Consider the following 72,089-nt stretch of genomic DNA (forward strand, 5'->3'; position numbering starts at 1 on the left):
AAAGAGTTCAGCTGTTTAGAGTCCAAGAAAATATATTTAACAGAATTAAGCTTTAAGACACAAGGAAAATTTAACCAAAATAATGCGCCCAACTGGAGAGGCTTCGGTCGTAATTTGAGGAAATCTTGTCTTTTCTTTTGTGTAGTCTTAGAGACATCTGGGTACATTCTTATTTTACAATCAAGGAAATTTTGTTCTCTATTAAGAAAATATTACTTAAGTATCCAGTCTCTGTCAGGTTGTAAAATAAAGCTTACTTTAAGTATTGCTGTTTTCAATCCCCCTTTTCATCTTCTTGTGACCCTGAGCAAATCAATTAGGGTTCCTTCGACTCAACTGTGGGATAAAGGACCCTGTGGTAGCAGCCAGGGCTGCTTTTCCCACGCACCAGGGCCCTTTTTACTGTAGCGGGTTAAAAAGCACCCCCCCCCCCCCCCCCCCCACACACACACACACACAAAAATAGCCATGTGGTGAAGTAACCCTTACCAAATGTCCACGTGGTGGGTAACACTTAACATCACCTATTGAGATGACGGTAAGTGCTCCTACGGTAACCCAGCGGTAACCGTGCAGCATGTGGGCTTACTACCACTTTATAAAAGACCTCCTTAATCCTCCATTGCCCTGAGTACAAAAATTTAGATTGTAAGCCCACTAGGGGCAGAGAAAGTAATGTGTACAGCACAGTCAAGAAGTGATATAGAAATGATTAGTAGTAACTGTAGAATATGCCAATCATAGCCAACTCTTGACTGTTAATACTACTACTACTACTAATAGCATTTGTATAGCACTACCAGATGCACGCAGTGCTGAACATTTGACATAAAGAGACAGTCCCTGCTCAAAGAGCTTACAATCTAGGTAGAACAGACAGACAAGACATTAACAGGTAAGAGAATTAATGGGTAGAGAGTAGGAGAGCGACTGAGTAGTGGTTAGGAGCCAAAGGCAGAAGTGAAAATGTGGGATTTCAGCATAGATTTAAAAACAGGTAGAGAAGGAGCTAGACATATGGGTTTAGGAATACGGTTCCAGGCATAAGGTGCTGCAAGATAAAAGGAACAAAGTCTGGAGTTAGCGGTGGAGGAGAATGGGGACGATAAGAGAGATTTGTTCAGAGAGCGGAGTTCACGGGGAGGAATGTAGGGAGAAATGAGAGAGGAGAGGTAATGAGGGGTCATGGAGTGGATGCATTTAAAGGTCAGTAAGAGGAGTTTGAACTGTATATGGAAGCGGACAGGGAGCCAGTGAAGTGATTTGAGGACTCGGCTAGTGTGGGCATAACGATTTTGGCGGAAAATAAGTCATGCTGCAGAATTCTGGACAGATTGGAGAGGAGAGAGATGGCTGAGTGGAAGACCAGTGAGAAGTAGATTACAATAGTCTAAGCAAGAAGTAACAAGGGTGTGGGCAAGGGTTCTGGTGGCGTGTTCAGAAAGGAAGGGGCAAATTTTGCTAATGTTGAAGATAAAGAAGCGACAGGTTTTGGCGATTTGTTGAATATGGTCAAAGAAGGAGACCAATTAGCTGCTAATTAAACTATACACATAACTATGACTTGCACACACAACTTCACACACTAAGCAATTGCGCACAATAGTACATCCAGTAGCCCTCATCATGATCAACGATTTAATAAAACAACTATAATACAAAGAACTCTTAATTTTTTTAACTTTATAGTAAAAGGAATAATCAAGACTATTGATTCCTGGTGAAGTTTCAGATGGCAACGATTCTACCTTGCTTCCTTCCATTTTGCTTTCTAAAGATGAGATTTCGCAGTGCATTTTTTACTTCTCGATTTCTCATGCTATAAATGAAAGGGTTTAGCATGGGAATGAATACTGTGTACAGAAGGGCAAATATTTTATCTTGCTCTGATGAAAACATTGAACTTGGGCTTATATAGATGCATATAACAGTGCCATAAAACAGAATAACAACAGTGAGGTGGGAGGAGCAGGTGGAGAAGGCCTTGCGCCTCCCTTCAGAAGAGCTGATTTTCAGTATGGTGGAAATGATAAAGGCGTAGGATGAAAGGGTAAATAGAAAGGGGGAGACAGCCATAAAAATCCCTTCATAAAGTGCTAGCATTTCAAAGTTGTGTGTATCACTGCAGGAGAGTTTTAGCAGTGCATTGGGATCACAGAAGAAATGGTTAATCTCATTGGAAGTACAAAAGGAGTAATGGGATATAAAATCTACTACAGGAATCATATCCATAAAACCAGCTGTCCAGGAAGAAGCTGCAAGTAAAATGCAATTCTTTTTGTTCATAAGGAGTGGGTAATGTAGAGGTTTACATATTGCTGCAAACCGATCATAGGCCATGGCTGTGAGAAGGTAGAATTCTGTACCTAAAGCAATTAAGAATAGGTAAAGCTGTGTCATACACAGAGAAAATGAAATAAATGTCATCCCCTCTAAAAGGCTTTGTAGCAACGTAGAGACAGTGACTGTGGTGTTCAAAATATCTACAAAGGACAAGTTGCTGAGGAAGAAGTACATGGGTTTGTGGAGATGATGGTCAGAGAACATTAATACTAAGAACCCAATATTTCCCAGCATCGAGATGACGTAGGCTGGTAAAACTATTGCGTAAATGAAGACATGCAGGCGAGATTCGTTAGAGAAGCCCAAAATGATGAATCCTGTGGCTGATGTCTCATTCTCTCCCTTTATGGTTTCCATGTTCATGATCTGTTGGTAAATATATAAAACAAGAGAAATGCTGCAGATGACTGAATAATATCTGTTTTGCAATATATATGAGATCCCAATAATACAGAGCATATGACTATCAGAAGTTTAAGGAAAGAACTCATTCAGTTTACTTCAGGTTCAATTGGAACAGTGGCAACTGGTTTAAAAATCTTCTCCTATCGAATGTCCATTAATTTTCACATGTGTATCCACCCGTTATTCTCCATATGAAATATAGATGGAAAGAGACCTGAGGGGAAATTGTGTACTTTTTTGAGGGTACAGGGAAATGGGAAACAGAGGAAGGAGAAGAGAACTTTAATCTCTAATTTTCTGAGATGTTCTCAGCCTTCTTCTCTTACCACTAGCCTCTGCCTGCATACAGTAATAAATTAGTGGGTCTGTAAATCAGTCAGGATACTTAGGGTATGAAAAGGACTTCCATTCTCATTTTTATTCTATTATAGTTAAGCGATGTTTCACTGGAAATCTCACTCAAGATCATCAATTCACATCATTGAACTGTAGCTACTCTAGAGCTGGAAAATTCCCTTTAGATCACGCATGTGAAAAGTTAGGAGTGGAAGGTCTGCTTTCTAGAATCATGAAAAATCTTCCAGATTTCATTGTCTGCTGAGTTAGAAAACCTGAGAAAGATGATGTCGGGTATCCTTCAAGTAAGGGTGTTAATGCAGTTAAGCAGAAAATAACTGGAAAGGATGAGTCTTCTGAGATGGAGAAGGACAGAAAGAATCACATTTCAAAATCCATAGTCCGGATGGATACATTTGTGATCTACTTTATCCTCAGGCACCAGAATTTCAATCACTCATTTTGTCTTCCATTTTGTATTGTGGCAGATAGCAAAGTACTTTTATAGAAGGGAAATCATTTTATATTATGATACAAGATATTTTTGAAATCACAGTCTTAGATTGTGTCATAGGAATGATTCAACATGAAGAAATGTAAACCCTTGCATTTCATACTGTAATGATTTCTTATTCACCCAATAATTATAAAGCATGCTTATAAATATATCATCACTTTGTATTCTATGTGATTTCTGCTTTCTATGGGGTCTATATATGTAATGTCATTGAACACAATTTTCTGTCATTCAGAAACAGATACATATTCATACTTACATGTTGATGTGACCTCTTATACCTATAAAGCATGTTTTAATCACCACCGATAAGACAAGCATGATAGCTAATTTCATTTTAGCATTCTCAGCCCAAGAGCAGTGAAGTTAAATGAAATCCAGATGTGTGATTTAAGAAGAAAAATGTTTGAACTGACTTGCGTTATTCAGTTGCCACACGGTTGCTTCTTCCTCAAAAAGTAGACTTTGAATCAGTCAGCTAATAAAGAAGATCAAAGCTTCTGGGACATGAAGGTTTGGGAAGGAGGGTCATCAGAGACACAGGAACTCAGGGGCTAATGAAGAACACACTTTAAGTTTGTTTGGTTTGGTTTTTTCCTGTTAATGAGAATGTTTAGTTCTAAAGAGGGTTTGGTGATCATTTGCCTTTGATTTGGTGAAAGTTCAAGACAGTATGAGCTTGATTTTCTAACAGTACGCCTATTATAAGAAGTTTAAAATAACAATTTTTAAGCCTGCTTTATAAAGAGGGTGGGAGGGGAACCTGTAAACAAGAGTTATGCAGGTCCCAGCAGCCTCTTACTCACCTGTCAGCCACAAATATTTAAAGCTGCTACTTCAAAATGACCCAGCATTAAATATCAACATGTCAGCCAGCGTTTAAAAAAAACACTGACTACTGTCGGCTGAATATTGATTGGTTAATGTTCTCAGTTTGGCGTTAGGTGAATATTAGGTCTTAAGTTTCTATCTGAGGCGACGGAGGGTTAAGTTATTTGAGCAAAGTCACAAGCAGTTTTAATAGGATATGAGCATTTGCTCCTGTGATTCTCAGTCTAGTGCACCAACCACTAAGCTGAGCACCTGGTTTTAGCCTTAAAAAACAAGTTATACGTGCTCAGAGCACTTTCAAAATGACCTAGAGTACAGAATTGGCATTAATGGTGCCAATATATGGCACCTGAAAAATCTGCATGGAAAATATTATGACGAAGCATATTCTCTAAAGTATGCCTACATTTTATAGAATAGACCTAAATTTCTGCACGGTATGTAGAATACACTGAGCGGCTCGCCACATGACTAAATCTAGTTGCATCCATTTAAGCCACCTTTTTCTTGAAGTAAATCCCAATGTCTAAATTAGTTGCAGATTGGTTGTATTCTATAATAATGCAAATAGATTTTAGAAACACCCACACCGCACCCCTGGCCACACCCCCTTTTCAACTATACAACTTAGAATTTAGGTGCACCCTGTTATAGAATTAGTGAGTTGTGCGCATAAATCTCAATTCATGCCAATTAGTGCTGATAATTGCTTGTTAACATCCAACAGACCTCATAGACCTTCCAACCAGAAACACAATCGGATCAACACGAACATACTTAAATCTCCACTACCCAAGCTGTAAAGGACTCAAATACAAATCAACCTATGCATCAAGCTTCTCCTACATAAGCACACAACTATGGAACGCACTACCAAAAGCCGTGAAAACAACGTATGTCCACCTTAACTTCCGGAAATCACTAAAGACCAACCTGTTCAAAAAGGCATACCCTACCGACCCAACTTAAGTGCCTGAACCCTGCAACATAACGAAACCAAAGCTCGTAATGAACACTACATAACTCTTCTTCTCTACCATTCCCCAATGTGTCTGTAGCACATGAACCTTATTCGACAACAACATCACTTTGTATTTGTTTCTCTACCGGAGTTGGCGAACGCCTCTACGGTACCATGTAAGCCACATTGAGCCTGAAAATAGGTGGGGAAATGTGGGATACAAATGCAACAAATAATAATAATAATTAACAGTTCTGATCAGCTAGTTAACTATTTAAGTTATGCGCATTGGTTACAGAATATGCTTCGGTTTCCGTGCAGATTTTGAGGTACCGTATATAGAATCTGGCCACCTGCCTGAAAATATTAGATCACTGTCCGATATATCCCAGTTTTAAAAAGCTTTTCTATGTGTATATGACCTTGAGGTTTAGAGAAGGATACTTGTTGTTAGTGTGTTGATATTTCCCTAGGTCTTGTTGGTTGTTGGATTTTTTTAAATTTGAATATTCTATATTAGGTCTGATTTTGCATTGCGGACTTAATATTTTATGATTATGTATGTTTTTATGTATTCCCGCTTAGATATATATGGGTTATAAATGTGTTAAATAAATAAATAGAAAAATCTATACTTCCCTCTAACTATTGACAGGCCCGTAACTGATAGCATTTTATAACCTGAGCGCATAAATATTAGTTATGCTTCTCACCCACCCAGGTCCCTCCCAGGTACATGCCCCTTTGAAGTTGCATGCTATGGGTTTTGCACGGTCCATTTGTAGAACAGGAACTAAGAATGGAGTGGAGGAGTAGTCTAATGGTTAGAGCAGTTGACTGAGGTCCTAGGGAACTGGGTTTAATTCCCTCTGCAGGCCATTATAATTCTGGGAAAGTCACTTAACTTTCCATTGCTCTACATACAAAAAAACTTTGGGTCATTTTACTAAGCTGCGTAAGCGTCTACGCGCGACCGCTGCACGCCAAATTGGAGTTACCGCCTGGCCTTTGCAGTAATTTCAATTTTAACATGCATCCGCTACAAGCATCTGGAAAATATTTTTTATTTTCTGGCGCGCATAGCGGACGTGGGCCAAGTGGCATCTGACGCGCGTAGGTCATTACCTCCCAAATTCTTTACCGCTAGGTCTATGGCTGGCGGTAAGGCCCTAGACCCAAAATGGACATGAAACAATTTTCATTTTGCCGCACGTCCGTTTTCGGCAAAAATAAGCATTTTTTTTTGTAGGTGCGCTGAAAAATAATTCTGCGTGCGCGCCCAAAACACACGTTTACACTTCCGCAGGCCATTTTTCAGTGCACCTTAGTAAAAGGATCTCTTAGATTGTGAGCCCACTAGGGACTGAGAAAGTACCTGCATATAATCTGTACAGCACTTTGCAGGTCTATAACTTCTATAGAAATAATTGAAAGTAGTAGTAACTGAAAAATAAGGCTGATCATAGCTAAGTATTGATTGTTAATGGCAATTAGCTGCTAAGTTAATAATTAAACTATACACATAGCTGATAGAATTCTATGACTTATTATTATTAGCATTTGTATAGCGCTACCAGACGCACGCAGCGCTGAACACCTGACACAAAGAGACAGTCCCTGCTCGAAAGAGCTTACAATCTAAACAACAAGAATTGACCTACAAAGAACAACTAGCTGAGAGTGCAGCCTGAACAGAATAAAACTGGGCCTAAGGGGGGTGGAGTTGGATTCTAAACCCCGAACAGATTCTGCAGCACCGACTGCCCAAACCGACTGTCGCGTCGGGTATCCTGCTGGAGGCAGTAATGAGATGTGAATGTGTGGACTGATGACCACGTCGCAGCCTTGCAAATCTCTTCACTAGTGGCTGACTTCAAGTGGGCCACTGACGCTGCCATGGCTCTAACACTAACATCCGGTTCTATATAATCACGATGAGAGATCAGCACAGAAATCGAAGCTTATTTAATAACAATATGTATAACCTAATTTATTAATGAGCAAATCAGCACTGATAATGGGATGCTAACAATCAGTTATTGACATAGGCAATATATCTGTTCAGTGAAAAAGATACTTTTGGATCCTCAGAAGCAGCTTCCTCTCATAAATCTCTTATCTTTCAACTGCTATCTCATTAGTACATGGACGCTTTCAGTCATCATAGTAACATAGTAGATGACCTTATTGGCTTCCAGGAAGTTGCAAGATCCGAAACAACATAGTTTTACCAAAGGGAAATCATGTCAAACGAATCTCATTGAATTCTTTGACTGGGTGACTGGAGAATTGAATCAAGGACGTGCTATGGACGTAATCTACTTAGATTTCAGCAAAGCTTTTGACACGGTTCCCCACAGGAGACTCTTGAATAAACTGGACAGGCTGAAGATAGGACCCGACGTGGTGAACTAGATTAGGAACTGGTTGACGGACAGAAACCAGAGGGTGGTGGTGAATGGAATTCGCTCGGAGGAGGGGAAGGTGAGTAGTGGAGTGCCTCAGGGATCGGTGCTGGGACCAATTTGTGAGTGACATTGCCAAAGGGTTAGAAGGTAAAGTTTGTCTTTTTGCGGACGATACTAAGATTTGTAACAGAGTGGACACCGGGGAGGGAGTGGAAAACATGAAAAAGGATCTGCGGAAACTATGAGTCCCATCCTATACCAAGTTTCCAGGTTTATTTAGAATTTCTTATCCCGCCCTCGGGATAACCTCAGGATGGCTTACAATCTAATAAAAAGAGAAGTGAGAGAAAGAAAGAGGACATAATAGGGAGAAAAAGAAAGATGTGAAGAGGGGCAGAACTACAATAATATAATAGGATAGAAGTGGGGAAAGACATAAGCTTTGTGGAAAACCAGAATCCACAGAATGACCGCATCAAGTATTATAGACATCAATAAATACATTTTTTCAAATGTTTTCAGAAGTCTATTTTACTTTCATATCTTTTAAACTTTACAATATATAGTCATTCAAAAAAAACACTGGTACTTAGCTTTTGAAACGAACTCTACAGAGGCACTTGACAAAGAAGCTATTCTAATATGTATGGACCGCTACCTTGAGGAAGGCTCCGAAACACTGGCCATGTTGTTGACAGTGAGTCCGTTTGGAAAGTGAAGTGTCATGTTTATTTTTAATGACTATATATTGTGAAGTTTAAAAGATATAAAAAGCTAAATAGACTTTTGAAAAAATGTGAGACTAATGACGATTGAAAACATCCATCTGCTAATGTGATAGCAGTTGAAATATATGATATATATGAGATGACGCTGCTTCTGAGAATCCAAAAGTGTCTTTTTCACTGAACAGATATAAAGTTACTTGAGTATATGAGAGACTATCGGGCTTATTTTCGAAAGAGAAGGGTGGCCATCTTTCGACACAAATCGGGAGGTGGGCGTCCTTCTCCCAGGGTCACCCAAATCAGCATAATCGAAAGCCGATTTTGGGCGTCCTCAACTGCTTTCTGTCGCGGGGAAGACCAAAGTTTATGGGGGCGTGTCAGAAGCATAGTGAAGGCAGGACTGGGGCGTGCTTAACACATGGGCGTCCTCGGACGATAATGGAAAAAAGAAGGGCGTCCTTGACGAACACTTAGCTGACTTTACTAGGTCCTTTATTTTCTTACGACCAAGCCCCTGTGGACCTACACTTTACAAGACCAGAACACGGCACCAGTGATTTCACAGTAAGGATACTGAAAGGTAATTTTAAAACAATACAGGAATGTAAAACGTTTGAAATAAGAATGATTGAATATTTTAACACCCAACAGACAGGACTGAATAAAGACCTGGGTTTCCTCACCCATTATAAACCATAAAGTTGTATTTCTCTGTTTATCTCTCTGTTTATTATCCTTAATAAGGATCTGGGTTTTCTAACCCACCATAAACCATAAAGTTGTATTTATTTCCTTGTTAATTATCCTCCTCTCACCTACCAACACCCGTCCTGTTAGAATAGCAATGAAATGCTTTGATGTCCCCATGCATAACCCCACCCTCCCACCCTGTCAGACTGTCAAAGTAATGCTTTGATGTTTCTCTCTCTTATATATTCTGTCATCTTCCACATTTGCTTATTTCCGATCTGACAAAGAAGGGCAACCTTCGAAAGCTAATCAAGAAATGTATTAAGTTATGTCCAATAAAAGAAGTATCATCTTATTTTCTTTTCCATGTTTTATTTTGTTTGATTTCTATTGATGACCAAGCCACAAAAATGTGCCTTAAGTGACCAGGTAACTACTGGAGGGAATCGGGGATGACCTCCCATTACACTGCCAATGGTCACTAACCCCCTCCCACCCCCCCCAAAAAAAAAAAAAATTAAAAAATATATTTTTCCAGCCTCAAATATCATACTCAGCTCCATGACAACAGTATGCAGGTCCCTGGAGCAGTTTTAGTGGGTACTGCAGTGTACTTCAGGCAGGCTGACCCAGGCCCGTCCCCCCCTACCTGTTATATTTCTGGTGGTAAATGTGAGCTCTCCATAACCCACCACAAACCCACTGTACCCACATCTGGGTGCCCCCTTCACCCATAGGTTCTATGGTAGTGGTGTACAGTTGTGGGGGAGTGGGGTTTTTTTTTTTTGGGGGGTGGGGGGTTGGTGGACTCGGCACACAAGGTAAGGGAGCTATGCACCTGGGAGCTATGCACCTGGGAGCTTTTTCTGAAGTCCACTGCAGTGCCTCCTAGAGTGCCCGGTTGGTGTCCTGCAATGTCAGAGGGACCAGTGCACTATGAATGCTGGCTCCTCCCACAAGCAAACGGCTTCGATTTGGTTGTTTCTGAGATGGGCATCCTCGGTTTCCATTATCGCCGAAAATCAGAGACAACCATCTCTAAGGACGACAATCTCTAAGGTCGACCTAAATGTTGAGATTTGGTCATCCCCGACTGTATTATTGAAACGAAAGATGGCCGCCCATCGTCCTGCAAGGACGTCCTCAGGAAAACTTGGGCGCCCCGTTCGATTATGCCCCTCTATGTACTGTTTGCCTATAAAGAAATGAATTGCTAGAATTGATAAGTGCATTGATATACATCTCCCTATGTTTTTCTAGAAAACCCTATAGATAGATTTAACAAGCAGTTATCAGCACTAATTGGCATTAGTTAGAATTTACATGGATTATTTGCAAAGCACATTCTGTAAAATGTCAGCGTAAATTTTAATGCCTACTGCCTAAAAGGGGGCACGGCTATGGGCGTGAAATGGACAGGTTGTGGATGTGATGAAAAACTTTGTGCAGGGTTATAGAATATACCTGCTCCCTGCTGAACTGCTGTGAATTTACAGCCTATCTCACTGACACAGACTACTCAATAATTTATTTATTGCATTTGTATCCCACATTTTCCCACCTCTTTGCAGGCTCAATGTGGCTTACAATATATTATGAATGGTAGAAATAGATTAGAGAATAGACAATTAGTATTGCAGAAGGATCTTGGGTAGCATTATAGTGAAAAACATGATAGTTTTTTTGTTACATTTGAACCCCGCGCTTTCCCACTCATGGCAGGCTCAATGCGGCTTACATGGGGCAATGGAGAGTTAAGTGACTTGCCTAGAGTCCCAAGGAGCTGCCTGTGCCTGAAGTGGGAATCGAACTCAGTTCCTCAGTTCCCCAGGACCAAAGTCCACCACCCTAACCACTAGGCCACTCCTCCACTGTTGCTACTATTTGAGATTCTACATGGAATGTTGCTATTCCACTAGCAACATTCCATGTAGAAGTCGGCCCTTGCAGATCACCAATGTGGCCGCGCAGGCTTCTGCTTCTGTGAGTCTGACGTCCTGCACGTACGTGCAGGACGTCAGACTCACAGAAGCAGAAGCCTGCGCAGCCTAGTGGAATAGCAACATTCCATGTAGAATCTCCAATAGTAGCAACATTCCATCTAGAATCTCCAATATTCCATGTAGAATCTCCAATAGTAGCAACATTCCATGTAGAATCTCCAATAGTATCTATTTTATTTTTGTTACATTTGTACCCCGCGCTTTCCCACTCATGGCAGGCTCAATGCAGCTTACATGGGGCAATGGAGGGTTAAGTGACTTGCCCAGAGTCACAAGGAGCTGCCTGTGCCTGAAGTGGGAATCAAACTCAGTTCCTCAGGACCAAAGTCCGCCACCCTAACCATTAGGCCACTCCTCCACTGTTGCTACTATTTGAGATTCCACATGGAATGTTGCTATTCCACTAGAAGTCGGCCCTTGCAGATCACCAATGTGGCCGCGCAGGCTTCTACATGGAATGTTGCTAGTGGAATAGCAACATTCCATGTAGAATCTCCAATAGTATCTATTTTATTTTTGTTACATTTGTACCCTGCGCTTTCCCACTCATGGCAGGCTCAATGCGGCTTACATGGGGCAATGGAGGGTTAAGTGACTTGCCCAGAGTCCCAAGGAGCTGCCTGTGCCTGAAGTGGGAATCAAACTCAGTTCCTCAGGACCAAAGTCCGCCACCCTAACCACTAGGCCACTAGTGATATAACAAGCAGATATTATAAGACAATTCTGAATATATGTGGAGGAGTTGTGTATATTCACATTTGTTGGTCTTTGTGGTATGCCTTGTTAAAGAGATGAGTCTTCAGTAGTTTATGTTGGATTATTTGTAGTAAATAATTAGCAGATTTTAGTACACACAGCTTCAGCTTTAGAAATGTTAATTTCTTTCTTCATCTCTCTCTCATTCACCCCAGAATAATTCACTGCTGAGTCACTTTAAAGTTGAAGTAACAAAACATCTGTTTACTCACAGTTTGTAGTTAGATTATAATCAGACAGGCTTATATATACATATTACTATACATTTGTATTATCAGCTCCTTCCATGTGCTTAGATGGTAATGGATGCTCACACCACCATAGATCCTCTCAGGTTAGGAGAGATCATGAGCTCCATGTGCTCCATGTGCTGCATCTGCTGCATCTAACCCCCACAGGAAGTTGCATAGCTGTGTGACCTCTCTAAGTAATTCACATCAGAGGTCACAGAGTAATCACAGAGAAATAATAGGTGACAGGCAATGCATGCAAAATACAATACATTCCAACAAACCCCTTCTCATGCATAACTGTCATGCAATTATTTATTCATACAAAGTCCAAGCTTTATACGCAGATTCACAAAATGTTCTCTGGGTAACGGTTTGGTCATGATGTCAGCTGTCATCTCACTGGTGTGACAATAGTGTAGACTGATGACCCCTTCTTTCGCCAACTCTCGCACGTTGTGGTATTTCGTTGCGATGTGCTTGGTGCGTGACTGAACCTTGTCATTCTGTGACAGTCGGATGCAGCTCTGATTATCTTCCATTATCTGGATTGGTCTCTTTTCAGCTATTCCGAAATCCAGCATAAGTTTTTCAATCCACATCAGTTCTCTGCACGCTTCCGATACGGCCACGTATTCAGCTTCTGTAGAAGACAAACTCACAATACTTTGTTTATGACTGGCCCATGAAATTTGTACATTTCCATACATAAACACATATCCACTTGTGGATTTATAATCAGAATGATCCCCTGCCCAATCTGAATCACAGTAACATATTAGTTTTGGATTACTATTGGCTGAAATCTTTAATTTACAATCAATGGTACCCTTTAAATACCTTACCATCCTTTTAACTGCAGTCCAATCTGATTTGGTAGGTGAGCTGACCCTTCTGCTCAAAATTCCTACTGCATTTGCTATATCAGCCCTGTATGTGGTAGCTAGATATAAAAGCTTACCTATGGCTGATCTATATTGGATGTTATCTGGTAAAGGTTCTCTTACTGTTTCATCCTTCAGAAAATCAGTGATCATGGGAGTGCTTACAACTTGGGCATCTTGCATACCTAAACTTTCAATAAGCTCATTTATTTTCTGCTTCTGGCTTAGAAGATAAGAACCATCATTTTGTTTCTCAATTTCTATACCAAGATAGTATGACACATTACCAAGTTCTTTTATCTCAACATTCTGGTTTAAACACTTTACAATGTCCTTGTACTCTTGCTCACTTTTGCTTGCAATGAGCAGATCATCAACAAAAGCTAAAATGTATGCATATTGTCCATTTGTGCACCTAGTGTACAAGCATTTATCTGCTTCACCTTGCTTAAATCCTAAATTTGTCAATATTTCATGCAATTTTTCATTCCAACATTTTGCACTTTGCTTTAATCCATAAAGACCTTTGTTTAATTTACACACTAGCTGTCTTTGTTTTGTATTTATGAAACCTGTTGGTTGTTCCATGTACAAGTCTTCAGTTATATCTCCGTGAAGAAACGCTGTTTTCACATCAATGTGTTTGACTTGCATGCCTTTTGAGACTGCAATGCTCAGAAGTGTTCTGATTGTCGTGTGTTTCACTACAGGTGCAAACACTTCATCAAAATCTTCTCCATATTTTTGAAGATATCCCTTTGCCACTAATCTGGCTTTATACCTTTCCACTTTTCCTTGTGCATTCCTTTTTAACTTGAATACCCATTTGCATCCTATAGCTTTCTTGCCAGGAGGTAATTTTGTAAGAATCCAAGTATTATTTTTATCCAATGCATCAATTTCTTCTTGTGCAGCTTTATGCCATTCAGCAGCTTCTTCTGCTGGCATTTTCTCAATCTCATCCCATGTTAAGGGCTCTTGAGCTTCTGCTGACTTTGTTAGATAAGACAGTCTTGGGGGTGGAACACCTTTGTTTTCCCTGGATGAGCGTCTGACAACAGGTTGGTCTGACCTTTCCGCATCCTCTAAATCTGAGAGTTCTTCTCCAATTGATTCCCCTTCTCCAACTGTACTGTCTTCTTCAATGATCCTTTCTGTGTCTGCTTCCTCTGTCTGTTCCTCGTTAGATACAGATGAGTTGCTTTCAGACATCTGCCTTGGTATGGCATTTATATACACTGGCATGTCTATTATGGTTCTAGTTTCATATTCTGGATGATAAGGCTCATCTGGGATAATCCAGCCTTTATCAACCCTTTTGTTTTCATCAAAATATGTAACATGTCTTATGCCAACAATGCCAGTTTTCAGATTCAAAATTCTATATCCTTTGTGTCCTGGAGCATAGCCAACTAAAATGCCCCTTTCTGTTGTGGAATCCAGCTTATGCCTTCTTTGCTTTGGTACATGAGCATATGCTGTACTTCCAAATGTTCTTATGTGTGACAGGTTTGGCTTCCTACCATGCCATGTCTCATGTGGTGTGCGCTCAGCGCCTTTAGTTGGCATTCTGTTTTGTAGGTACACTGCTGTGAGAATGGCTTCCCCCCATAGTCTTTTAGGGAGATTGCTATCTGACAGCATACATCTGGTCATTTCCACAAGTGACCTAAATTTTCTCTCTGCAACAGAATTTTGCTCTGGTGTATAAGCTACTGTTGTGATATGCTGAATGCCTTCTTGTTCTAGAAATGTGCGCATGCTTTGTGAAATGAACTCACCACCATTGTCAGTCTGAAGAACCTTTGGTTTTCTTTCAAATTTATTGCTCACCATGGCTACGTATTTCTTCAGCATGTCTGTGACTTGACTTTTCTCTTTCAGCAAATAGGCCACACAATATCTAGAGAAATCATCCAAGAATATTAGCACAAATCTGTTATTTCCCAATGATGGGATATTAAACGGTCCACATAAGTCACTGTGTATTAAGTCCAGTACTTTATTACTCCTATTTCCTGTGTATGCAGGAAATGAGGGTCTCGCACCCTTTTGAGTAACACAGTCTATGCATTTCTCCATTTTACCAGCATCTGCACTTATCTGAATGCCGGTGGCTAGTTGCTTACTGTAAAGATCCTGGATCACCTTAAAATCACGATGTCCCAGGCGGCGGTGCCAGATTTCCAGACTACATTTACCATCATTCTTCCTTACTTGCGCCATATGTGAGGCTTCACCTGAAATGTTCAGCTTATAAACATCATTATGCATAAAAGCTTCAGCATACACTTCATCATTTTTAGAGATTGTGCACTTACTGTTTTCAAAATGAATCACAAATCCCTTCTTATCTAATGTAGATACACTAAGCATATTGCAAACTGCTTGGGGAATATACAAGACATCACTTACAGGAATTTCTTTAACTTCATTAGACACTTTGCATTTTAAGAATCCAATACCTTTTGCTTGGATCTTAGCAGTCCCTGCGTTTGCAGTTTTAAGGATACCTTCCTCTGGACACATTTCCTGAAAGAAATCCTTACAATTGGTTAAATGGCATGTGCTCCCTGAATCCAAAATCCAAGTACTTTCATTTGAATTATTATTTACCATAGTCAAAGATTTTTCTGTCATTAGAAAGCCCTTGTGTTTATCTTTGTCCTTCATACATTTCCTGGTTTGGAAATTCTTTAGTTCCATTGGCTTAGGTGAGCTAGAGGGAGTGTTTTGTGTTTCCTTACACCATTTAGATACATGTCCCTCCTTTCCACATGAGTAGCAAATCAGCTTGCCCTTGGGTGGAGTTTTCCCATAGCTCCGCCTTCCTCTGTTCTTTGCCAAGAAATTTGTTTCATTTCTCTCTGACTTGCTTTGAGAACACATCTCCTCAGAATCATTTACTATGCATTCCTGCCTTAGTTTTGATGTTGCCTGTTCAAAAGATTGCCCTTCAATGGCCTCATTTACAGACCTAAAAACATCAAACTTCTTTGATAGTGAGGTAAAAAGAAATGCTCTTTTCAATGCATCACACATGGGAATTCCAGAAAGTTCTAGCTTTTGAAATGAAGACATAAGATGCATAATGTGATCATTACATTTACTTTTATCCCTTAATTTGGTTTCATTCAACTCTGCCAACCAAATTGGTTGCTGCTTTGCATATGTAGTTGCATACATAGTTCTCAGTTTATATAAAATGTCCTTTGGTGTATCTTTTCCCTCCACTAATATGGCTTGTTTCTCTGAGAGAGCTTCCAAAAGCATGCACTTCACATAATAGTTTGCACTGTCCCATTCAGCCATATTTTCAGCTGTTCTGTCTTGGTCTAAGCATATATCTAATCTTTTTGCTCGAAGGAGACATATGAATCTTAGTTCCCACTGCCGATAATTAAACTCAGTTAATCTAGGCACCTTGAGAGAATAGAACAATGGTGAATTTCTTCCCTCAGCCATTTTCTTAGCCTTCTGTCTGCTGTGTGGGGGGAGAGAGAGACAGACTGAATCTTTCCTTTAAAGACTTAAGAGAAAAATGTGGCCTTTTTTTCTGCCTGGTAATATTTCTCTTCTTTTTCAATTCCTGAGCCCTGGGCCCATAACCCTTTTTGTTGGATTATTTGTAGTAAATAATTAGCAGATTTTAGTACACACAGCTTCAGCTTTAGAAATGTTAATTTCTTTCTTCATCTCTCTCTCATTCACCCCAGAATAATTCACTGCTGAGTCACTTTAAAGTTGAAGTAACAAAACATCTGTTTACTCACAGTTTGTAGTTAGATTATAATCAGACAGGCTTATATATACATATTACTATACATTTGTATTATCAGCTCCTTCCATGTGCTTAGATGGTAATGGATGCTCACACCACCATAGATCCTCTCAGGTTAGGAGAGATCATGAGCTCCATGTGCTCCATGTGCTGCATCTGCTGCATCTAACCCCCACAGGAAGTTGCATAGCTGTGTGACCTCTCTAAGTAATTCACATCAGAGGTCACAGAGTAATCACAGAGAAATAATAGGTGACAGGCAATGCATGCAAAATACAATACATTCCAACAGTTTACGGAAGTTAGTCAGGTTCGTAGATCGTTTTTAAGTTGCGCGGCAGTGCGTTCCGTAACTGTGTACTCAAGATTCTTTTGGATTCGTATTAGATAAATGAAACCTTTATTACAGGAGCTAAATTCTACGATGATTAAGGTATATACAATGATTAGCTATATACACACAATGATTAGAAACAACCATAAACGATCGTTACGTCACTTGTCTCAACATCTAAGCAATGCAAAGAGTTCTTAGACCAGGAAAGGAAGCAATACATGCACTATACATACAATCACATGCCTGACATAGGTGCCGGTATTTCCACCAAGCTTTACTTGGCATAAAAGGCCACACCTAAAGTTAGGCACTGTCATGGCCGCTAGGCATATTCTATAAACCCCCTAGGCCAGAGGTAGGCAATCCCAGTCCTCGAGAGCCGGAGGCAGGTCAGGTTTTCAGGATATCCACAATGAATATGCAGGAGATAGATCTATCTATTTCCCCACCCCTAGATGTCTATCTATTTATCTATCTATCTATTTTTCCACTCCTAGCTGTCTGTCCGTCTGTCCAGGGACATGTTCATGTTCATTTGTACAGCGCTGCGTAAATCTTGTAGCGCTATAGAAATGTTTAATAGTAGTAGTAGTAGTAGATATCCTGAAAACCTGACCTGCCTCCGGCTCTCGAGGACTGGAGTTGCCTACCCCTGCCCTAGGCGTATTCTATAAACCACACTTAGATTTACATAGAATTTCTAGAATACACATAGGCAGAATTTTTTTTTCAGTGCTGATTTTTCAGGCGCCATAATTAGAATCTAGTCCTAACCGATAAATTCTGCAAGCAGGAATGTAGGAACATGGGTTTAGAGATTTCTAAAGTGTTTAATTAGTTCCTGTCTGAAAACATGTGCAATAGTACAGGTAGCTGCCCTAATCATGATCAATGATTTCATTAAAAGAACAATAGAAATCAAACAAAATAAAACATGGAAAAGAAAATAAGATGATACCTTTTTTATTGGACATAACTTAATACATTTCTTGATTAGCTTTCGAAGGTTGCCCTTCTTCGTCAGATCGGAAATAAGCAAATGTGCTAGCTGACAGTGTATATAAGTGAAAACATTCAAGCATTACTATGACAGTCTGACAGGGTGGGAGGATGGGGGTGGGTCGGAGGTATGCATGGGGACATCAAAGCATATCATTGATATTCTAACAAGGTGGGTGTGGATAGGTGAGGGGAGGGCGACCTTCGAAAGCTAATCAAGAAATGTATTAAGTTATGTCCAATAAAAAAGGTATCATCTGATTTTCTTTTCCATGTTTTATTTTGTTTGATTTCTATTGATAACCTTAAGAGTGGACTAACACGGCTACCACACTCCTCTAATTAAAAGAACAATAATTCAAAGAATCCTTAACATTTTTTTAAAAACTTTATAGTAACAGAAATAATCAAGATTATTCATTTCTGGTGAAGATTCAGATGGCAGTGATACATTGCTATTGCTTTCTAAAGATGAGATTTCTCAGTGCATTTTTTACTTCTTGATTTCTCATGCTATAAATGAAGGGGTTTAGCATGGGAATGAACACCGTGTACAGAAGGGCAAACATTTTATCTTGCTCTGATGAAAACATTGAACTTGGACTCGTATAGATACATATAACAGTGCCATAAAACAGAACAACAACAGTGAGGTGGGAGGAACAGGTGGAGAAGGCCTTGTGTCTTCCTTCAGAAGAGCTGATTTTCAGTATGGTGGAAATGATAAAGGCGTAGGATGAAAGGGTAAGTAGAAAGGGGGTGACACCCATAAAAATCCCTTCATAAAGTGCTAGTAATTCAAAGTTGTGCGTATCACTGCAGGAGAGTTTTACCAGTGCGTTGAGGTCACAGTAGAAATGGTTAATCTCCTTGGAAGCACAAAAGGAGTAATGGGATACAAAATCTACTAAAGGAATCATATCTAAACAACCCACTGTCCAGGAAGAAGCTGCAAGTAAAATGCAGTTCCTTTTGTTCATGAGGAGTGGGTAATGTAGAGGTTTACATATTGCTACAAACCGATCATAGGCCATGGCTGTGAGAAGGTAGAATTCTGTACCTAAAGCAATTAAGAATAGGTAGAGCTGTGTCATACATGAAGAAAATGAAATAAAGATCTTCCCCTCTAAAAGGCTTTGTAGCAAAGTAGAGACAGTGATTGTGGTGTTCCAAATATCTACAAAGGACAAGTTGCTGAGGAAGAAGTACATGGGTTTGTGGAGATGATGGTCAGAGAACATTAATACTAAGAACCCAATATTTCCCAGCATCGAGATGACGTAGGCTGGTAAAACTATTGCGTAAATGAAGACATGCAGGCGAGATTGGTTAGAGAAGCCCAAAATGATGAATCCTGTGGCTGATGTCTCATTCTCTCCCTTTATGGTTTTCATGTTCATGATCTGTTGGTAAATATATAAAAAAGAGAAATGTTGCAGATCAGACGATTAAGCGAAGAACTCATTTAATTTACTTCAAAATCTATTGGAACAATGGCAACAGGTTTGCAAATCTTCTCTTATCGAACGTTCATTAATTTTCACGTTTCCACCCATTATTGCCCATATGAAATATAGCTGGAAAGAGACCTGAAGGGAAATTGTGAAAACCCTAAAAACACTAGCATGCCTTAGTAAAAGACCCCCCCCCCCCCCCCCCCCGAATCCTGTAATGGTTTGCAATTCACCCAATACTTCTGATCTGAGATAAGCACTCTTATAAATAAATACATGGGGTCTATATATGTAATTTCATTGAACACAATTTTCTGTCCTTCAGAAATAGATACATATTTATACTTACATGTTGACGTGACCTCTTATATCTATAATGCGTGTTCAACTCACCACCAATAAGACATGCATGATAGTTCATCTCATCTTATCATTCTCAGCCCAAAAGCTGTGATGTTAAATGAAATCCAGATGTGTGGTTTAAGAAGAAAAATGTTTGAACTGACTTGCGTTATTCAGTTGCCACACAGTTGCTTCTAGCTCAAAAGGTAGTCTTTGAATCAGTCAGCTAATAAAGAAGTTCAAAGCTGCTGGGACATGAAGGATTGGGAAGGAGGGGCATCAGAGACACAGGAACTCATGGGCTAAAGAGGAACACTAAGTTTGTCTGGTTTGTTTGTTTTCTGTTAATGAGAACGTTTACTACTTAAGAGGTTTTGGTGACCATTTGCCTTTGATTTGGTGAAACTTGAAGACTGTATGAGCTTGATTTTCTAACAGTATGCCTATTATAAAAAGTTTAAAATAACAAATTTTAAGCCTGCTTTATAAAGGCAAATAGGCTTCCAGAGGATGGGAGGGGAACCTGTAAACAAGAGTTATGCAGGTAGCAGCAGCCTCTTACACACCTGTCAGCCGCAGATATTTAAAGCTGCTGCTTCAAAATGATTCAGCATTAAATATCAATATGTCAGCCAGCGTTAAAAAAAAAAACACTGACTACTGTTGGCTGAATATTGATTGGTTAGTGTGTTAAGTTTGGCATTAGGTGAATATTAGGTCTTAAGTTTCTATCTGAGGCAACGGAGGGTTAAGTTATTTGAGCAAAGTCACAAGCAGTTTTAATAGGATATGAGCATTTGCTCCTGTGATTCTCAGTCTAGTGCACCAACCACTAAGCTGAGCACCTGGTGTAGCCTAAAAAAACAAGTTATACGTGCTCAGAGCACTTTCAAAATGGCCTTATTGGTGTGAATTCTATATATAGGGCCAGATTCTATATATGGCACCTGAAAAATCTGAATGGAAATATTATGACGAAGCATATTCTCTAAAGTATGCCTACATGTTATAGAATAGACCTAAGTTTCTGCACGGTATATAAAAATACACTGAGCGGGTCGTCACACGACTAAATCTAGTTGCATCCATTTAAGCCACCTTTTCTTGGTGTAAATCTCAATGCCTAAATTAGCTGCAGATTGGGTGTAATCTATAATTATGCACATAGATTTTAGAAACACCCACACCACACCCCCTTTTCAACTATACAACTTAGAATTTAGGTGCACCCTGTTATAGAATTAGTGAGTTGTGCGCTTAAATCTCAATTAATGCCAATCAGTGCTGATAATTGCTTGCTAACATCCAACAGACCTCATAGACCTTCCAACCAGAAACACAACTGGATCAACAAGAACATACTTAAATCTCCACTACGCAAGCTATAAAGGACTCAAATACAAATCAACTTATGCATCCAGCTTCCCTTACATAAGCACACAACTATGGAACACACTACCAAAAGCCGTGAAAACAACATACAACCACATTAACTTCCGGAAATCACTAAAGACCAACCTGTTCGAAAAGTCATACCCTACCGACCCAACCTAAGTGCCTGAACCCTGTAACATAACGAAACCAAAGCTCGTAATGAACACTACATAACTCTTCTTCTCTACAATTCCCCAATGTGTCTGTAACACATGAACCTTATTCGACCACAACATCACTTTGTATTTTTTTTACCGGAGTTGGCGAACGCCTCTACGGTACCATGTAAGCCACATTGAGCCTGCAAATAGGTGGGAAAGTGTGGGATACAAATGCAACAAATAGTAATAATAATTAACAGTTCTGATCAGCTGGTTAACCATTTAAGTTATGTGCATTGTTATAGAATATGCTTCAGTTTCTGTGCAGATTTCTAGGCTTATTTTCGAAAGAGAAGGGCTCCCATCTTTCGACACAAATCGGGAGATGGGCATCCTTCTCCCAAGGTCGCCCAAATCGGCATAATCGAAAGCTGATTTTGGGCGTCCTCAACTGCTTTCTGTTGCGGGGACGACCAAAGTTTACGGGGGCGTGTCGGAAGCCTAGCGAAGGCGGGACTGGGGCGTGCTTAACACATCATGGGTGTCCTCGGCCGATAATGGAAAAAAGAAGGGCGTCCCTGACAAACACTTGGTCGACATTACTTGGTCCTTTTTTTCTTATGACCAAGCCACACAAATGTGCCCTAAATGTCCAGATGACCACTGGAGGGAATTGGGGATGACTTCCCCTTACTCCCCAAGTGATCACTAACTCCCTCCCACCCTCAAAAAAATGTTTAAAAAATATTTTTCCAGCCTCTATGCCAACCTCATCTATCATACCCAGCTCCATGACAGCAGTATGCAGGTCCCTGGAATAGTTTTAGTGGGTACTACAGTGCACTTCAGGCAGGTGGACCCAGGCTCATCCCCCCCCCCCCTACCTGTTATACTTGTGGTGGTAAATGTGAGCCTTCCAAAACCCACCACAAACCCACTGTACTCACATCTAGTTGCCCCCCTTCACCCATAGGTTCTATGGTAGTGGTGTGCAGTTGCATCGGCATAATCGAAAGCTGATTTTGGGCGTCCTCAACTGCTTTCTGTCGCGGGGACGACCAAAGTTTACGGGGGCGTGTCGGAAGCATAGGGAAGGCGGGACTGGGGCGTGCTTAACACATCATGGGTGTCCTCGGCCGATAATGGAAAAAAGAAGGGCGTCCCTGACAAATACTTGGTCGACATTACTTGGTCCTTTTTTTCTTATGACCAAGCCACACAAATGTGCCCTAAATGTCCAGATGACCACTGGAGGGAATTGGGGATGACTTCCCCTTACTCCCCAAGTGATCACTAACCCCCTCCCACCCTCAAAAAATGTTTAAAACATATTTTCCCATCCTCTATGCCAACCTCATCTATCATACCCAGCTCCATGACAGCAGTATGCAGGTCCCTGGAATAGTTTTAGTGGGTACTACAGTGCACTTCAGGCAGGTGGACCCAGGCCCATCCCCCCCCCCACCTGTTATACTTGTGGTGGTAAATGTGAGCCTTCCAAAACCCACCACAAACCCACTGTACTCACATCTAGTTGCCCCCCTTCACCCATAGGTTCTATGGTAGTGGTGTGCAGTTGCATCTCCCTATGTTTTTCTAGAAAACCCTGTAGATAGATTTAACAAGCAGTTATCAGCACTAATTGGCATTAGTTAGAATTTACATGGACTATTAGCAAAGCACATTGTGCGAAATGTCAGCATGAATTCTAATGTGTACTGCCTAAAAGGGGGGTATGGCTATGGACGTGACATGGGCAGGTTGTGGGCGTAAGAAAAACTTTGTGCAGGGTTACAGAATATACCTGCTCCGTTCTGAACTGCTATGAATTTACAGCCTGTCTCACTGACACAGACTACTCAATAATTACCATGGATTCTTTGGGATTCGTATTAGATAAATGAAACCTTTATTACAGGAGCTAAATTCTACAATGATTAAGGTATATACAATGATTAGCTATATACACACAATGATTAGAACCAATCATAAACGATCGTTACGTCACTTTTCTCAACATCTAAGCAATGCAAAGAGTTCTTAGACCAGGAAAGGAAGCAATACATGCACTATACATACAATCACATGCCTGACATAGGTGCCGGTATTTCCACCAAGCTTTACTTGGCATAAAAGGCCACACCTAAAGTTAGGCACTGTCATGGCCGCTAGGCATATTCTATAAACCCCCTAGGCCAGAGGTAGGCAATCCCAGTCCTCGAGAGCCGGAGGCAGGTCAGGTTTTCAGGATATCCACAATGAATATGCAGGAGATAGATCTATCTATTTCCCCACCCCTAGATGTCTGTCTGTCTATCTATCTATCTATCTATCTATCTATCTATCTATCTATCTATCTATCTATCTATCTATCTATCTATCTATTTTTCCACCCCTAGCTGTCTGTCCGTCTGTCCAATTTAGATTGTAAGCTCTGTTGAGCAGGGACTGTCTTTTCATGTTCATTTGTACAGCGCTGCGTAAATCTAGTAGCGCTATATAAATGTTTAATAGTAGTAGTAGTAGTAGTATGAGCCAAGTATAGGACAGTCAAGCCATTGTGACATCACTGATGAGGTTGGCTCTTAGGCATTGGTGGACTGAGGCATTATGACATCACAATGTCAGCTCTGGTTAAATCACTGCAGCTCCTCAGTACCTTTCCGCTCTCATCTCTCCCTACACTCCTCCCCGTGAACTCTGTTCACTGGGTAAATGTCTCTTGTCGTCCCCCTTCTCCCCCACTGCTAACTCCAGGCTCCGTTCCTTCTATCTCTCTGCTCCCTATGCCTGGAATAGACTCCCTGAGCCAGTACGTCAGGCTCAGTCTCTGGCTGTCTTCAAGTCTAGGCTTAAAGCCACCTCTTTGCTACTGCTTTCGACTCCTAACCATGACTCTCTTACTCAACACCCTCACTTATCACCCCTACCACTGCAATTTCCCCACCCCTAGCTGTCTGTTCGTCTGTCCAATTTAGATTGTAAGCTCTGTTGAGCAGGGACTGTCTTTTCATGTTCATTTGTACAGCGCTGCGTAAGTCTAGTAGTGCTATAGAAATGTTTAATGGTAGTAGTAGTAGTAGATATCCTGAAAACCTGAGCTGCCTCCGGCTCTCGAGGACTGGAGTTGCCTACCCCTGCCCTAGGCGTATTCTATAAACCACACTTAGATTTACACAGAATTTCTAGAATACACATAGGCAGAATTTTTATTTCAGTGCTGATTTTTCAGGCGCCATAATTAGAATCTAGTCCTAACCGATAAATTCTGCAAGCAGGAATGTAGGAACATGGGTTTAGAGATTTCTAAAGTGTTTAATTAGTTCCTGTCTGAAAACATGTGCAATAGTACAGGTAGCTGCCCTAATCATGATCAATGATTTCATTAAAAGAACAATAGAAATCAAACAAAATAAAACATGGAAAAGAAAATAAGATGATACCTTTTTTATTGGTCATAACTTAATACATTTCTTGATTAGCTTTCGAAGGTCGCCCTTCTTCCTCAGATTGGAAATAAGCAAATGTGCTAGCTGACAGTGTATATAAGTGAAAACATTCAAGCATTACTATGACAGTCTGACAGGGTGGGAGGATGGGGGTGGGTCGGAGGTATGCATGGGGACATCAAAGCATATCATTGATATTCTAACAGGGTGGGTGTGGATAGGTGAGGGGAGGGCGACCTTCGAAAGCTAATCAAGAAATGTATTAAGTTATGTCCAATAAAAAAGGTATCATCTGATTTTCTTTTCCATGTTTTATTTTGTTTGATTTCTATTGATAACCTTAAGAGTGGACTAACAAGGCTACCACACTCCTCTAATTAAAAGAACAATAATTCAAAGAATCCTTAACATTATTTTAAAACTTTATAGTAACAGAAATAATCAAGATTATTCATTTCTGGTGAAGTTTCAGATGGCAGTGATACATTGCTATTGCTTTCTAAAGATGAGATTTCTCAGTGCATTTTTTACTTCTTGATTTCTCATGCTATAAATGAAGGGGTTTAGCATGGGAATGAACACCGTGTACAGAAGGGCAAACATTTTATCTTGCTCTGATGAAAACATTGAACTTGGACTCATATAGATGCATATAACAGTGCCATAAAACAGAACAACAACAGTGAGGTGGGAGGAGCAGGTGGAGAAGGCCTTGTGTCTTCCTTCAGAAGAGCTGATTTTCAGTATGGTGGAAATGATAAAGGCGTAGGATGAAAGGGTAAGTAGAAAGGGGGTGACACCCATAAAAATCCCTTCATAAAGTGCTAGTAATTCAAAGTTGTGCGTATCACTGCAGGAGAGTTTTAGCAGTGCGTTGATGTCACAGTAGAAATGGTTAATCTCATTGGAAGCACAAAAGGAGTAATGGGATACAAAATCTACTAAAGGAATCATATCTAAACAACCCGCTGTCCAGGAAGAAGCTGCAAGTAAAATGCAGTTCCTTTTGTTCATGAGGAGTGGGTAATGTAGAGGTTTACATATTGCTACAAACCGATCGTAGGCCATGGCTGTGAGAAGCCAGAATTCTGTACTTAAAGCAATTATGATTAGGTAAAGCTGTGTCATACATGAAGAAAATGAAATAAAGGTCTTCCCCTTTAAAAGGCTTTGTAGCAACGTAGAGACAGTGACTGTGGTGTTCCAAATATCTACAAAGGATAAGTTGCAGAGGAAGAAGTACATGGGTTTGTGGAGATGATGGTCAGAGAACATTAATACTAAGAACCCAATATTTCCCAGCATCGAGATGACGTAGGCTGGTAAAACTATTGCGTAAATGAAGACATGCAGGCGAGATTGGTTAGAGAAGCCCAAAATGATGAATCCTGTGGCTGATGTCTCATTCTCTCCCTTTATGGTTTTCATGTTCATGATCTGTTGGTAAATATATAAAACAAGAGAAATGTTGCAAATGAATGAATAATATCTGTTTTGCAATATATATGAGATCCCAACGATACAGAGCATATGGCTATCAGACGTTTAAGCGAAGAACTCATTTATTTTACTTCAAAATCTATTGGAACAGTGGCAACTTGTTTAAAAATCTTCTCCTATCGAATGTTCATTAATTTTCACAAGTGTTTCCACCCATTATTCCCCATATGAAATATAGATGGAAAGAGACCTGAGGGGAAATTGTGGCGAAAGTAAAGACACACAGTTTTGAAACGAGTTTGTGAGAAGTAAGATCATGAGTGTACAGTGAAATGGGAAACAAAGGAAGGGGATGAGAAGTCTAATCTCTCATTTTCTGAGTGCTAAGGTGTGTCTTCAATTTTTTAAAACATTTATATGGGAATTTTCATTTTGTTTGAATTTTTTAAAATTTGTTTTTTGGGATCAATGTCATCAGTAACTGTTCACGTGGAGGGGCACAATCGAATGGGGCGCCCAAGTTTCCCTGAGGACGTCCTCGCAGGACGTCCCGGCAAAGGGGCGGGGAAACCCATAATGTCAAAACAAGATGGGTGGCCATTTTTCATTTTGATAATAAGGTCGGAGATGCCCAGATATCCACATTTAGGGCAACCTTAGAAATGGTCGTCCTTAGAGGTGGTCGTCTCCGGTTTTCAGCAATAATGGAAACCGAGGACGCCCATCTCAGAAACGACCAAATGCAAGCCCTATGGTCGTGGAAGGAGCCAGCATTCGTAGTGCACTGGTCCCTCTGACATGCCAGGACACCAACCGGGCACCTTCGGGGGCACTGCAGTGGACTTCATAAATTGCTCCCAGCTGCATAGCTCCCTTACCTTGTGTGCTGAGCCCCCCATCCCCCCTCAACCCCACTACCCACAACTACCCATAACTGTACAACACTACCATAGCCCTAAGGGGTGAAGGGGGCCTTTAAATGTGGGTACAGAAGGTTTCTGGTGGGTATTGAAGGGCTCACATTTACCACCACAAGTGTAACAGGTATGGGGGGATGGGCCTGGGTCTGCCAGCCTGAAGTGCATTGCACCCACTAAAGCTGCTCCAGGGACCTGCATACTGCTGTCAGGGAGCTGGGTATGATATTCGAGGCTGGCAAAAAATATTTTTAAAGTTCTTTTTAGGGTGGGAGGGGGTTAGTGACCACTGGGGGAGTAACAGGATGTTATCCCAGATTCCCTCCGGTGGTCATCTGGTCAGTTCTGGCACCTTTTTGAGGCTTGGTCGCAAGAAAAAATGGACTAAGTAAAGTCGGCCAAGTGTTGGTCAGGGACGCCTTTCTTTTTTCCGTCAACGGCCGAGGACACCCATGTGTTAAGCACGCCCCAGTCCCGCCTTCGCTATGCTTCCGATACACCATCGGGAACTTTAGTTGTCTCCGCCATGGAAAGCAGTTGAGGTTGCCCAAAATCAGCTTTCTATTATGCCGATTTCGGCGACCTTGGGAGAAGGATGCCCATCTCCCAATTTGTGTCAAAAGATGGGCGCCCTTCTCTTTTGAAAATGAGCCCAAAAGAGACCCTTTTACAAAGTTGTGGCAAAAAAGTGGCCTTAGTATGCCATTACGTTGATCTTTCCCACACTCTAGTGGCTGATTATTTTTGGCATTAATGGCCCTTATTGCATGGCCATTAGTGTGTGAATCCTTACCAAAGAGAGGCAGGGGATGAAGGAGAGTTGAGAGAATAGGCTGAGGGAAGGACATGTGGAACTCAATACCAAAGCCACAATAAGTATCACTGACTATCTCCTGTTCAGAAAACTTATGAAAACCTACCTATTCAAGCTATTCTACAACTAACCACATAAACTATTGACAACCTCCCTATGTAACAAAAGTAAAAGCCTTGAAAACTACGTACGATCAACTAATCTTCCGGAAAACACTAAAAACTAACCTGTTTAAAAAGGCATACCCTACCAATCCAACATAAATACCTGATCTCTACAAAACAACAAAACTAAAGCACGTAATGGACATAACACAACTCTTCCGTTATACGATGCCCTAATGTGGTTGTGCCACATGAACTTGGTCTTACCACAATATCACTTTGTATTTGTTCACACCGGAGTCTGCAAACGCCTCTCCAGTACTATGTAAGCCACATTGAGTCTACAAATAGGTGGGAAAATGTGGGATACAAATGTAACAAATAAATAAAACACTAATGTAACTCCACCCAAATGTAAACTGTAAGACACTTTGAACCAAAACATATTTTTCGATAATAATAGAATACAAGAACGCATAAATAAAAAAATATTACCATCACTGCTACTACCATTTCTTGCCATTATTTTTACATTTTAGGGGGAAAGTTATCAATGTAGGCTACCTTTATGATGGGTTATTTTACCACAGATAATATATTGTAACAAGAATAGAGCAACAATTAAGTGTATTTACATCTTCCTTGGATCAGCTGTAAATATAATACACATAAGTGATGATTTTAGAAAAATAGGAACCGACGGCTATTTAATCTGACCATCCAGACCAGCTGTTAAGCGTTACAGTTCCTTCCTCCCCCTGTAGTTTCCCATTTGTAATGACTGCCATGTATATTTGCAACAGAGAAATCATAATTGCTCTACTTTATATAGGTGTATGTAAATTGATAATTATTTCCCATTTATTTGAAGTATAACACATCTCACAAGAAATACATGCTCACCAACAGAAAGTATTAAACATGTCAGATAGCGAGGCATGTAATCACTGCCCACTACAAAACAAATAAGGGAAATCTCCAATCCCCATATCTATCTATCTATCTATCTATCTATCTATCTATCTATCTATCTATCTATCTATCTATCTATCTATCTATCTATCAATCAAGAGGTATAGACTTCTATCTATCAACATATATAGACATCAATCTATCAAACTATCTATCTATCTATCAACCAACAGGTATAGACTTTGTTGGCATTACTGCACAAGGAGCAATTATCGTGGCTTGATAAAAGAGGCCCTTTGTTTGTACCTGAGCCAATGGAAGGCTAAGGTCAAAAGGAACAGCAGCAGGATTTGAACTCAGGTTTCCTTGGTTCACAGCCTCCTGCTCTAACCACTAACCTACTACAAATAAGCAATTTTTCACTGGAAATCTCACTCAAAAGCATCAGCTCAGATACCCATTTTGGCTCAACACACATCATTGAACTGTAGTTACTCATGAGCTGGAAGTTTTCTTTAGATCAATCCTGTACCGTTGCCATGAAAAGCTATGAGCTGATGGTCTGGTTTCGGGAATCATGAAAAATCTTCCAGATTTCACTATCTGTTGAGTTAGAAAACCTGAGAGAGATAATGTCAGGTATCCATCAAGTTAGATTTTGCTGTTAATGCATGCTGAAACGGTTCAGTTAAGCAGACAACAACTGGAAAGGTTGACTCTTCTGAGATGCAGATGGACCGAAAGAATCACATTTCAAAAACCCATGGTTCAGATGGACATATTTACGATCTTTTTGATCATCAGGTACCAGAATTTCTGACTTCCAGTTTCTATTCTGGCAGAGAACAAAGTACTTTTGTATCAGGGAAATGCATTATGGTAAAAGATGTTTTTAAAATCACAGATTTGGTGACAGGAATGATTCCAAATGAAGAAATATAAACCCTTTCATTTCATACTCATTGACAGCCTCTTTTACTAAGGCGTACCAGCGTTTTTAGTGCACACTAAACATTAGAGATTCCCATATAAACCTATGAGCGTCTCTAATGTTTAGGTCACCCTAAAAACAGTAGCATGCCTCAGTAAAAGACCCCCCCCCCCCCCCCGGAATCCTGTAATGGTTTGTAATTCACCCAATACTTCTGATCTGAGATAAGCACTCTTATAAATACATCATCACTTTGTATTCTATGTGATTTCTGCTTTCTATGGGGTCTATATACGTAATTTAATTGAACACAATTTTCTGTCATTCAAAAATAGATACATATTTGTACTTACTTGTCGACGTGATCTCTTATATCTATAATGCGTGTTCAACTCACCACCAATAAGACAAGCATGATAGTTAATTTCCTCTTATCATTCTCAGCCCAAAAGCTGTGAAGTTAAATAAAATCCAGATGTGTGGTTCAAGAAGAAAAATGTTTGAACTGACTTGCGGTATTCAGTTGTCACACAGATTTGCTTCTTCCTCGAAAAAGTTCAGATTTTGAATCAGTCAGGTAATAAAGAAGGTCAAAGCTTCTGGGACAGGAAGGTTTGGGAATGCGGGTCACTTTCAAGTTTTGTTGAAGTTTGCCTGATTTGCTTTCCTTGTTAATGAGAATGTTTAGTTGTAAAGAGGATTTGGTGACCATTTGCCTTTGATCCGATGAAAGTTCAACGCAGTATCGGCTGGTTTCTATATAGCATGCCTGTGCTGAAATCTAAGCAAAGTCCATAATAACGCATGGAACTTAACTTAACAAGCAATTATAACCACTAATTGGCAATAATTAGAATTCACACATATAACTCGTTAAGCCTAGATTCTATATAGTACATTTAGATTTAAGCGCTGAAATCGGCGTGGATGCTATAACACAGTGTGTAACTTAATTGGCTTAACTAGCTAATGAGCACTGATACCAGCACTTAACAAGCAATAATGAGCACTAATTGGCACTGATTAGAATTTAGGCGCACAACTCGCTAAGCATATTCTGTAAATATGTGTGCAAGCAGGCAAGAAGGGGTGTGGTTATGGGCGGGGAAATGGGCATTTCGTGGGTGTTCTGAAATTTAGGTGCCTAGTTATAAAATATGACCCAGTACGCCTAAATCTACGCACCAGGATTTATGCCATGTTTTAGCTGGTGTAAATGGATCTGCGCAGATTTAGGCGCTGCAGTATCAACTAAGCTTATTCTATAATCAGCGCCTAAATCTAGATTACGATAATAGAATATGCTTAGTTGACACTGAATTCAGCACCAAATCTTTAAGTGACATATATAGAATCTCCTCCTAAGTGTATTCATTAATGCATTGCACCTAATATCTAATGCATAGTTCAAAAGGGGCATGGCCATGGTTAGAGAAATGGCCATTGAATGGGCGTTCCAAAATTTATGCACCCAGATTTATGCCATGTTTTCATTGGTGTAAATAGAGGTGCATAGATTTAGGCACTAGGAAATCAACTAAGCATATTCTATATACCGTGCCTAACTGTAGAATACGCCTAGCCGAAAATTGTTTTCTAGGCAGATATCTTAGGCACCTCATATAGAATCTGGCCCTATGCGCTTGATGTTCTATTAGTATGTCTATTGTAAGAAGATTTATAAAGGCAATATTTATTTATTTATTTTAGTTATTTGTTACATTTGTATCCCACATTTTCACGCCTATTTGCAGGCTCAATGTGGCTTACATTGCACCGGAGAGGCGTTTGCTGACTCCAGTGTGAACAAATACAAAGTGATGTTGCGGTAAGATAAAGGGAAATGTACAGCGGTAGAGTTGTGTTAGGTCCATTACGTACTTTAGTTCGTTGTGTTGCCGAGATCAGGCATTTAAGTTGGCTCGGTAGGGTATGCCTTTTTAAACAGATTGGGTTTTAGAGCTTTACGGAAGTTTAGGTGGTCGTACATCATTTTAAGGCTTTTGGTAATGCGTTCACAGTTGTGTGCTGATGTAGGAAAAACTGGATGCGTAGGTTGATTTGTATTTAAGGCCTTTGCAGATTGGGTAGTGCAGATTTAGATATGTTCGTGTTGATTCGGATGTGCTTCTAGTTGGTAGGTCGATTAAGTCTGTCATGTATCTCGGAGCTTCCTCATAGATGATTTTGTGAACCAGGGTGCAGATTTTGAAAGCAAAGCGTTCTTTGATTGGGAGCCAGTGTAATTTTTCACGGAGGGGTTTTGCGCTTTCAAATCGCGTTTTTCCAAATATAAGCCTAGCCGCCGTGTTTTGAGCGGTTTGCAGTTTCTTCATAGTTTGTTCTTTGCATCCGGCGTAGATTCCATTGCAGTAGTCTACGTGGCTTATTACCATTGATTGTATTAGGTTGCGGAATGTTTCCCTCAGGAAGAATTGTTTCACGCGTTTGAGTTTCCACATTGAGTGGAACATTTTCTTTGTTGTGGGTTTCACTTGATTCTCCAGTGTTAGGTTGCAGTCTATTGTAACGCTGAGGATTTTCAGGCTGTTTGAGATAGAGAGGGTGTAGTATAAAGGCAAATAGGTTTCCAGAACATCATAACTGGCGCTACAAAAATATTTTTCTTTTTGTAGCGCTGGTGTGCACCCATCAGTGCTGTGCCCTGCCCAGTTCCAGTTGCCACTGGGTTAGCACAGGAGCCCTTACCACCACATCAATGGGTGGCGTAAGTGCTTCCCCCAAAATGGCGGTACAGCAAGTGCTTCACTTGCTGGAAGGCCATTTCCAGAAAAAAAACAGCACCTGCCTTTTACCCACCACGGTAAAAGTGGGCCTCAGCACACATCAAGAACATGCGCTGATGCCAGTGCAGGCCCCATTTTGCCACAGCTTTGTGAAAGGGGCCCATACGGAGTAGAACTACAGCTCAAATGGTTTAGATGTCCAGCCCTAACCAGTCCGCCCAACTATAGTTCTTAAACTTCAGATCATGAGTTAATTTTCAAAAGCTTGGTTAAACAACCATTTCTTTAAACCCGTTTTGAATTCTGGAAAAGACCCTTTATGTCTGAGATCCTGAGGGAGAGAGAATTCCAGAGCTGAGGAGCAACACCGCTGGGTGCAGTGGAACGTGAAGAATCTAACCACAGAATTTTATGAGATGGAATAATCAGGTAATTTGCTTGCGAAGACTGCAAAAAGCATGCAGGATGATAAGGGAGAAGATAAAATGGTATCCTTGTGTACAAGACCTTAGAGGCCAAGATAAGAATCTTAAATTTAATCTGCTGCAGTATGGGTAACCAATGTAGTTCAGGAAGCAAAAGAGTTACGCGATTGTTGACATTCAACCTATAATCGTATTGCTGTATTTTGTGTCAATCGTAGATGCTTCTTTAATACTGAGGACAACCTGCCAATAAAGAATTACAATCATCAATTCTTTTGATCACAAGTGCATGTAACAAAAATGTTGTAGCTTTCTGGTCTGTAAACCTCAGAAGTGATCTAATTTTTGAAATACAGTGATAAAATGTTAATTTTGAATCCCAATCCACTTCCAGTAAGGTGGCAGTGGACATCACCTGAATAGGAAGAGTCTGAATAGTAGGGGTGAAAGCAGGACTATTAATACCTGAAATCCATAGTGCTTCATATTTGGACTGATTAAGAAACAGCCTTGGGTCATGTACCCATTGCTTTATACATTCTGATTGTTCATGCGTGCACTCACTATTTTCACAAGCAGAGTGTTTTCAGCATGTGGACACTCGAATAAAATGGGTGAACTATGTGCACTTTCCAAATAGAGTGCACATATGCAAGGGTTCTTGCAGAAACATGGCAATTTTATCACCTACTACCTAAAGTTAGGTACCAAATATGCATATAAAGGACTAGGGAACCCTTTCACTAAGTGTGGTAAAAGGGGTGCTGTGTTAGCAGCGGTGATCATTTTTGATGCATGCTAGGTCCCCTTTACCCCAGCAGGTAAAAATGGCCAAAAATAAAACGGCTGTGGGGTAAGTTCACATTTGCCGGGTGGCTATTTCAGGGGGAGCACATCCATTGAGGTGGCGGTAAGAGCTCCTGCGCTAACCTGGTGGTAATTGGGCAGTGAACCCCCTGTGGAAATATTTTTCAAATATTTCCGATGGTTCTCGAAAGGCCGCGTGCTGGGGTGTGAATCTACCAAAGGTGCCTGCGTTGGGCCAGTGGTAGTTCTGGATTGTTGCACAGCAATCTTTAGTAAAAAAGGGACCCCCGATTCTGTAACTGGCTCACAAATTTGGCCACCAAAAAATTGAGCACTGAGTGCTATTCACAACTCTTCCGTTGTACGATTCCCTAAGGTGGCTGTGCCACATGAACTTGGTCTTACCACAACATCACTTTGTATTTGTTTACACCGGAGTCTCCGAACGCCTCTCCGGTACTATGTAAGCCACATTGAGCCTACAAATAGGTGGGAAAATGTGGGATACAAATGTAATAAATAAAATAAATAAATAATTTCTATAAATGGCGCTCTGAGTTGGATGCGGTTTATAGAATAGCATGTAATGCTGGGATCCGTGCCCAAATTTAGGTGTGAGGATTTACACCAACTAAAATGTTCCACAGACCCTCCACATTCATCTTTAGTGAACATCCTTGACCCTCCCATGCCCCTCCCATGACTATACCCCTTTCCAGTTTGCACATCTTTACAGAATAGCGCTTAGAAAGATGCACGCATAAATTCACATTATTGTCAATTAACACCAATAACTGAGTGTTAATGTCCAACTGTTGGTGCTAATTGACTCATTATCCAATTAAATTGTGCTTGCACCCAAATTTGCATGCACATTTTTCAGCACAATATACAGGATCTAGGGGAAAGTATGGCATTCTAAAACTTACGTGAATCAATAGCTCAAAAATTGGCATTTATGCATATGAGTGCAAGGCACTACTCTGTAATGTACACAAGGGGGCATTTAAATGGGTGAAGCATGGGAAGGCCAAGGACATGTCACAATCAATGCATAAGACCATAAGAGTAGCCACACTGGGTCAGACCAATGGTTCATCTAGCCCAGTATCCTGTTTTCCATACAGTGGCCAAGCCAGGTCACAAATACCTGGCAGAAACCCAAATCGGGCAACATTCCATAGCAAGATTCTGGAATCCTAAAGAGTGATAAGATTCCATGCAGAATCTCAAAGAGTAGCAACATTCTATACAACAAATTCCAGGGCAAGCAGTTGCTTCCCCTGTCTGTCTCAATAGCAGACTGTGGACTTTTCCTCCAGGAATTTGTCCAAACCTTTTTTAAACCCAGATAGCTAACCACTGTTACCACCTCCTCCGGCAAACTTATAGAATACTATTAGTTACACTTGGATGTGTCAGTTTACAGTAGCCATTGACCTGCCAAAATTGGACATGCCTACGTTTTGGAGGGACAATGCAGATAGAAAGCAGACCAGATATACCGAGTGTTGCGAGTAGTGGATAATTTATTGACAACAGATGAATTAAACCGATGCCTGACATGGCCACATTTTGCCAAAAAATAGACTGCATTAGGATTTATTTACCGCCTTTTTGAAGGAATTCACTCATGGCGGTGTACAGTAAGAATAGATCAAACATGAGCAGTAGGCAATTAGAGTAGTAAAAATATTCGAACAACAATACAAAGTATGGCATGGTATACTACTTGAAACTATATGTAAATCAGTACTCTCTCATAAAAAGGAGGAGGAGCCTGTGATGTTAGCCATTGCAGTGGTGTCCTAAGTTAATGGTACCCTGGGCTTTTCAGGCTTTTTTATATATAATATTTGTATATTATTGATCAAGGTGCCCAATCTGAGATTTTTTATGAGAGAGTACTGATTTAGATATAGTTTCTATTGGTTCTTTTGCTCTCTTACAGTTGTTTGAATTTTTGATGGTATACTACTTGCAATGACAACACTATCCTGCTTATAATCGAAAGAGAAAAACACCTATATTTCGATCCAAATCGGGAGCTGGGCGTTTTTTCTCGCAAAGGCGCCCAAATCGGTATAATCGAAAGCCGATTTTGGGCGTTTCCAACTGCACTCTGTCATGGAAACGAATAAAGTTGATGGGGGTGTGTCGGAGGCGTGTCGGAGGTGGGACTGGTTATCAGCTGAGGAGAGATGGGCGTCTGTAGCTGATAATCGAAAAAAAAAAAGGCGTTTTTACCGCAATTTTGGGTCACTTTTTTTGGACCCTTTTTTTTCACGAACAAGTCCCACAAAGGTGCCCCAACTGCCCAGATGACCACTGGAGGGAATGGGGGATCACCTCCCTGGACTCCCCCAGTGGTCAATAACCCCTCCCACCAAAAAAAACCCACTTTAAAAACTTTATCCAGCCTCTATGCCAGCCTCAAATGCCGTACCCACCTCCATACAGCAGAATGTGTTCTATCCTCTGACAGCCTTTCCCTAGGTCAGATGTGGCTCTCGGGTGCACTACAGGGTCACATCAACATTGCATTGTGGTGGGTGTAGGGTATTGGGCTCTGTGATTTCATTAGCTTGTGTTAAATGCTCACGATGTTGGTAGTTGGTAGGCTCTTCTCCCGTGGTGCTTTTCCCCTGCCTACTGGGTCAGAGTGTGCCCTGTTGTGTTTCCTTTTGTAGTCCATGCGGTAGTGGCCATTTTTGTAAGCCAGTTTTAGTTCCTTTTCCTGTGTTAGCCACGTTACAGAACTTAGTTCTTACCTTGAATGTGGCTGAAAGAGGGCATTGTACAGCATTCTGCCAGCTATGACCAACTGCTAATCTCAGTACCAGGGAGACTCGTTGCCAGTGGGGCACAACCTCTGATCTGCAGTTAACTGTGAGTAAACGTGCTTATTCCAACAAAGAACGTTTTCGGAGAGATTAGTCTTCAGGTGTAAACTGGTGTGCCAATGTTATATAGCAGCAACCAGTCCTAGAGGCCTGCGTGTAAGCAGGTCCCTGGAGCACTTTAGTGGGTACCGCAGTGCACTTCAGGCAGGTGGCCCCAGGACCACCCCCCCCCCACACCTGTAACACTTGTGCTGGTAAATGGGAGGCCTCCAAAACCCACTGTACCCACATGTAGGTGCCCCTTTCACCCCTAAGAGCTATGGTAGTGTTGTGCATTTGTGGGTAGTGGGTTTTGGGGGAGGGGGTTGGGTGCTCAGCACCTGTGGTAAGAGAGCTACGCATGTGGGAGCTTTTTCTGAAGTCCACCGCACTGGCCTAGGGTGCCCAGTTGGTGTCCTGGCATATCAGGGGGGCCAGTGTACTACCAATCCTGGCCCCTCCCACGACCAAATGGCTCGGATTAGGACGTTTTTGAGCTGGGCGTTTTTTCTTTCCATTATCGCTAAAAAACAAACAAACGCCCAGCTCAAAAATGTCCATTTTATCGAAAATACGGTGAGACCCGCCCCTTCACGGACCCGTTCTCGGAGATAAACGCCCACGGAGATAGGCATTTCCGTTCGATTATGCCCCTCAATATGTACTAGAACATTATAACTGGAAGTGAGGAGTAAGGCAAAGTTGTAACATATAGATTTATTTATTTATTTGTTGCATTTGTACCCCACATATTCTCACCTATTGCAGGCTCAATGTGGCTTACATAGTACCGTCAACAGTGTTTGCCCAGTCGGCTGGTAACAAGTACAAGGCTGAAATGTGATCGTATGTGATCATATGATGAGTAAGAAAGTAGGAAGAATTAGAAAGTAAGTAATTGATTTGAAGAAAGTTGCACGTAAGGTCAGAGAGATGGTTAAATATTATCTCAGGTAGGGTAGGAGTGGATAAACATGTCCTGCTGCATTATATGCAGCCCGAGTAGAATAGAAATCCAGTTAGAAAAAATTCAAATCATATATAGGGAAAGGGGATGGAATTTGATATACTGCTTTCTGAGGTTATAATCAAAGCAGCTTACATATTTTATGTAGGTATTATTTTGAATCTGGGACATCGGAAGGTTAAGTGACTTGCTCAGACTTGCAGTGGGAATTGAACTCAATTTCCGCAATTCTCAATCCACTGCACTAACTGTTAGGCTACTCCTCTACTAGATAAATACCAATCAAATAATCAATCGAATAGTTTAAATCATATATAAATAAACATAAATAGCCTTAAGTGTCTATGAGCACCCAACGCATGCCAAAATGGACTTACTGCCCAGCTATCACATGGCTCTTGTGGTAATTTCATTTTTGGTGCGTCTGATATCCGTGTCCAAAAAATAATTTTTATTTTCGGGCGCATGTATCAGATTTGCGTCAAGTGGCATTTGATATGTATAGGTCATTACCACCCGGTTACCACATGAGACTTTACCACTAGGTCAATGGCTGGCGGTAAGGTCTCAGACCCAAAATGGACGCGCAGCAATTTTCATTTTGACGCACATCCATTTTCAGCAAAAATTTTAAAAAAGGCGTTTTTTACAGGTGCGCTGGAAAATGATTCTGTGTGCACCCAAAACACACGTCTACGCTACCGCAGGCCATTTTTCAGCACACATTTGTAAAAGGGCCCCTTCCTATATAATAATTCTCACCTCCAACGTTCTGAAGCTGCCTGGGACCGTGGCTTCCACCGGAGGTGGTCTGCTTCATGCAGTAGATAACTCTGATGTCACTGGCCTGGAAGCATTGAAGCGTGAGCAGGCTCTGCAAGTCTGCGGCCTTCCCTTCTGTTCGCTGTGAGCTGAGACTCTGCTCCCGCCCTTGCAGAAACAGGAAATGAGGGCGGGACCGGAGTCACAGCTCACAGCGAAAAGAAGGGAAGGCAGCAGACTTGCTGAGCCTGCTCGCTCTTCAATGCTGCCGCCAGGACCCCGGGGAGAGGGGGGTTGGCGGTTTTGTAGGGGGGCGACGTGCATGTTGGGGGAGGGGGGACTGGAACTCAGAGGGAGGACTGGGAGGACAGACTGAAGGACAGGGACAGAGGGAGGGAGGAAGCCATGGAAATCGGAGGGGAGGAAAGGGGGCCGTGGGATTTGGACGGGACACAGGGAGACAGCGAGGGGGGAGGAAAACCTTGCTAACACCCGTTTCCTTTCCTACAGAAACGGGCCTTTTTTACTAGTTAATAATTAACAACCATAAATACTGAAAAGACGAACAATGAATGTCCATACAGAAGTGCTTTTATAATAAAAAGCATTTTGTAGAATCTGGGGGAGTGTGCACATTCATAATAACATCCATTCTTGACTTATTTAAAAAAAAAAACTGGAAAAAAGATACAACGTTTTTCAGGCTGCCCAACCCTAGTATCTAGCTGTCCTGATTTTGATCAATGATTAAAATAAAAACAATCAATGATACAAAGAAACTCTAGAATTTTAGTAAATTTAAGAAGTATTTACTGAGTAACAGGAATAATCAAGAAAAGAAAAAAAGTATTGATGCCTAGTGAGATTTCAAACAGCAGTAATACTGTCTTGTTTAATATTTTCGAAACATGAGATTTCTCAGAGCATTTTTTACTTCCTTATTTCTCATGCTATAAATTAAGGGGTTTAGCATGGGAATGAACCCCGTGTACAGAAGGGCAAACATTTTTTCTTCTTCTGGTGAAAACATTGAGCTTGGGCTCATGTAGACACATATAATAGTCCCATAGAACAGGAGAACGATGATGAGGTGGGAGGAACAGGTGGAGAAGGTCTTACGTCTCCCTTCAGAAGAACGGATTTTCAAGATGGCAACGATGATGAAGATATAGGATGACAGGGTTAATAGAAAGGGGGTGACAGCCACAAATGGTCCTTCAGAAAGTACCGTTATTTCAAAGTTGTGAGTATCACTGCAGGTGAGTTTTAGTAGTGCGTTGGGGTCACAGTAGAAATGGTTAATCTCATTGGAGCCACAAAAGGAATACTGAGATATATAAATGATTGAAAAAGACAAATCCAGAGAGCCAGTTATCCAGGAAGCAGCTGCAAGTAAAATACAGTTCCTTTTGTTCATAATGAGTGGGTAATGTAGAGGTTTACATATTGCCACATAACGATCGTAAGCCATGGCTGTGAGAAGCCAAAATTCTGTACTTACAGCAATTGCGAATAAGTAAAACTGGGTCATACATAGAGGAAATGAAATAAAGGTCTTCCCTTTTAAAAGGCTTTGTAGCAACGTAGAGACAGTGACTGTGGAGTTCCAGATATCTAAGAAGGACAAGTTGCTGAGGAAGAAGTACATGGGTTTGTGGAGATGATGATCAGAGCACATTAATATTAAGAACCCAATATTTCCTAGAATAGAGATGACGTAGGCTGGTAAAACTATTATGTAAATGAAGACATGAGATTGGTTAGAGAAGCCCAGAATGATGAATCCTTTGGCTGATGTCTTATTCTCTCTCTTTATGGTTTCCATGTTCATGATCTGTTGGTAAATAAAGAAAGAGAAGTAAATATTTCAGATAAAAGGATCACATTAATATGCATTAAAAAATGGTTATATATCCCAATATGGCAATGCTTAGGTTCTTATGTTTATTCTACTGGATGTGCTAGTTTGACCTTTTCACAGTGGCCCCGAGGTTCCGTGGAAGGGCAAAGCAGCAAAAACATGAGCAACAAAACCTAAAGCACTGGGGGGGGGGGGGGGGGGGGGGGGGGGGGGTGAGAGTCTTTTACTCAGGCGCGCTCATGTTTTTGGCGTGTGCTAAAATTGGGCACGCGCTAAACGTTAGAGACGCCGATGCATTCTTAGGGGCGTCTCTAACATTTAGTGTGCGCTCAATTTTAGTGCGCACCAAAAACGTGAGCACGTCTTAGTAAAAGACCCCCTAGAAGAGGGATAATTTGGCACCAGCATTGGTAGTGCTCTTTTCCGCTCCTCAGAGTTCCCAAGTTGCCTAGTTTCAAATAAGTATAAATCTCTCTGCCAGTTAATTCATTTTTAGAAAATACCTTTATTATTAATTTGCTTACAAAACCTAATACCTTAACATATCATTCCTTCATACACACTCATGCACACTCACTTACAAATGTACTCTCGTACACATTTCACAATAAAACCTTAATGGAGCAAACCCACTAATACATATTATATCCTAACTGTTCAAAATGCCCAGTAACCTCTGATGCTAGTGCTGCACTGCCCCCACAGGGTGTGCCTGTTGCTTTAATCTTCCATACTGGTCACAGCACTGCACAGCAAGTTCAAAAAGTTCATCTGATTTTAGTGCTGCACTACCCCCTAGGGTGTGCTTGTTGCTTTAAACTCCCATCATAGCCACAGCACTACACAAAATCCAATCCTTTTCATGTGTGCTGGGTCCCGGGAATTCCAAACGAAAATGCAAACATTTGCCTAGAGTTCTCCACTCCTGTGGTCAATCCACTTCCACTCATGTGATGTGCTTGAAACTCTTACAGTCATCCGCTATACCCCAGACTCTACACAGCCTGTGTTTCGCTACATCCGCGTCATCAGGAGTCGGGTCCTACACAAACAAACATATGCAAAAGTGCTCGCAAATCTATCCTAAACCCCTTTCAATAACTTATACTAATACTTTAACATTTTGCTCACTGTGTAAACTTGTAAATCCCTTATGGCTGCAAGACGGTGGGGATTCTACTTCCTCCTCACATCTGCCTACCAAACGCTGGCCCATGCGCTGTGAAAGCTGGCTTAAAACCTAATCAAACACCATACCATCCAGCCCCACCTACTCAAACCTGTAGCCACTCAACTTCCTTATTCAAACCCCCTGGCTCTACCGTATTCCACCTAAAAATGGTTCTTTGCTCACATCGTAATAACTGCTGTGTAATGTTGCCTCCTCTGCAGTTGCCTTGTACTTTAAACAATACCACAAACTGAAGATCCTCCACAGTGTGGCCAGCCCTCCCCCAATGGGCAACTAATGGTGTATCCTGCTTGGCTAACCTAATGTTGCTAAGGTGCTGAGCCATCCTGTTCTTAATTTTCCTAACTGTGTGCCCCACATACCATAGTCCACATGGGCAGCAAATTCCATATACACACTGTTTGGTATTACAATCTGTATGTGTTTGCAACTTAAAAACACGTCCCTGTGTGTGTGGAATTATCACTTGTGTAACCTGCGTAGCATACTTGCAATACACACACCCTCCACACACTGTATGTCCTGGCCCAAAATCATCTGTTCGAGCTGTGTCCATTCGCTTATAATGGGACAAAATCTCTCCCATATTTGGCCCTCGCGTGTATGTGAACATAGGAATGCTTTGAAACTGTTGATGTACTGTAACCATGGGCCACAATTGCCTAATCACTTTCTCTACAGCCAAACTGTTTTGCGTAGAAGGTAAAATGCAAGTAAGCCTGCGTGATTTAAACTGCGTGTTGGAGCCAGACAGCCATTCCCTATGGGTGTTAAATGCCCGTTTGGCCGCCTTGTGAATCACCCTAGGCGGATACCCACCGCTGCCTGAACCGTTTGATCATCTCCTGAGCCTGATCTTGATATGTACTGCGTGCTGAGCATAACCTACGAATACGTAAAAACTGCCCAGTTGGTATGCTGTTTTTAAGCCGAGTAGGGTGATGACTCCGATAATGTAACACCGCGTTGCGGTCTGTTGCTTTCCGGAATGCCTGTGTAACAAATGTTTTCTGATGCACCCTGATAGTCACATCTAAAAAATTCACTGACCCACCACCTATTAGATGTTCAAACTTAATATTAACATCCTGTGCATTCAGGTATTCCAAGAACTGTTGTAATTGATGTGCATCACCCTGCCATATCATCAGTACATCATCAATATACCTTAGCCAACCTATAACTTGATCAAAAAATGAAGAACTATACACCCATCTTTCCTCATATTGGGCCAAATAAAGACATGCCACCGTGGGGGCTACGGTTGCCCCCATGGCAACACCCTTTACTTGTAAATAATATTTCTCCCCAAATTTGAAAAAGTTATGTGAAATCACCATACGAGCCATACTGTTCAACAAACCTACTTTTTGATGTGATAACTGCAATGAATTCAATAGTCGCTCCAGCATTAGTACCGCATCATTTTGTGGTATATTGGTATATAGTGATACCACATCCAACGTAACCAATATAACCTCCTCTCCCAGCAAACATTCGTAACTGTCCAACAACTCAAGAAGATGGCTAGAATCTCTAACATATGACCGTATCGTTTGAAGACACGGCCGCACATGAAAATCCAAAAACTGAGAAAGGGGTTCAAATAACGACCCTTTACTTGAGACAATAGGGCGCCCGGGGGGGTGGTGAAGGCTCTTGTGAATTTTGGGTGCAAAATACACTATAGGGATCATTGGAAATTGATTATATAAAAATTTGTATTCCCGAAAGGTAATAATCCCCTGTTTATTAGCATCCGACAATAATTCAAAAACTGCCTTTTGATATTGCACTGTAGGATCCCCTTCCAATTCTTTATAACATCCCTCATCTGCCAACTGTCTATTCGCCTCCCGTACATATTCACAAAAGTCCAACACCACCACCCCTCTTCCTTTATCCGCCCGTGTAACTATGATGGATTTATCTTGCTGTAACTGCTCCAGAGCAATCTTTTGAACCCTACTCAAATTCGGGACTCCCCTAATTTGATTTTCCTCCAACCTGCTAATCTCCTGCAAAACCCACTGTTGAAAAGTAGCTATCACGGGATCTATCGGACCAGGAGGCACCCACACTGATGGAATCCTATATTTTTGAAAAAACGTAACTTGATCCCCTTGCACCCTTTCTTCAGCTTCTGAAAAATATAATTGTAATCTCATTTTACGAAAAAAATTTGTGCAAAGCCACCCTAATGTTAAACGCATCATACAAATATCCTGCTGAGGTTACTGGGCATTTTGAACAGTTAGGATATAACATGAATTAGTGGGTTTGCTCCATTAAGGTTTTATTGTGAAATGTGTATGAGAGTACAATTGTAAGTGAGTGTGCATGAGTGTGTATGAAGGAATGATATGTTAAGGTATTAGGTTTTGTAAGCAAATAAATAATAAAGGTATTTTCTAAAAATGAATTAACTGGCAGAGAGATTTATACTGTTAGTATTGTTGGTTCAGTTAGCAAGTAGGGTATAGCCCAGTATTATAAGGTAGTTTCAAATAAGGAGATGAGTTTGATCTCGGTGAGCCTCATACTGACCTAACAAAAAACAAGTGCCTTTTTCTGGTGTGTTGGGGGCAATTCCATAAGTAGGCACCTCTGTTTAGGCACTCCAATAATGTCTGGTGAAAGCTTATTCTATAATAGCACCTGGGTGCCAGGATTCTGCTTCTTCCATTCAGATGCCTACAGTTATACCAGCCATAGATACAGCAAAGGCATAAGTAACGAACAGTTTTCTACACGTTGCATGCCTAAGTGGTAAGAGCATAAGAACATCAGTGTTGCCATAATGGGACAGACCAGAGGTCCACCAAGCCCAGTATCCTGCTTCCAACCGTGACCAATCCAGGTCACAAGTACCTGGCAAGATCCCAAAACAGCAAACCAGATTTTATGCTGCTTATCCTAGAATCTGCAGTGGATTTTCTCAAGTCCATCTTAATAATGGCATATGGATTTTTCTTTTTGGAAATTATCCAAACCTTTTTTAAACCCTGCTAAGCTAACTTCTTTTACTACATTGTCTGCCAATGAATTCCAGAGTTTATTTTTTAATTGAGTGAAGAAATATTTTCTCCAATTCATTTTTTTACTACTTAGGAACTTCATTTTGTGCCCCGCAGACCTAGTATTTCTGGAAAGAGCAAGCAAGCAATTCACATCTACTAAATCCACGCTACTCAGTATTTTATAAACCTCTATCATACCTCATCATCAGCCATCTCTTCTCCAAGCTGAACAGTCCTAACCACTTTAGCATTTCCTCATTGGGAAGTCATCCCATCCCCATCCATGCTACTCCTATGCTTCTTTTGCCAAAATGCATTTTTAGCCCTTGAGCTCTGGGTCTAAATAAAATCTAATTGTGTATAAAAACAAAAAAACAAACAGTTTGAATTTACTTACAATGTAGAGTTGTGGTGTAGACAGCTGCTTCTTCCTCTAATCAGCCAGGCTTTAAAGATTGCCAAGACTCCTGGGACATGAGTTTAGCAGAGAAGGAATCGCAGGACTCATAGACAGAGATTCAAACTAATGAAGAAAATGTTAGAATTTTTGTTATGCTACCTCTGAATTATTTTGTCACAACTCGGGCATTCGGCACACACTCAGACGTATCAACCCCCGCCCCCTTCAATACCACACTACAAGCCATATCTTCGATAGAATTGGATTTATTTTGGCCGCAGCCAGGAACATCAAAATTGTTACAACTTAAACAAATTACATTACATCTTCTACTAATCATTATGCCAGCATGCATTTCTACCCGGGTACACAGCTTCTACACGTAGTTGCATATTCTGGGCCACAGGCCAAGCCGTACCAAGCCCCTGTGGCCCCCTGTGCTGTTTTCCAAGCACCCGACGTCACTTGGTGTCTCCCGTTGAAGGAGGCACCTACCACATTTACAAAATGACGTTCTAGGCCTCCCGGCCGCCCAAGCCAGGAGACAAGCTGTATACACGTTGTTTCCTGTTGAAGGAGGCACCTACCACATTTACAAAATGACGTTCTAGGCCTCCCGGCCGCCCAAGCCAGGAGACAAGCTGTATACACGTTGTTTCCTTATAACAAGGCTGCTCACATGCAAGCCTACCATTTGCATCAACTTGATAATTTTCCACACAACTCTTTCTGCAGCAGTAGTTACCCCAAACTTGTAACTGTTATGTGTCAAGCTGCTGTGTACCCATTGCTGGCTGTGCGTAAACATTGTAGTCTAACGCCACAGGCCACGGCAACGACACCTCGTTTGCCGTGGTCCCCCACCCCTCCTAGCAGCGGTCATGCCCTAACGCTATGGCTTGTATCTATTCGCAAGTCATGTGGGATCGTATGACTTTTAATGCACACATGAATGCCTGAAGCATCCCTCCCTTACCTATACCCTGTTTTGGCTACTCTATCGCCCTGGCTCCTCTATCGCCCTGACAACCCAGGCTCTCACTGTTCGGTCTCACTGCTGCCCTTCTATGCGCCCACCGCCTTTCCCTGTGCCTAATGTACATACAAGTGATGAGTGACCGCATATCCAAATCCGCTGCAGCTCATTCTGGATATGGATACCTGTAATAGAATATAATGGGAAGCGACATGTTAGCACAGTGCAAGCAACCATTATCACTTTGCTGTGGATGCCTTAATGGGTCCAATGTACCGCTTGTATACACTAGATGGGTCTGATGTGGCGCTTGTATACATTAGGTCGCCATCGAACCAGTCTTTTGATGGCCTCTATGGACACTCCTAGCGCTGCCACTGCCGTAGCTGCCCTAATCCTAAATGAGTGGGTACTGTACATAGTGTATGAATCAGCAGGCTGGTCTTTGGTCTTTGTTTTAAGTCGGCTTGAAGGTTCAGGACAGGGCATGTTCGTTCCGATCCATTTTGATTTGCGAATAAGTAGGTCAGTTGCCGCGGCTGTAATGGCCGCGTCACGTATTAAGAGGGACATGCCATGGTGGGCATGCTTGTACGTAGCCACCAACTCACTGACTCGCAAAGCACCATGCAAAGCTAATGAGAATGCACATTTGACTTGACGGCCCTCAAACTCAGTGTCACTTATCTCCTCTAATGATGCAAAGAGACAGCCCATTTCCCTGCCGGTACTGGGTTTTCTTTTACCTGGGTAGGGTACTCCCGGCCTGCTCCATCCTTTCATCAGTCTCGTGACAACAAATGACCTAGATGGATTTTGAACAGCCACCGCTTTGGCGAGAAAACTGATGGCTGCGAACATGATTGAGACCTGGTTTCTGCTAATTCCCTTCATACATGCCAGGGGCCGGGAATATATCAGTACCACCCTTCTCTTCTAAGTGTTGACTATATGTGCGGTTGTGTATCTTGTCCGCGAGGTATCTGTTAACTATCGCAGCATCGGGTCCCATTTCCGGGTCTGCGCTCTAAAAACGAGAAAGAGCATCCACTATAACCATTCTCCCTGCCTGGTATATGTTTAGCTGTAATCACTGCGGAACTATCTGTCTGCGCACATAACTTGTGGGAAGTGCATGGCGGACAACTACTGCCATATTGTCTGAGGGAATTACAATTGACTTGTGAGATATGCCAGGTCCCACCAGGAAACATGATATCCTACGTGGTCCCTGCTGAAACCCGAGCTTGCTGCGCACCACGCTCCCTGGAAGTAAATCTGCCGCATCTGTAAAGAAAATGCAGGGCTTCCGTGAGAGTGGGTGAATCGTGCCAAAATGAAATCCCATGGGCCAAGAACCTGCTAAATCTCGCTTGATGTCCTGTGTACGTCTGAGATGAAAATGCGCTTTGTTTGTTCCCGATGTTGCTAAAGCTATTGGGAATCACCCTTATTGCGAAGCCTACTGGACCCAGGAGTTCCTGTACCTGCTTCAGCCTTGCTTTTTTACAGTGCCACCTCGTATTCGCCGCTCTGGCAAGCTTATCAATTTTGTCAGCCGGAAGTCTGGAACATCTAGTTCCAATTCAATACCTATAACGTAAGGATTCGCCGTGGGCCTACTGTTTTTTCAACGGCTAATGGGATGTCCAATTTCTGTGCCAAGTGGATAAAGACCTGTAACACATCCGTCCACTCTTGTGATTCCCGGTCTTTGAACAAGAAGTCCTTCAGATGAGGACCAGAGACCTAGCGGGGGCTAGTTGCTCCACTACCCCATGCACAAACATGCTAAGCTCTTTGAAGTATGCGCACTAGATGTGGCCACACATGGGGACACATTTATCGCAATAAAACCTCTCCTGGAACCTGACACCTAACAAGGGAAAGGGCTGTGGGTGTAAAGGCAAGGTGCGAAAAGCCGAATCTCCGTCCACCTTAGCCCAATGTGCCTAGTTGCCTTGCCGCCGAATTATTTGAATGGCATTGTCTACAGATGCATATTGTACTGTACAGCTGCTATGGTCAATGTAGTCATTTACTGATGTTCCTATGTGGCGGGACAAATTACGACTGGGCCTACCTTTCCCCAGCTCCTTCCTTGGTATTATGCCTAGCGGGGACACTGTTGTTGCCTTGAAGGGCGGGTCCTCAAACAGCCCCGCTATGCAGCCTAGCAATAGTTCTTTGGTAATCTTGCCTGCAGCTATCTGTCGATGCATGTGAATCGAGGATGCATTGTTGGGGGAGTGTTGTCACTGTGGTGTTGTCCTCTAATATGGAATCATGCAACCTGATTGGAAACCTGTGGTGATGCACCCGTTCTGTCAGGGTAACGGGTTAACCTTGATGGCTTCCGGACCCTGTCCTGAGTTAATAGGTTGCTTTCTCCTGTCTCATAAGCTTGATGGGGGGAGCGCTAGCTCCCTCAGTACCCTGTCCCGTGTTACTAGATTGCTGTTCCCTGTCTCTGGGGAGCCTGCCTTGCCCTGCAGCATGCCTGCCCGCGTGGGCGTGTCGGGTGCTAGGTGCAATGTCCGCTGCCTCCGTCCTGCCTTTGTCCTGACGGCATTGCCTGACAGGACTACCACTGGTGCTGACCCGATATGAATGGATTGTCTGCACTGCTTTCTTGTAAATGTAATATCTTAGTTAAGCCATGCCTGTCCCCTAAATATCTCATGCGCTTTTAAAATTGTATTCCATATCCCACACCAAGTCCGGGCCCCTTTCCGTTTCCTTCACTATAGTGAGTGTCCTGAGTATGTGAACAGCTGAGTGTCCTAAGTATGTGAACAGCCTACGACCAGTCCATGAAGGACCCGAATATCTTGGGGTCTTATCTGTTACGCTATCCCTGCCTACGGTATCCTCCTCATGCAACTCCCACACAAGGAGGGAGAAGATATCAATCCACCTGTATTGTGAGAACGGTACCTAATGCATCGCTCCTGTGATTAAGTACTCCCACATCCTGACTGGTCCCCTGTGCACCGACCGGTGCCACAACCGCATTCTGTCCTGCCATATTGGGCTCCGTTACCCGTTCTTATTGTCCCGTACTGCATATCTAGTTATGTCATGCGTCTGCGCTGGAAGGAGTGTGGTGCTGTCATTAGACTTACCCCTTGCCGGTACTGGCGGTAGCCCCGCAACTATGGAGGTGGAGTCTGCGGTGCTGCTACCTCCCTTGCAGGCCCCCGCACCGTCTGTGCTTGTGGTGTAGGTCCACTGTGACTTCTAAGGTCTGGGGCCGCAGCACTCCGCGTCTTAGCTGGCGGAGTTTTGGTGGGCCGCTTGGCTGGCCTTGCTGGTGCATAGGTCTGCTTTGCACACTACAATGACATTACTGCAATGGAGAGACTAAAAGAATAGACAATTTAAAGCAAAATGACCTCATAATAACTGATTGTGGTGAAGCCGGCTTCCCCAATCGCTGCGTGCATCCTATGGTGCCTGTGTAAACTGTACCCTCCTTGCTCACAGCTACATATCCGACTGCGTGCTGTCTGCGCAGTACGCCCTTCCTTAAATGGCCGGCCGAAAGCCCCACGGGCGATGGCTGTTACATTCAAATTTGGCCTGGTTGTCAAAACGGCTGCCGTATGCAAAATGGGCCGCTAAAATTAAAATGGCCAGGCCCCTGTAAATCCGGCAGATAAATCAGTAAGACCGGTGGTCCTTCTATCAAAATGGCCACCGTTTTCAAATTAGCTGCTTTAGTCCACGTGGCCGCTCTAGTCAAAATGGCCGCTAAGTGCACATGGCCCTCTAGGACTAACACTGTTGTACCAACCCTTCCCCCCGTGGACCTGGTCCTAACGGCAGCTGAGAGTAGCATACTGTAACCGATATGTTTGTCTGATGCCCCTAAGTACTGTGTCCCGCTATGCTGGCACCAAACGGTATGATATCAATTGTTCCAGCCTATGCCGTGTGTGAAAGACACATGCGTGCGGTATCCAAGGTGGCCGCTGCGGTTAAATTTGTATTTGGAATGTCCATTCTAGTGAATTTTTGCGCCATAAAACTGGCTGCCTTTTCCAAATTTTACTGCTAGTTGGAATGGGTGGTGTATTGAAAGTGGCCACCGTTTTTACAATCGGCACTCATGCAAATGGCCACCCTATCAAAATTCACCGCTGCCGTACGTGCCTCTGTAGGTTAATGGCCGACTGTATGGGCGGGCAATTACAACGCGTAGCGAAGCGCATGTCCCGCCAATTTGGGACTCCCCCTAAGTGGCCCGCAAGAGAAGACCCTGACTAGCGAGGATCGCAATGTGGACGTTTCTGCAAAAACCCGCATCTCAAATATCGCATGGCAGGCCAATCATACAGACATGGCGCCGGTAAGTAACGTTTAGGATGAAGCGTAGTCGACCGAGTAGAAAACATGGCATGGCCATAGTGCTGCGTGACATGGGCAGCTTATACAACATGGGCGACTTATACCGCACTAAATTTTACCGAATTAGATAACACGGTGTGGCCGACCACAATGGGGCTTGTATAGCTCTGCGTGGCCTGGGCGGCTTATACAGCATGAGCGACTTATACTGCACTCATTTTTGCTGCATTACATCGAAAATCTGGTGTGGCCGGCCATAACGGGGCTTAAGGTCCGTCGCCGTAATGGCATGGACGGCTTATACCGCATTAATTTATCGAATTTGATAACACGGCGTGGCCAGCCACAACGGGGCTCAAAGGTCCGTTGCCGTATAGCGCGTAACTGTCGGCCAAGTATTATTGGCCGGCCATCACCGCATCTTAACATGCGGTGTGCCGCTGAGGCAGGAGAAGAGCAAAAATGACGTACCATTAAAGATGGTTTCGTCTCCCTGAGATCGTTTGCGTTTCGGTTCAGTGCTGTGCACAAGGTCTTCCAAGTCATGCCTCAGTGCCGTGCTATGCACTAGGTCTGCCGGATCAACCGAAATGGGCCTAGACACGTGTGCCTGTAGAACAATCAACGGCCATAACGGGTTTTAAGGTCCGTCGCCGTATTGGCATGGACAGCTTATAACGCATTAATTTTTCGAATTAGATAACACGGCGTGGCCAGCCACAACGGGGCTCGAAGGTCCGTTGCCGTATAGTGCGTAACTGTCGGCCAAGTATTAGTGGCCGGCCATCACCGCATCTTAACGTGCGGTGTGCCGCTGAGGCAGGAGAAGAGCAAAAATGACGTACCATTAAAGGTGTTTTCGTCTCCCTGAGATCGTTTGCGCCTCGGTTCAGTACTGTGCACAAGGTCTTCCGAGTCGTGCCTCAGTGCCGTGCTATGCACTGCGGATTGCGAGCACTGCATGGCCGGCCAAAAACGGCAACCGCGCTGTGGCAAACCCATCTGCCATGCGCCATGGGCAGCGTATGTGGGACTCTAGCCTAGTGCGCGTAATGCCGTGAGATAGGCAGCTAACCCGAGATGGCCGGCCATCCTGGAAAAGCTAAATGGGGGTCGGCAGGAGAAAGCTAAAATGCCTTGCAGCTGCACAAAGTTTTAAATGTCTACATACCGTAAAATTTGTTCTCAATTTGCTGGAATATCGTGCTCTGCTGTAAGAGCTTCTTTAGCTGTACTCTGCACAAGCTCTGCCCAGGGCAGACACAAAACATGTGCCTGTAAAAATTTCAGGAGCTGCTGCCCAGGGTTGCTCTTCTCCTGCTTCCAAATTCAAAAGGACTTCCTGTGCAGTTCAAATTCCTCTCTCCTCCTCCCTTGCTCCTCCCCTTCTTTTCTGCCCCCTCCCCTTGCTACCCCTTGTTTCCCTCCCACTACTACCTCTGCTCTCTAGCTAGGCCCTCCCTGTACCCTCCCCCACACTTCTGTCTTCGCTGGCCTTCAGCCCGGTTGTGGTCGGCCCCACTTTAATGGGTGTGCATGGTTCTTTCTTGTTAATGAAAATGAACAATAGAGATTATTCTAAAAGGGCTGGCAAACAAAACAGAAATTTCTATTAACCTTCCAGATACTGTTGGGCTGTGTTAATACTACGCCGTGATTATGGTGTATAGTTCTGATATACTCAAAAAGGATGATCTGTTTCTTGACCAGATCCAAAGGTCTCTATTCTATCCTCATCCTTCTCGATCTATCTGCTGCTTTTGACACTGTTGATCACAGCCTACTCCTTGATAAGCTGTCCTCACTTGGATTTCAGGGCTCTGTTCTTTCCTGGCTTTCTTCTTATCTCTCCCAGCGTACCTTTGGTGTATACTCTAGTGGATCCTCCTCTACTTCTATCACACTGTCAGTTGGTGTACCTCAGGGATCTGTCCTGGGACTTCTTCTTTTCTCCATCTATACTTCTTCCCTTGGTACTCTGATCTCATTACATGGTTTTCAGTATCATCTTTACGCTGACGACTCCCAGATCTACCTCTCCACACCAGAAATCTCAGCAGGAATCCAGGCCAAAGTATCAGCCTGCCTGTCTGACATTGCTGCCTGGATGTCTCAGCGCCATCTGAAACTAAACATGACCAAGACTGAGCTTCTCATCTTTCCCCCTAAACCAGCCTCTCTTCCTCCCCCATTCCCTATTTCTGTGTATAACACTCTCATCCTTCCTGTCTCATCAGCTCGTAACCTTGGGGTCACCTTCAATTCCTCCCTCTCCTTCTCTGCACATATTCAACAGACTGCTAAAACCTGTCGTTTCTTTCTCTATAATATTAGCAAAATTCGCCCTTTCCTTTCTGAGCACACTACCAGAACCCTCATCCACACTCTTATCACCTCTCGCTTAGACTATTACAACCTGCTTCTCACAGGTCTCCCACTTAGCCATCTCTCTCCTTTTCAACCTGTTCAAAATTCTGCTGCACGACTAATATTCTGCCAGTGTCATTATGCTCATATTAGCCCTCTCCTCAAGTCACTTCACTGGCTTCCTATCCGTTTCCGCATACAGTTCAAACTCCTCTTATTGACCTATAAGTGCATTCACTCTGCAGCTCCTCAGTACCTCTCCACTCTCATCTCTCCCTAAATTCCTCCCCGGGAACTCTGTTCACTGAGTAAATCTCTCTTAACTGCACCCTTCTCCTCCACTGCTAACTCCAGCCTCCGTTCCTTTTATCTTGCTGCACCATATGCCTGGAATAGACTTCCTGAGCCAGTACGTCAAGTTCCATCTCTGGCCGTCTTCAAATCTAAGCTAAAAGCCCACCTTTTTGATGCAGCTTTTAACTCCTAACCCTTATTCACTTGTTCAGAACTCTTATTTTATCATCCTCACTTTAATATTCCCTTTTCTCTTGTTTGTCCTGTTTGTCTGTCCTAATTAGATTGTAAGCTCTGTCGAGCAGGGACTGTCTCTTCATGTTTAAGTGTACAGCGCTGCGTACGTCTAGTAGCACTTTAGAAATGATAAGTAGTAGTAGATGTGTCATAACTTATTTACAAATACTTTTAAATTATTCCAAATTTATTTAAACTTGTAAACTTTTACATTTTCTTTCAGAAAGCTGCACATCGCTTTCAAAACATGATCTAAATCACTGTGGGTCCTTTTACTAAGGTGCGCTGAAAAATGGCATGCGGTAGTGTAGCTGTGGGTTTTGAGCTTGTGTTGATCCGTTTTTCAGCGCGCCTGTTAAAAAGCCCCATTTTTAAATTTTTTGCTGAAAATGGACATGCGGCAAAATCAAAATTGCCGCGCGTCCATTTTGGGTCTGCGACCTTACCACCAGCCGTTGACCTAGCGGTAAAGTCTCACATGGTAACTGAGCAGTAACGACCTACGCGTGCCAAATGCTACTTGGGGTGCGTCTGAGAATAAAAAAGAGTTTTCAGATGCGCGCGTTCGACATGTGCCAAAAATGAAATTACCGCAAGAGCCACGTGGTGGCCGGGCAGTAACTCCATTTTGGCGCATATTGGGCACATATAGAGCCTTACGCAGTTTAGTAAAAGGGCCCTTGTGTAGACTAAACCATTTCTCTTCAATGCCAAAATACAAAGAGATCTAAGAAAAAGCACTTAGCTTTGTAGATTTTGCAGCCACTGCCCATTTCACCATTGGACACCCATATATCAAAAAACCAGGGTCTACGGCAGTGGCATAGCAAGGGAGGGGCGGTGGGGGGCGGTCCGCCCTGGGTGCATGCTGCTGGAGGGTGCAGAGGGCAGCCACGCCTGTCGGATCCGCTGGTTCCCTGCTCCCTCTGCCCCGGAACAGGTTACTTCCTGTTCCGGGGCGCAGGGAGCCACTGGAGCCAACAGGCGCGCGGCTGCTCTCTGCACCCTCCAGCAGCCAAGAATGCAATGGGGGGGGGGGGGCTTGATGTGCCGGGGAGGGGAGTGTCGTGCACCACTGCTGTAAGGCCTTAATGGCGTTTCAGCACCATGCTGTGCTTGCTTCCGGAATTCCTCTCAAAATTACTCAGATCGCTGAACACCTCTCTTACTAGTCGAAAATTGACCTCAAAACAAATGGCTCTCAAGAATGTCATAGAGCCTGGTATCTTGGTGGTTTCATATTTGGGGGAGTGGAACAGGGACATCAACCGTTGGGAGATTAACGAGCTGTCATGTCTTAATCCCTCCAGTGAACAGCTGCCCATTCAGAGCACCTTTCTGTAATTTGGGTGTGCCAAGCACCAGGCCTCAATAATAATGCCCATCTTTTTTTAGAAATGGACGTCCCTTCCCCTTCTGTGATTGCAGTTGGACATCCATATTATTGTCCCTCCCTCGTCCTGTCAAAAACACACCCAGAACAGCTCCAGTGGCAAAATGGTTGCTGCAGCCACTAACAGCAGTCTCATAGCGCTACCACAAGCAGGCCGGAGGAGAGGGCTACCAGACAGGGATACTGTACCTCTTAAGCACGCACCCGTCCCACCTTCGGTATGCTGCCGACACGCCCCCGGGAACTTTGGTCATCCCCGCGCCGGAATGCAGTTGAGGGCGCCCAAAATCGGCTTTCGATTATGCTGATTTGGGTGACCCTGAGAGAAGTACGGCCATCTCCTGATTTGTATCAAAAGATGTGCGTCCTTCTCTTTCGAAAATGCCCCTGGAAGTGCAGTCAGTAGACCTAAACTAAACATGTCAATTATTCATTTTGGGAGGAAGTTTTCAATGTGGGCTACCACAAGTCATCCTGTTTTAGCACAGATCCCATTTTATGCAATGACATCTAGGTAATACTAACCAAAGTTAACAATAAAATAACCCATGATAGTGTCGTTTCCTGTGTCATTTCTTTGAATGTTTTTTTTTTTAATCATTTTCACTTGAACATTTTTTTTGTCATGGGAGGAAAGTCATTGGGGGGGGGGGGGGGGGGGGGGGAAGGGGATTCCTTATAGGTTCCCAAAGTTAGGCACTCAAATTTCAATCTGCTACATAATATAATAATTTGCTCATTCAACGTTTGAATGTGTCTCACTGGGATCGTAACCTCTCCTGACGTCACCGGCCCACACTAGAACCCTGCTTGCCTGACATCAGGAGATGTTAGTACTCCTAGCAGGAAGGTGGGAAGCGCGTGATGATGAGAGGGCAGAGACGCTCTCGAGGAGCCGCTCCTCCAAAGTTCTGTGGCTGCCTGGGTTCGTAACAGGCCCCGCCCTCGCGTCAAAATGTCAAGATGTCAGAGGGCAGGGCCTGTAACGAACCCTCTCTCTCTCTCTCTAAGCCAAACGAAACCAACTTCCCACGAGGTCGCCGCCCCCGCAACCCCCCTCTTGGTCGCAGGTGCTCCACATACAGAGCAGAGCAAGCAAAGATGATTCGTCAGTCCTGAGCAGCGCCAGCCACCCATCAGCACGTGGGGTCGACGGCGCTGGGGAGCGCATGAGCTGCCTGGCAGGCAGAGCTTGCGTATGTCGCGTTTGTGAATAGGGAAATAGCGTGGGCTCCTGTTAGCATGACGTACGCGGAGTTGAGCTGGGAGATGCAGGGAGAGCAGCGGGGAGGGCGCTGCGAAGTTGAAGCGCAAACCTCTCTTTTACACACACACACACACACGCACTCTCTCTGTCTCTCTCTCACACAAACTCACTCTCTCTCTGACACACACAGTCTCTCAGCCAACCCCCCCCCCACCCCCACACACCCACCCACACCCACACAGCATATTAGCAGCAAAGCTGAGACATCGGAGCATCGCTCAGCCCCATACAGAGGAAACCCACAAACCTCTCTCATTCACACACACACACACACTCTCTCTCTCAACCAAACACCCCCACACACACACACAGCATATTAGCAGCAATGCAGAGGCGTCGGAACATCGCTCAGCCCCATACAGAGGACACCTGCAAACCTCTCTCTTTCACACACACACACACACACACACACAAACACTCTCTCTCTCTCTCTCTCTCTCTGTCTCTCTCTCTCTCTCTCTCTCTCTCGCTGTCTCTCAACCAACCCCCCCCCCCCACACAGCATATTAGCAGCAAAGCAGAGGCGTCGGAACATCGCTCAGCCCCATACAGAGGACACCTGCAAACCTCTCTCTTTCACACACACACACCCTCTCTCTGTCTGTCTGTCTGTCTGTCTCTCTCTCTGTGACACACTCTCTCTCTCGCTCTCTCTCAACCAACCCCCCCCCCCCCCCACAGCATATTAGCAGCAAAGCAGAGGCATCGGAACATCGCTCAGCCCCATACAGACGACACCCGCAAACCTCTCTCTTTCACACACACACACTCTTTCTATCCCTCTCTCACACGCATACTCTCTCTCTCAGCCACCCCCCCCCCCCCCCCCCAGCATATTAGCAGCATAGCAGAGGCGTCAGAGCATCGCTCAGCCCCATACAGAGCACAACACACAGATTTAAACAAAAATCCGCATCTCATACCCCTGGACCATATTTCTCATTATACACCCTTCCCAATTATTCCTTAACATCACAGCACAATTTTCCTAACAATTCCCTTAAAAACATACTCGCCATTAGATGATAACCTTGCTAGCGTCCGTTTCATTTGTTTGAAAAATGGGCCTTTTTTACTAATTGGTGATAATAGACAATAATTGTCGTTAACAAGCACTAAATGACAGTCATTAGCAGTTATTTATTTATCACATTTGTATCCCACCTTTTCCCACTGATTACGGGCTCAAAGTGGCTTACAATGATACTGTAGTATAGTTACAATGCAAGAAGTACAATTTTTGCAAATTGGGAGCAGGATAGAAATAATAGTTAGTTAGGTGTGGGCCCTGCACCCTATTCTGCAACTTGTATGTCTAATTTTGATAACGCACAACTCCAAAGGGGAGATGGGTAGTTCAGGGGCATTACCAGAATTTAAATGTGGTGGTATAGAATACCTGCATTTCTGTTCCTAACTGCCATTAGCTGGACGCGAGCATTTACATCGGCCTTTGGCAGGAGTAAATGCTTGCGTCCAAAATTAGGTACAAACCCAGGTGTATTCTGTATTTGTGCACACAATTGAATACGTTTACAAGTCAAACAGCTCCATGAATTGCCAATTAATAGGAAAATATTGACACTAATTGGCATTAATTAGAATTTAAAAAGAAATCCTCCAGGAATCCTGTATTGTTTTCCTTTATATATTTCTCCCTTAGATTTACTGAAATCTTGGATCTTAATTTATGGACTTGAGTGTCATTAATCCTTTTGAGAATGTAATTTTATTTTCTCCTTTTTCCTTTGATCAATGTATCAAATTTGTTTGATATTGACACTTTTCCAACACAAGATGTTTCTTGTATATATTGTTTAAACTAATAAAAAATAAAAAAAAAAAAAAGAAATCCTCCAGAAGACGGAGAACTCAAATGCCCCACGGTAGCTACAACATTACAACAAAAAAAGGGGAAGAGCGACCAAGGAAGCCAAAGATCGGAAGATGTACATTAATAAGAAAGTTTATTTGAAATATGAAGACTCGACACAACGTCGTGTTTCGGCCATCAGGCCTGCGTCAGGAGTCTATAAAAATATATTGTGTCTATATCAGAGGATAGTGAATATTTATATATGCAATAAAAATTAAAAACTGGTCAAATTCAAAAAACAATATATATATATAGATAAAACACATACATATCTGAAAATATGTATGTGTTTTATCTATATGCCCTAAATATAAATTTTGTTTTATATGTATTTTAATTCATTTATATTGAATTAGAGTTATGGTTTATTTTTACATTTATATTTCCATATACAGTGGGGGAAATAAGTATTTGATCCCTTGCTGATTTTGTAAGTTTGCCCACTGACAAAGACATGAGCAGCCCATAATTGAAGGGTAGGTTATTGGTAACAGTGAGAGATAGCACATCACAAATTAAATCCGGAAAATCACATTGTGGAAAGTATATGAATTTATTTGCATTCTGCAGAGGGAAATAAGTATTTGATCCCTCTGGCAAACAAGACCTAATACTTGGTGGCAAAACCCTTGTTGGCAAGCACAACGGTCAGACGTCTTCTGTAGTTGATGATGAGGTTTGCACACATGTCAGGAGGAATTTTGGTCCACTCCTCTTTGCAGATCATCTCTAAATCATTAAGAGTTCTGGGCTGTCGCTTGGCAACTCGCAGTTTCAGCTCCCTCCATAAGTTTTCAATGGGATTAAGGTCTGGTGACTGGCTAGGCCACTCCATGACCCTAATGTGCTTCTTCCTGAGCCACTCCTTTGTTGCCTTGGCTGTATGTTTTGGGTCATTGTCGTGCTGGAAGACCCAGCCACGACCCATTTTTAAGGCCCTGGCGGAGGGAAGGAGGTTGTCACTCAAAATTGTACGGTACATGGCCCCATCCATTCTCCCATTGATGCGGTGAAGTAGTCCTGTGCCCTTAGCAGAGAAACACCCCCAAAACATAACATTTCCACCTCCATGCTTGACAGTGGGGACGGTGTTCTTTGGGTCATAGGCAGCATTTCTCTTCCTCCAAACACGGCGAGTTGAGTTCATGCCAAAGAGCTCAATTTTTGTCTCATCTGACCACAGCACCTTCTCCCAATCACTCTCGGCATCATCCAGGTGTTCACTGGCAAACTTCAGACGGGCCGTCACATGTGCCTTCCGGAGCAGGGGGACCTTGCGGGCACTGCAGGATTGCAATCCGTTATGTCGTAATGTGTTACCAATGGTTTTCGTGGTGACAGTGGTCCCAGCTGCCTTGAGATCATTGACAAGTTCCCCCCTTGTAGTTGTAGGCTGATTTCTAACCTTCCTCATGATCAAGGATACCCCATGAGGTGAGATTTTGCGTGGAGCCCCAGATCTTTGTCGATTGACAGTCATTTTGTACTTCTTCCATTTTCTTACTATGGCACCAACAGTTGTCTCCTTCTCGCCCAGCGTCTTACTGATGGTTTTGTAGCCCATTCCAGCCTTGTGCAGGTGTATGATCTTGTCCCTGACATCCTTAGACAGCTCCTTGCTCTTGGCCATTTTGTAGAGGTTAGAGTCTGACTGATTCACTGAGTCTGTGGACAGGTGTCTTTCATACAGGTGACCATTGCCGACAGCTGTCTGTCATGCAGGTAACGAGTTGATTTGGAGCATCTACCTGGTCTGTAGGGGCCAGATCTCTTACTGGTTGGTGGGGGATCAAATACTTATTTCCCTCTGCAGAATGCAAATAAATTCATATACTTTCCACAATGTGATTTTCCGGATTTAATTTGTGATGTGCTATCTCTCACTGTTACCAATAACCTACCCTTCAATTATGGGCTGCTCATGTCTTTGTCAGTGGGCAAACTTACAAAATCAGCAAGGGATCAAATACTTATTTCCCCCACTGTATTTTATTATATCTTTGCAATTATGCATATATGTGTGTATTGTATACGTTTATTATTTTATATTTGACTTGTTTTTATTATATATATATATTTTTTATAGACTCCTGATGCAGGCCTAACGGCCGAAACACGACGTTGTATCGAGTCTTCATACTTCAAATAAACTTTCTTATTAATGTACATCTTCCTGTCTTTGGCTTCCTTGGTCGCTCTCCCACTTTTTTTGTTGTACTATTAATTAGAATTTACGCACACAACTGTCTAATCACATTCTATAATGTGATGTGCATAGATTTTAAGTCAAAGAGTTGGAAGGGGGCATGGCCATAGTCATGGAAAGGGTGTGTCATGGGCATTTCTAAAATCTATGTGCATTGTTATAGATTACACCCACTCTGCGCCTAATTTAGACATTTGGATTTACACCAAGATTTACTTGGCATAACTGCCCGCTACTAAATTTAGTTGCACAGGTGGGTGCTAGTTGTGTTCTATAAATTGCACAGAAATATAGGCTTATTCTATAAAGTATGCCTAAATTAAGTTGTAGTTTATAGAATATACCTGCTCCGTTCTGAACTGCTATGAATTTACAGCCTGTCTCACTGACACAGACTACTCAATAATTACCATGGATTCTTTGGGATTCGTATTAAATAAATGAAACCTTTATTACAGGAGCTAAATTCTACAATGATTAAGGTATATACAATGATTAGCTATATACACACAATGATTAGAAACAATCATAAATGATCGTTACGTCACTTGTCTCAACATCTAAGCAATGCAAAGAGTTCTTAGACCAGGAAAGGAAGCAATACATGCACTATACACAGTGCTTTTTTTGTAGAAAAAAAGGTGCCGGTACTCATTATGGGCGGAGTCACCACATATGGCCCCACCCCTATGATAGCCACACCCACATTAGCCACACCCCTTATACCAGCCATGGCGCATATAAACAGACATCATTGAAAATATACTGGTATAGTAGAAAAACAATAACTTGTGATTTTTTTTCATTATAAATCATTTCTGTAAGATGTTACAGCTCCAGTATACCCAGTGCAAAATAAGACAGCAGATGTAAATTCTCAAATTGGACAAATTCCAAACACTAAAATGAAAATAAAATGATTTTTTCTACCTTTGTTGTCTGGTGACTGTTTTCTATCCATACTGGTCCAAGTGTCTGATTCTGCTGCTCTCTATCTGTTCTCTTAACTCCGTTTCCAGGGCTTCCTTTCCATTTATTTCTTTACTTTCCTCCTTTATTCTTCCATGTACAGCATTTCGCCTCTCTCACCGCCAACCCCTCCATCCATCCATGTCCAGCAAGTCTCCTCTATCTCCTGCTCTCCTCTCCATCCATTTCCAGCATTTCTCCTTCCTCCCCTGCCATCTCAACCATGTGCATCTCCTTCCTATCTTACCTCCCCTCCATCCATGTCCAGCATGTCTCCTCTCTCCCCTGCCCTCCCATGTCCAGCGATTCTTCTCTGGCCCCTGCCATCCATGTCCAACCATTCTCTCTTCCCTGCCCTCCCCTCCCAGCAATGTCCAGCAATTCTCTGTTCCCTCCCCTCCTAGCCATGTCCAGCAATTCTCTGTTCCCTGCCCTCCCCTTCCAGCAATTCTCCGTTCCCTCCCCTCCTAGCCATGTCCAGCAATTCTCAGTTCCCTGCCCTCCCCTCCCAGCAATGTCCAGCAATTCTCTGTTCCCTCCCCTCCCAGCCATGTCCAGCAATTCTCCGTTCCCTGCCCTCCCCTCCTAGCCATGTCCAGCAATTCTCCATTCCCTGCCCTCCCCTCCCAGCAATGTCCACCACCAATTCTCCGTTCCCTCCCCTCCCCTCCCAGCAATGTCCACCACCAATTCTCCATTCTCTCCCCTCCCCTCCCAGCAATGTCCAGCAATTCTCTGTTCCCTCCACTCCCAGCCATGTCCAGCAATTCTCTATTCCCTGCCCTCCCCTCCTAGCCATGTCCAGCAATTCTCCGTTCCCTGCCCTCCCCTCCCAGCAATGTCCAGCAATTCTCCGTTCCCTCCCCTCCCAGCAATGTCCAGCAATTCTCTGTTCCCTCCCCTCCCAGCCATGTCCAGCAATTCTCCGTTCCCTGCCCTCCCCTCCCCTCCCAGCAATGTCCACCACCAATTCTCCGTTCCCTCCCCTCCCAGCAATGTCCACTACTAATTCTTCGTTCCCTGCCCTCCCCTCCCCTCCCCTCCCAGCAATGTCCACCACCAATTCTCCGTTCCCTCCCCTCCCAGCAATGTCCACTACCAATTCTTCGTTCCCTGCCCTCCCCTCCCCTACCAGCAATGTCCACTACCAATTCTTCGTTCCCTGCCCTCCCCTCCCAGCAATGTCCACCACCAATTCTCCGTTCCCTCCCCTCCCCTCCCATCAATGTCCACTACCAATTCTTCATTCCCTGCCCTCCCCTCCCAGCAATGTCCACCACCAATTCTCCGTTCCCTGCCCTCCCAGCAATGTCCATCACCAATTCTCCGTTCCCTCCCCTCCCCTCCCAGCAATGTCCACCACCAATTCTCCGTTCCCTCCCCTCCCCTCAATGTCCACTACCAATTCTTCGTTCCCTGCCCTCCCCTCCCCTCCCAGCAATGTCCACTACCAATTCTTCGTTCCCTGCCCTCCCCTCCCAGCATGTCCACCACCAATTCTCCGTTCCCTCCCCTCCCAGCAATGTCCACTACCAATTCTTCGTTCCCTGCCCTCCCTCCCAGCAATGTCCACCACCAATTCTCCGTTCCCTCCCCTCCCAGCAATGTCCACTACTAATTCTTCGTTCCCTGCCCTCCCCTCCCCTCCCAGCAATGTCCACCACCAATTCTTCGTTCCATGCCCTCCCCTCCCCTCCCAGCAATGTCCACTACCAATTCTTCGTTCCCTGCCCTCCCCTCCCAGCAATGTCCACTACCAATTCTTCGTTCCATGCCCTCCCCTCCCCTCCCAGCAATGTCCACTACCAATTCTTCGTTCCCTGCCCTCCCCTCCCAGCAATGTCCACCACCAATTCTCTGTTCCCTCCCCTCCCCCTCCCAGCAATGTCCACTACCAATTCTTTGTTCCCTGCCCTCCCCTCCCAGCAATGTCCATCACCAATTCTCCGTTCCCTCCCCTCCCCTCCCAGCAATGTCCACCACCAATTCTCCGTTCCCTCCCCTCCCCTCCCAGCAATGTCCACCACCATTCTCCGTTCCCTGCCCTCCCCTCCCAGCAATGTCCACCACCAATTCTCTGTTCCCCTCCCCTCCCCTCCCCTCCCCTCCCAGCAATGTCCACTACCAATTCTTCGTTCCCTGCCCTCCCCTCCCCTCCCAGCAATGTCCACTACCAATTCTTTGTTCCCTGCCCTCCCCTCCCAGCAATGTCCACCACCAATTCTCCGTTCCCTCCCCTCCCCTCCCAGCAATGTCCACTACCAATTCTTCGTTCCCTGCCCTCCCCTCCCCTCCCAGCAATGTCCACCACCAATTCTCCGTTCCCTCCCCTCCCAGCAATGTCCACTACCAATTCTTCGTTCCCTGCCCTCCCCTCCCCTCCCAGCAATGTCCACCACCAATTCTCCGTTCCCTCCCCTCCCAGCAATGTCCACTACCAATTCTTCGTTCCCTGCCCTCCCCTCCCCTCCCAGCAATGTCCACTACCAATTCTTCGTTCCCTGCCCTCCCCTCCCAGCAATGTCCACCACCAATTCTCCGTTCCCTCCCCTCCCTCCCAGCAATGTCCACTACCAATTCTTCGTTCCCTGCCCTCCCCTCCCCTCCCAGCAATGTCCACCACCAATTCTCCGTTCCCTCCCCTCCCCTCCCAGCAATGTCCACTACCAATTCTTCATTCCCTGCCCTCCCCTCCCAGCAATGTCCACCACCAATTCTCCGTTCCCTGCCCTCCCCTCCCCAGCAATGTCCACTACCAATTCTTCGTTCCCTGCCCTCCCCTCCCCTCCCAGCAATGTCCACCACCAATTCTCCGTTCCCTGCCCTCCCCTCCCAGCAATGTTCACTACCAATTCTTCGTTCCCTGCCCTCCCCTCCCCTCCCAGCAATGTCCACCACCAATTCTCCGTTCCCTCCCCTCCCCTCCCAGCAATGTCCACAACCAATTCTCCGTTCCCTGCCCTCCCCTCCCTGCAATGTCCACCACCAATTCTCTGTTCCCTCCCCTCCCCTCCCAGCAATGTCCACTACCAATTCTTCGTTCCCTGCCCTCCCCTCCCCTCCCAGCAATGTCCACCACCAATTCTCCGTTCCCTCCCCTCCCCTCCCAGCAATGTCCACCACCAATTCTCCGTTCCCTCCCCTCCCAGCAATGTCCACTACCAATTCTTCGTTCCCTGCCCTCCCCTCCCCTCCCAGCAATGTCCACCACCAATTCTCCGTTCCCTCCCCTCCCCTCCCAGCAATGTCCACCACCAATTCTCCGTTCCCTCCCCTCCCCTCCCAGCAATGTCCACTACCAATTCTTCGTTCCCTGCCCTCCCCTCCCCTCCCAGCAATGTCCACCACCAATTCTCCGTTCCCTCCCCTCCCCTCCCAGCAATGTCCACCACCAATTCTCCGTTCCCTGCCCTCCCCTCCCCTACCAGCAATGTCCACTACCAATTCTTCGTTCCCTGCCCTCCCCTCCCAGCAATGACCACCACCAATTCTCCGTTCCCTGTCCTCTCCTCTCCCATGTCCAGCAATTCTTGGACCTTTTTTTTTTTGCCCCCCCCCCCCCGGCGACGTTCCCGGCGAGTCCTGACCTTACTTTTTTTTTTTTTTTAAAGACTCAGAACGCGCGAACGATGCAGCCGGCAGCGATTGAAAGAGGCTGTCTGGCGTCTGCGTCGGAGCTTCCCTCACCCTCTGCGAGTCCCGCCTATGCGGAAACAGGAAGTTGTAACAACGAAGGCGGGACTCGCAGAGGATGAGGGAAGCTCCAACGCAGACGCCAGACAGCCTCTTTCAATCGCTGCCGGCTGCATCGTTCGCGCGTTCTGAGTCTTAAAAAAAAAAAAAGTAAGTGCAGGACTCGCCCGGAGTGTCGCGGGGGGGTGGGAGGGGCAAAAAAAAAAGGTGCCGGTACGCCGTACCGTTGCGTACCGGCACAAAAAAAGCACTGACTATACATACAATCACATGCCTGACATAGGTGCCGGTATTTCCACCAAGCTTTACTTGGCATAAAAGGCCACACCTAAAGTTAGGCACTGTCATGGCCGCTAGGCATATTCTATAAACCCCCTAGGCCAGAGGTAGGCAATCCCAGTCCTCGAGAGCCGGAGGCAGGTCAGGTTTTCAGGATATCCACAATGAATATGCAGGAGATAAATCTATCTATTTCCCCACCCCTAGATGTCTATCTATTTATCTATCTATTTATTTATCTATCTATCTATTTTTCCACTCCTAGCTGTCTGTCCGTCTGTCCAATTTAGATTGTAAGCTCTGTTGAGCAGGGACTGTCTTTTCATGTTCATTTGTACAGCGCTGCGTAAATCTAGTAGCGCTATAGAAATGTTTAATAGTAGTAGTAGATATCCTGAAAACCTGACCTGCCTCCGGCTCTCGAGGACTGGAGTTGCCTACCCCTGCCCTAGGCGTATTCTATAAACCACACTTAGATTTACACAGAATTTCTAGAATACGCATAGGCAGAATTTTTTTTTCAGTGCTGATTTTTCAGGCGCCATAAATAGAAACTAGTCCTAACCGATAAATTATGCAAGTGGGATTGCAGGAACGTGGGTTTAGAGATTTCTAAAGTGTTTAATTAGTTCCTGTCTGAAAACATGTGCAATAGTACAGGTAGCTGCCCTAATCATGATCAATGATTTCATTAAAAGAACAATAGAAATCAAACAAAATAAAACATGGAAAAGAAAATAAGATGATACCTTTTTTATTGGACATAACTTAATACATTTCTTGATTAGCTTTCGAAGGTCGCCCTTCTTCCTCAGATTGGAAATAAGCAAATGTGCTAGCTGACAGTGTATATAAGTGAAAACATTCAAGCATTACTATGACAGTCTGACAGGGTGGGAGGATGGGGGTGGGTCGGAGGTATGCATGGGGACATCAAAGCATATCATTGATCTTCTAACAGGGTGGGTGTGGATAGGTGAGGGGAGGGCGACCTTTGAAAGCTAATCAAGAAATGTATTAAGTTATGTCCAATAAAAAAGGTATCATCTGATTTTCTTTTCCATGTTTTATTTTGTTTGATTTCTATTGATAACCTTAAGAGTGGACTAACACGGCTACCACACTCCTCTAATTAAAAGAACAATAATTCAAAGAATCCTTAACATTTTTTAAAAACTTTATAGTAACAGAAATAATCAAGATTATTCATTTCAGATGGCAGTGATACATTGCTATTGCTTTCTAAAGATGAGATTTCTCAGTGCATTTTTTACTTCTTGATTTCTCATGCTATAAATGAAGGGGTTTAGCATGGGAATGAACACCGTGTACAGAAGGGCAAACATTTTATCTTGCTCTGATGAAAACATTGAACTTGGACTCATATAGATGCATATAAGAGTGCCATAAAACAGAACAACAACAGTGAGGTGGGAGGAGCAGGTGGAGAAGGCCTTGTGTCTTCCTTCAGAAGAGGTGATTTTCAGTATGGTGGAAATGATAAAGGCGTAGGATGAAAGGGTAAGTAGAAAGGGGGTGACACCTATAAAAATCCCTTCATAAAGTGCTAGTAATTCAAAGTTGTGTGTATCACTGCAGGAGAGTTTTAGCAGTGCGTTGAGGTCACAGTAGAAATGGTTAATCTCATTGGAAGCACAAAAGGAGTAATGGGATACAAAATCTACAAAAGGAATCATATCTAAACAACCCGCTGTCCAGGAAGAAGCTGCAAGTAAAATGCAGTTCCTTTTGTTCATGAGGAGTGGGTAATGTAGAGGTTTACATATTGCTGCAAACCGATCGTAGGCCATGGCTGTGAGAAGCCAGAATTCTGTACTTAAAGCAATTATGATTAGGTAAAGCTGTGTCATACATGAAGAAAATGAAATAAAGGTCTTCCCCTTTAAAAGGCTTTGTAGCAACGTAGAGACCGTGACTGTGGTGTTCCAAATATCTACAAAGGACAAGTTGCAGAGGAAGAAGTACATGGGTTTGTGGAGATGATGGTCAGAGAACATTAATACTAAGAACCCAATATTTCCCAGCATCGAGATGACGTAGGCTGGTAAAACTATTGCGTAAATGAAGACATGCAGGCGAGATTGGTTAGAGAAGCCCAAAATGATGAATCCTGTGGCTGATGTCTCATTCTCTCCCTTTATGGTTTTCATGTTCATGATCTGTTGGTAAATATATAAAACAAGAGAAATGTTGCAAATGAATGAATAATATCTGTTTTGCAATATATATTAGATCCCAACGATACAGAGCATATGGCTGTCAGACGTTTAAGCGAAGAACTCATTTATTTTACTTCAAAATCTATTGGAACAGTGGCAACTTGTTTTAAAAATCTTCTCCTATCAAATGTTCATTAATTTTCACAAGTGTTTCCACCCATTATTCCCCATATGAAATATACAGTAGATGGAAAGAGACCTGAGGGGAAATTGTGGCGAAAGTAAAGACACACAGTTTTGAAACGAGTTTGTGAGAAGTAAGATCATGAGTGTACAGTGAAATGGGAAACAAAGGAAGGGGATGAGAAGTCTAATCTCTCATTTTCTGAGTGCTAAGGTGTGTCTTCAATTTTTTAAAACATTTACATGGGCATTTTCATTTTGTTTGAATTTTTTAAAATTTGTTTTTTGGGATCAATGTCATCAGTAACTGTTCATGTGGAGGGGCACAATTGAATGGGGCGCCCAAGTTTCCCTGAGGACGTCCTCGCAGGATGTCCCGGCAAAGGGGCGGGGAAACCCATAATGTCAAAACAAGATGGGTGGCCATTTTTCATTTTGATAATAAGGTCGGAGATGCCCAGATATCCACATTTAGGGCGACCTTAGAAATGGTCGTCCTTAGAGGTGGTTGTCTCCGGTTTTCAGCAATAATGGAAACCGAGGACGCCCATCTCAGAAATGACCAAATGCAAGCCCTATGGTCGTGGAAGGAGCCAGCATTCGTAGTGCACTGGTCCCTCTGACATGCCAGGACACCAACCGGGCACCTTCGGGGGCACTGCAGTGGACTTCATAAATTGCTCCCAGCTGCATAGCTCCCTTACCTTGTGTGCTGAGCCCCCCATCCCCCCTCAACCCCACTACCCACAACTACCCACAACTGTACAACACTACCATAGCCCTAAGGGGTGAAGGGGGCCTTTAGATGTGGGTACAGAAGGTTTCTGGTGGGTTTTGAAGGGCTCACATTTACCACCACAAGTGTAACAGGTATGGGGGAATGGGCCTGGGTCTGCCAGCTTGAAGTGCATTGCACCCACTAAAGCTGCTCCAGGGACCTGCATACTGCTGTCAGGGAGCTGGGTATGATATTCGAGGCTGGCAAAAAATATTTTTAAAGTTCTTTTTAGGGTGGGAGGGGGTTAGTGACCACTGGGGGAGTAACGGGATGTTATCCCAGATTCCCTCCGGTGGTCATCTGGTCAGTTCTGGCACCTTTTTGAGGCTTGGCCGCAAGAAAAAATGGACTAAGTAAAGTTGGCCAAGTGTTGGTCAGGGACGCCTTTCTTTTTTCCGTCAACGGCCGAGGACACCCATGTGTTAAGCACGCCCCAGTCCCGCCTTCACTATGCTTCCGATACGCCATCGGGAACTTTAGTCATCCCCGTGACAGAAAGCAGTTGAGGTTGCCCCAAATCAGCTTTCGATTATGCCGATTTGGGCGACCTTGGGAGAAGGATGCCCATCTCCCAATTTGTGTCGAAAGATGGGCGCCCTTCTCTTTTGAAAATGAGCCCAAAAGAGACCCTTTTACAAAGTTGTGGCAAAAAAAGTGGCCTTAGTATGCCATTACGTTGATCTTTCCCACACTCTAGTGGCTGATTATTTTTGGCATTAATGGCCCTTATTGCATGGCCATTAGTGTGTGAATCCTTACCAAAGAGAGGCAGGGGATGAAGGAGAGTTGAGAGAATAGGCTGAGGGAAGGACATGTGGAACTCAATACCAAAGCCACAATAAGTATCACTGACTATCTCCTGTTCAGAAAACTTACGAAAACCTACCTAGTCAAGCTATTCTACAACTAACCACATAAACTATTGACAACCTCCCTATGTAACAAATGTAAAAGCCTTGAAAACTACGTACGATCAACTAATCTTCCAGAAAACACTAAAAACTAACCTGTTTAAAAAGGCATACCATACCGATCCAACATAAATACCTGATCTCTACAAAACAACAAAACTAAAGCACGTAATGGACATAACACAACTCTTCCGTTATACGATGCCCTAATGTGGTTGTGCCACATGAACTTTATCTTACCACAATATCACTTTGTATTTGTTCACACCTGAGTCTGCAAATGCCTCTCCAGTACTATGTAAGCCACATTGAGCCTACAAATAGGTGGGAAAATGTGGGATACAAATGTAACAAATAAATAAAACACTAATGTAACTCCACCCAAATGTAAACTGTAAGACACTTTGAACCAAAACATATTTTTCGATACTAATAGGATACAAGAATGCATAAATAAAAAAATATTACCATCACTGCTACTACCATTTCTTGCCATGTTTTTTACATTTTAGGGGGAAAGTTATCAATGTAGGCTACCTTTATGATGGGTTATTTTACCACAGATAATATATTGTAACAAGAATAGAGCAACAATTAAGTGTATTTACATCTTCCTTGGATCAGCTGTAAATATAATACACATAAGTGATGATTTTAGAAAAATAGGAACCGACGGCTATTTAATCTGACCATCCAGACCAGCTGTTAAGCGTTACAGTTCCTTCCTCCCCCTGTAGTTTCCCATTTGTAATGACTGCCATGTATATTTGCAACAGAGAAATCATAATTGTTCTACTTTATATAGGTGTATGTAAATTGATAATTATTTCCCATTTATTTGAAGTATAACACATCTCACAAGAAATACATGCTAACCAACAGAAAGTATTAAACATGTCAGATAGTGAGGCATGTAATCACTGCCCACTACAAAACAAATAAGGGAAATCTCCAATCCCCATATCTATCTATCTATCTATCTATCTATCTATCTATCTATCTATCTATCTATCTATCTATCTATCTATCTATCTATCTATCTATCTATCTATCTATCAACATACATAGACATCAATCTATCTCTCTGTCTATCTAAGTACATAAGTAATGCCACACTGGGAAAAGACCAAGGGTCCATCGAGCCCAGCATCCTGTCCATGACAGCGGCCAACCCAGGCCAAGGGCACCTGGCAAGCTTCCCAAAGGTACAAACATTCTATACATGTTATTCCTGGAATTATGGATTTTTCCCAAGTCCATTTAGTATTGGTTTATGGACTTGTCCTTTAGGAAACCGTCTAACCCCTTTTTAAACTCTGCCAAGCTAACTGCCTTCACCACGTTCTCCGGCAACGAATTATCTATATATTTATCTATCTATATATCTATCTATCGATCTATCAACATATATAGACATCAATTTCTCTCTCTCTCTAACTATCTATAGCTATATCTATCTATCTAACTAACTATCTATCTATCAAGAGGTATAGACTTCTATCTATCAACATATATAGACATCAATCTATCAAACTATCTATCTATCTATCTATCTATCTATCTATCTATCTATCTATCTATCTATCTATCTATCTATCTATCTATCTATCTATCAACAGGTATAGACTTTGTTGGCATTACTGCACAAGGAGCAATTATCGTGGCTTGATAAAAGAGGCCCTTTGTTTGTACCTGAGCCAATGGAAGGCTAAGTAACTTGCTGTAGATCAAAAGGAACAGCAGCAGGATTTGAACTCAGGTTTCCTTGGTTCACAGCCTCCTGCTCTAACCACTAACCTATTACAAATAAGCAATTTTTCACTGGAAATCTCACTCAAAAGCATCAGCTCAGATACCCATTTTGGCTCAACTCACATCATTGAACTGTAGTTACTCATGAGCTGGAAGTTCTCTTTAGATGAATCCTGTTCCGTTGCCATGAAAAGCTATGGCCGGATGGTCTGGTTTCGGGAATCATGAAAAATCTTCCAGATTTCACTATCTGTTGAGTTAGAAAACCTGAGAAAGATAATGTCAGGTATCCATCAAGTTAGATTTTGCTGTTAATGCATGCTGAAACGGTTCAGTTAAGCAGACAACAACTGGAAAGGTTGACTCTTCTGAGATGCAGATGGACCGAAAGAATCACATTTCAAAAACCCATGGTTCAGATGGACATATTTACGATCTTTTTGATCATCAGGTACCAGAATTTCTGACTTCCAGTTTCTATTCTGGCAGAGAACAAAGTACTTTTATATCAGGGAAATGCATTATGGTAAAAGATGTTTTTAAAATCACAGATTGGGTCACAGGAATGATTCCAAATGAAGAAATATAAACCCTTTCATTTCGTACTCATTGACAGCCTCTTTTACTAAGGCGTACCAGCGTTTTTAGTGCACACTAAACATTAGAGATTCCCATATAAACCTATGAGCGTCTCTAATGTTTAGGTCACCCTAAAAACAGTAGCATGCCTCAGTAAAAGACCCCCCCCCCCCGGAATCCTGTAATGGTTTGTAATTCACCCAATACTTCTGATCTGAGATAAGCACTCTTATAAATATATCATCACTTTGTATTCTATGTGATTTCTGCTTTCTATGGGGTCTATATACGTAATTTCATTGAACACAATTTTCTGTCATTCAGAAATAGATACATATTTGTACTTACATGTCGACGTGATCTCTTATATCTATAATGCGTGTTCAACTCACCACCAATAAGACAAGCATGATAGTTAATTTCCTCTTATCATTCTCAGCCCAAAAGCTGTGAAGTTAAATAAAATCCAGATGTGTGGTTCAAGAAGAAAAATGTTTGAACTGACTTGCGGTATTCAGTTGTCACACAGATTTGCTTCTTCCTCGAAAAAGTTCAGATTTTGAATCAGTCAGGTAATAAAGAAGGTCAAAGCTTCTGGGACAGGAAGGTTTGGGAATGCGGGTCATCCC

The 72,089-nt window shown here is 43.0% G+C and overlaps 5 protein-coding genes across 5 annotated transcripts; all 5 read right to left on the bottom strand.

The window, feature by feature from the left end:
• Nucleotides 1-1,728: 1,728 nt before the first annotated feature.
• LOC115457071 (olfactory receptor 1F1-like) lies at nt 1,729-2,340 on the bottom strand. Its single transcript, XM_030186495.1, has one exon. It carries the CDS (start codon nt 2,338-2,340, stop codon nt 1,729-1,731), a length of 612 nt encoding a protein of 203 aa, XP_030042355.1.
• A 16,324-nt stretch (nt 2,341-18,664) lies between these two features.
• Nucleotides 18,665-19,243, bottom strand: LOC115457073 (olfactory receptor 1F1-like). The gene has a single exon (XM_030186496.1). The coding sequence runs from the start codon at nt 19,241-19,243 to the stop codon at nt 18,665-18,667; it is 579 nt and encodes a 192-aa protein (XP_030042356.1).
• A 6,235-nt stretch (nt 19,244-25,478) lies between these two features.
• Nucleotides 25,479-26,423, bottom strand: LOC115457074 (olfactory receptor 13F1-like). The gene has a single exon (XM_030186497.1). The coding sequence runs from the start codon at nt 26,421-26,423 to the stop codon at nt 25,479-25,481; it is 945 nt and encodes a 314-aa protein (XP_030042357.1).
• A 13,166-nt stretch (nt 26,424-39,589) lies between these two features.
• Nucleotides 39,590-40,301, bottom strand: LOC115457075 (olfactory receptor 13F1-like). Its single transcript, XM_030186498.1, has one exon. The coding sequence runs from the start codon at nt 40,226-40,228 to the stop codon at nt 39,590-39,592; it is 639 nt and encodes a 212-aa protein (XP_030042358.1). The 5' UTR covers nt 40,229-40,301.
• Nucleotides 40,302-66,309: 26,008 nt separating this feature from the next.
• Nucleotides 66,310-66,888, bottom strand: LOC115457076 (olfactory receptor 1F1-like). Its single transcript, XM_030186500.1, has one exon. The coding sequence runs from the start codon at nt 66,886-66,888 to the stop codon at nt 66,310-66,312; it is 579 nt and encodes a 192-aa protein (XP_030042360.1).
• Between the last annotated feature and the right edge of the window lie 5,201 nt (nt 66,889-72,089).

Source organism: Microcaecilia unicolor, chromosome 14 (genome assembly GCF_901765095.1).
Source record: "Microcaecilia unicolor chromosome 14, aMicUni1.1, whole genome shotgun sequence".
Lineage (NCBI taxonomy): Eukaryota > Metazoa > Chordata > Amphibia > Gymnophiona > Siphonopidae > Microcaecilia > Microcaecilia unicolor.

What these genes read in the sequence shown, in the direction of transcription:
- LOC115457071 (XM_030186495.1), bottom strand. Translation starts at nt 2,340, where the DNA reads ATGGCCTATGATCGGTTTGCAGCAATATGTAAACCTCTACATTACCCA.
- LOC115457073 (XM_030186496.1), bottom strand. Translation starts at nt 19,243, where the DNA reads ATGGCCTATGATCGGTTTGTAGCAATATGTAAACCTCTACATTACCCA.
- LOC115457074 (XM_030186497.1), bottom strand. Translation starts at nt 26,423, where the DNA reads ATGAACATGAAAACCATAAAGGGAGAGAATGAGACATCAGCCACAGGA.
- LOC115457075 (XM_030186498.1), bottom strand. Translation starts at nt 40,228, where the DNA reads ATGACCCAGTTTTACTTATTCGCAATTGCTGTAAGTACAGAATTTTGG.
- LOC115457076 (XM_030186500.1), bottom strand. Translation starts at nt 66,888, where the DNA reads ATGGCCTACGATCGGTTTGCAGCAATATGTAAACCTCTACATTACCCA.